The 70,360-nt window shown below is 51.3% G+C and overlaps 1 protein-coding gene and 1 long non-coding RNA gene across 4 annotated transcripts; both read right to left on the reverse strand.

Moving 5' to 3' along the window:
* Positions 1-6,487: 6,487 nt before the first annotated feature.
* RPS6KA1 (ribosomal protein S6 kinase A1) lies at positions 6,488-50,380 on the reverse strand. Of its 3 annotated transcripts, XM_084785251.1 has the most exons (22): positions 50,137-50,380; positions 42,692-42,736; positions 33,397-33,513; positions 33,063-33,144; positions 30,235-30,315; positions 29,978-30,057; positions 27,813-27,919; positions 26,493-26,530; positions 25,867-26,009; positions 25,418-25,488; positions 25,069-25,157; positions 23,880-23,944; positions 23,592-23,694; positions 21,172-21,302; positions 19,725-19,850; positions 19,429-19,518; positions 18,965-19,123; positions 10,369-10,530; positions 10,091-10,167; positions 9,876-9,993; positions 7,707-7,844; positions 6,488-7,402 (listed from the first exon to the last, which is right to left on the reverse strand). In XM_084785251.1, the coding sequence occupies exons 1-22, from the start codon at positions 50,197-50,199 to the stop codon at positions 7,280-7,282; spliced, it is 2,208 nt and encodes a 735-aa protein (XP_084641377.1). In that variant the 5' UTR covers positions 50,200-50,380; the 3' UTR covers positions 6,488-7,279. The 3 variants fall into 3 exon arrangements, with proteins under 3 accessions (XP_084641377.1, XP_084641378.1, XP_084641379.1); XM_084785252.1 differs by lacking the exons at positions 42,692-42,736; positions 50,137-50,380 and adding an exon at positions 36,272-36,399; XM_084785253.1 differs by lacking the exons at positions 42,692-42,736; positions 50,137-50,380 and adding an exon at positions 34,331-34,521.
* Positions 50,381-56,129: 5,749 nt separating this feature from the next.
* LOC311599861 lies at positions 56,130-58,740 on the reverse strand. The gene is made up of 3 exons (XR_014780038.1): positions 58,445-58,740; positions 58,229-58,336; positions 56,130-56,988 (listed from the first exon to the last, which is right to left on the reverse strand). It is a non-coding gene; the product is annotated as an uncharacterized lncRNA (long non-coding RNA).
* Between the last annotated feature and the right edge of the window lie 11,620 nt (positions 58,741-70,360).

Below are 70,360 nucleotides of genomic sequence, written 5' to 3' on the forward strand. Positions count from 1 at the left end.
CGTGCGCCACCACACCCAGCTTGACCCTTATTTAAAGGCTAAATTTCAACGCATAATGACTCATAAAAGCTTACAGTTAAAGAGCATCAAAGGCCTAGACCCAACCCGTGCCTCCCATAGGAAGCCCCTTTCAGCTAAGCCGCCCCCGCCTCGATGAAATATCACCAGCAGTGGAGAAGCCGCCACTTCACGGGGTAGTCCCCACACCTTGGAAAGTTCCTCCGCTCTGAGCTGAGATTTTTCTGAGTAGCTATACTTTTTTCTGGAAACAAAGAGAGGGGTTCCCCCACCACCACCTAACTCTGGGGGGACTCAGGAAAACTGACTCAACACGAAGGAGAGAGACCTCACTGAGTGAGTGCCACACCTTCAGCGAAGGTGGCAGCTGCAGCCACAAGCCAAGGGGTGGTCCTGAGGCCGTGAGAGGTGAGTGGGAGGGCCTAGCCCCACCCCCCCTGCAATGTTCCCTTCCTTCCCCTCCTGCCCAGTTCACCTGGGAAGGCAACAGTGGGTGGACACCAAGACACTTGGATCTATGGTCCTGTATCCTCTAACACCAGAGAAAGGTATACTGTTAAAGCCTGACACGGTGGTGTGCACCTTATAATCCCAGCACTGTGGTAGGTGGAAGCAGGCAGATCTCTGTGAGTTCGAGGCCAGCCTGCTCTACAAAGTGAGTCCAGGACAGCCAAGGCTACAACCCTGTCTCAGAAAACAAACAAACAAACAAACAAACAAACAACAATGACAACAAAAACAGCCAGGCAATGGTGACTTACTCTTTTAATCTCCAGCACTTGGGAGGCAGAGGCAGGTGGATCTCAGTGAGTTTGAGGCCAACCTGGACTACAGAGCAAGTTCCAGAACAGCCAGAGCTGTTACACAGAGAAGCCCTGTCTTGAAAAAGAAGAAAAAAAAAAACCTGAAAATTATACTGTTTGACTTCGGTGTCATCTTCGGACTCCTCCACGCCTGGCCGACAGGAGGAGTTTTGAACCTAGAAATTCAAGACTGGACAACACAGAGGCTTGCCTGGGCAAGAGGAAATATTCTCTTTTTCAAAAACCAACAACAAACCAACAAAACCCCACAGGGCTGGTGACATGGTTCAACAAGTCAAGGCACTTGCTACCAAGATTAATGACCTGAGTTCTCTGCCCCTCAAAACACATAATAGGAGAGTCAGCTTCTGCAAGGTGTTTTCTGACCTCCACCTACATGCTACGGCCATATACATAAACACAGTAAATAAAAGGTGTTTTTTTTTTCTCTAAAAAAAAAGGGGTGGGGGTGGAGCCTAGCCACTTCCTTGCTTAGACACTGTGAGTACATTTCCTTACTTGACCTCAATTTCCTTCTTGTCAAATCAAAAATACCTACCCCATGAGACAACTTGGATTTTTTTTTTTTTTGCTTTTGCTTTTCTTTTTGAGTCAGGCTGGCCTCAAATTTGCCTTGCAGCTGAGGCTGACAGCGAACCCCCATTTCTCCTCCCTTTACTTTCCAAGTGCTGGGATTACAGGTGTACGGACCACACCTGGCTTTACGCAGCAGTGCTGGAGACTGGACCCAGGGCTTTGTACATGCCAGGCAAGCACTCTCCCACTTGAGCCACCTCCCTAGCGCTTTGAGATAGCTTTAGGCATGAATGTGACATCAGTGCCCTGCCTGGTGTGAAGGGGGCCTCAGAAGATCACACATCCCACAGTTCCTCAACAAATGACCAAAGCCACAAAGCAGGCTCTCTGCTGACCTGTCACTGCAGAGTGAAGTCCTGAGTGTTTGACTTCTCCACACAGGCAGGAAGCCAGCCTTTCTTCTGAGGGGAACTTTTGTTTTTGTTTTTCTTAGTTTTTTTGGAGACAGGGTTTCTCTGTGTAGCCTTGGCTGTCCTGGACTTGCTTTGTAGACCAGCCTGGCCTCAAACTCACAGAGATCCTGTTGCCTCTTCCTCCCGAGTGCTGGGATTAAAAGTGTGTGCTACCACCACCCGGCTGAGGGGAACTATTTTGAAGTCATCCTAGAAAGCATGGTACACAAATGAGCAAAATATAAGAAATGCTTAAAAAAAAAAAAGGTCAGGACCTGTGGGGCAGGAGATGACTCAGCAGATAAGAGCAATTACTCTCTGCTCTTCCACAGGGCCTGAGTTTGGTTTCCAGCATCGCCATCAGGTGGCCCACAACTGTTCCAGGGACTCCAGTGCCTTCTTCTGGCCTCCGCAGGCCCCAGCACACGTGTGGTACAAATAAATCCATGAAGGCAGATACACATTTAAAAAAAAGAGAGGGGGGCCGGGCGTGGTGGCGCACACCTTTAATCCCAGCACTCGGGAGGCAGAGGCAGGCGGATCACTGTGAGTTCGAGGTCAGCCTGGTCTACAAAGCGACTCCAGGACAGCCAAGGCTACACAGAGAAACCCTGTCTTGCAAAAACCAAAAAAACAAAAAAACACTAGCCGGGCGTGGTGGCGCACGCCATTAATCCCAGCACTTGGGAGGCAGAGGCAGGCGGATCGCTGTGAGTTCGAGGACAGCCTGGTCTACAGAGTAAGTCTAGGACAGCCAAGGCTACACAGTGAAACCCTGTCTTTTTTTTTCCTGGTTTTTAGAGACAGGGTTGCTCTGTGTTAGCCTTAGCTGTCCTAGACTTACTCTGTAGACCAGGCTGTCCTCGAACTCACAGCGATCCGCCTGCCTCTGCCTCCCAAGTGCTGAGATTAAAGGCGTGCGCCACCACGCCCAGCGAGAAACCCTGTCTTGAAAAAGAAAAAAACAAAAACAAAAACAAAAAGACACCAGACCTCAGGAAGAATTTTGTGACACTGGCAGGCTGAGGCAAAGGGAGAGAGCTGGATAGAGCTGTGCATTGTGGCATCACTCCTGGGTGTTCTCAGCTCAGAGGTGTTTCGAGTCACACTCATTTGTGAATTTGGCTCTGCCACATAGCTGTGTCCTTGGGCAAGTCAATCTCTGAGCTTTTTTTTTTTTTTTTAAATCTTATTTAGGTATACAATGTTTTGCCTACATTACATGTATACTTGCAGGCCAGAAGAGGGCACCAGATATCTTTATAGATGGTTGTGAGTCACCATGTTGTTGCTGGGAATTGAACTTAGGATCTTTGGAAGAGCAGCCAGTGCTTTTAACTTCTGAGTCATCTCTCCAGCCCCTGAGCTTTAATTTTATCACATGTGAAATGCAGTTTGTCTCTTGCTTCCAGGAAGATTTAATGAAAGCATGAAGACCACAGAGTGCACAGCACTCTCAGGTGAGACCCGAGAGCTCAATCCGCTCTTCCAGAGGTCATGAGTTCAATTCTCAGCAACCACACGGTGGCTCACAACTATCTATAACGTAATCTGATGCCCTCTTCTGGCCTGCAGGTGTACATGCAGGCAGAGCACTGTATACATAGTAAATGAATACATCTAGAAAGAAAGGAAAACAGACAAGGGCTGAGTCGATGTGTCTCCTCAGCTCTGGCCATCATCAGTGGGTTCATCTTAGTGAATCCGTGCTGAGAGACAGGCAGCTGTGAGCTTTCTAGGGTCTGATGAGGGCTAGAAGAAGGGCTGGGGAGGAGTCACCGTTGAGCAAACTTTGCACAAACTTTTTCCTTTCTTATTCATATCCACCTACTTGAAAAAAATTTTTTTTCTAAGACAGGGTCTTCCTGTGTAGTCTTGGTTGGCCTGGACTCACTTTGTACATCCGGCTGGCTTTGAACTCACAGCGATCTGCCTGCCTCTGCCTCCGGAGCATGGGGATTAAAGGCGTACACCATCACGCCCGGCTCACTTAGTCCATTTTCAAGTGATGTTGAGATAAACAGAAGTGGCTCAGTTGTTGCTTTTTTGGCGTGGTAGGGTATTTTGCCTTCCTGATGTCTGAGTGTCACATGAGAGAGGGTCTCATTTCACGTAAGCCATGCTGACTCTGAACACACCACGTCGCTGAGGACAAATTCATCCTGGGATACATGAGGCTCTGCCCCAAACCACATCCAAACAGACAAAATCAAGGCCTTGCTCCTCCTGTCTCCCCACCTCTCAGCACACGCTGGGATTACAAGCAGGTGCTACCACCACCAGCTCACAAGGATTTTTTTCCCCTATTATTTTATTGTGTCTGATGTGTCTATGCAAGTGTGGGTACACACACCATAGCACCCTTGTGAACGTCAGAGGTCAGGGCTCTCTCCACTGAGGGCTCTGGGACTTGACCTCAGGATGTCCGCCTTGCATGGCAATCAGCTCTTACACGGCCACACTGTTCTTCCGTCTTGCCTCCTCTTCCCGTCAACTTGACATACAGCAGCGACTTTAAAACATAGAAATCGCCCAGGGCTACAGTCTGTACAGTTTTCCAGGTGGCTCAATCTAAGGCACCACCATATAAGTAGGTCAATGTTTCTCTACTTCCTGTTAGGAGGCTGAAGCAGAAATATCATGTTTGAGACCAGCCTGGGCTACAGTAGGAAGGGGCAGAGAAGAGGCCAGCCTGGGCTACAGTAGGAAGGGGCTGGGAAGAGAGCAAGCATGTTACTATTATGTCTTACTTATGTGGTGTTGGGGATTAAATCTTACCTGTACCTCTGAACTACATGCCTAGCCCCTCAACAAGTGTTTCGTTTTTTAAAGAGTTATTTATGATTATGTATACAGTGCTCTGCCGGTATGCATACCTGCAGGCCAGAAGAGGGCATAAGATCACATTATAGATGGTTGTGAGCCACCATGTGGTTGCTGGGAATTGAACTTAGGACCTCTGGAGGAACAGTCAGTGCTCTTAACCACTGAGCCATCTCTCCAGCCCCCGTCAAACCACTTTTTTTCAACCTTTTTACAGGGGTCACATATCAGATGTCCTGCCTATCAGATGTCTACATTATGATTCATAACAGTAGCAAAATTACAGTTATGAAGTAGCAACAAACTAATATTAAGGGCTGGGCGGTGGTGGCACATACCTTTAATCCCAGCACTTGGGAGGCAGAGGCAGGCCGGTCTCTGATTTCAATATCAGTCTGATCTACAGTGAGTTCCGGGACAGCCAAAGCTACACAGAAAACCCCATTTCAGAGACAAAAAGCCAGGCTGTGGTGGCACACACCTTTAATCCCGGCACTTGGGAGGCAGAGGTGAGTTCCAGGCCAGCCTGGTTTACAAAGCGAGTCCAGGACAGCCAAGGCTACACAGAGAAACCCTGTCTCAAAAAACAAAACAATAAATAAATAAATAACCCAAACAACAACAACAACAAAAACACATTATGGTTGGAGGGCACCACAATCTGAGGAACTGAATCAAGGGCGAGAACCATTGCCCTAAATCCTTTTAAGTGCTTGCTCAATGCTTCACAACGCTCAAGTCTGGCCTGCAAAGGCCTGCCTCCTCTCAACTTGTCTAGCACAAACTCCTGGTTCGGAGGAGGCCAGTGCCACCAGCCCTCTCACACGGGCTAAGCACTTTGTCCTCTAACTTGTCTGCCCTAACTCTCCCGGTTGCAGGTAGTCCTTTCTGGCCACCCAGACCTCAGCTTCTGGCTGCTCTCCACAGCGGCCTTCCTCCCTAGACTCTGAATGTCTTTTTGTTGTTGTTTTTGTTCCTTTCCTGTACATTGGTATTTTGGCTAGATTTCTGAGAGATTGCATGCACTGAAACCGGGGTTACAGACACTTGTGAGGAGCCATGAGGACACTGGGGATCGGACTCCGGCTCTCTGGTTCTCAGCTAGAACAAGCGATGTTCATACCCACGAGCCATCTCCCCAGCTGACCTTGGGTTCTTTTTTTTTTTTTTCCGAGACAGGGTCTCTCTGTGTAGCCTTAACTGTCCTGGACTCGCTTTGTAGACCAGGCTGGCCTTGAACTCACAGCGATCCGCCTGCCTCTGCCTCCCAAGTGCTGGGATTAAAGGCGTGTGCCACCACCACGACAGGCAACCTTGGGTTCTTAAGTGCCCATTTCCCCTTCTATAGGGTAAGACCCAGGGCCATATTTTTCTACCTGGGTCACCTGAAAACACCTACTGCATGGGGGAATGTCATTCCCTCTTTGTGCCTGTTTTCCATCCATAAACTGAAGCATTGATCCGACAGGATTGGTTAAGCTTAAACAAGACAGGTGCTGGGGGCACAGTTCAGTGACGGAGCACTGCGTGGGGTCCCGGGTTCAATTCCTAGTACCGCGAAGAGGAAAGGAAGGACGACAGTGGCAGAGTGCTTGTCTCCAGGGTATAAGGCCCTGGGTTGGATTCTCGCCACACAGGGCCAGCCAGGGGCCCAGAATCTGTCACTGGTTGCTAGTGACATTACTGTTTGTCCATACCGTGATGGATTCCTCTCGTAGGAGCACGTGATAGAACCAGAGGGATTCTTACACACTCCTCAAATGACCCATGCTCCGAGCAGGCAGGCTAGACTGCCCCTAGCCTCTTTCCTGTCACTGCCAAAGCCTTCAAGGAGGATAAAGGGTGGAAGAGCGGTTGCTTCGACAGGATTGTAAGTTTATTAGAAAGGCCTTGGACAGGTGAACCCTGAGTTACCAGCTGAGGAGAAAATGAAAAAGCCCTCGTCCCCCATGGCCCGCCTCCCTGGTCTCCTGTGAACCCTATCCAGTGGCTGACAGGAAGTTGGCCAAAAAAAGTGCTCTCTGCCTCCTCTCCACGGGGGCTGTCCGGCCCGGCTGCAGGGGCCCACTGTGGATGGGCAATGTGGACGCTGGTGCCTGGAGCCAAGAGCTGACGGGGCGGGGGTCCCTGGCTCTAACAGGGACCCAGAACAGAACGGAAAAGGAGCCGGCTGGGGACCAAGTTCTGCAGGTAGTCAGTGGATGACCGAGAGGCAACGCTGGGCTGCTTGGAGGCCTGTGCAGATGGCTCCATAGCCAATGGAGGGGGTGCTCAGGGGAAGGCCCCAAAGCTGATCAAGGGAGTCTTGGCCACACAGTCTCCATGTGACTTGGCGCTCCTCCTGGGACTGCAGTGGCCAAGAAGGCAAATGGATCTTGTAAAAATCCATGGTTTTGATAGATGCCATATTTTTGGTAGATAACACTATTTTTTTTTTCCTTAAAAAATAGTTTGTACAGTGACTGGATCTCACACAACGGAGCCTGAGCTCAGAAGAGTCTGTCCTGGGGAGGAAGGCACTTCATACCCTCACTTGGGTGGTCTCGCTGATTACTTCCTTTAGGACATTGCTTCACTGGTCCTGTGACTCAGGCCTGCTCCCTCTGGGAAGGACTCTGCCACCAAGAAGTTTGTCCGCACTGTGGTTCACAGGGTGGTGGAGGGCAGCTTCCTCACCCGCCGCTGGGCCAGGATAGATGATTCGATTGGCTTCAGCTGGGGCGTGGGTTTGGAGCTATTGAGTGCAGAATACGTAGCTGCCATGGCTCCCTGAGAGAAGGGAGGAGATCAGACCAGGGAGGAGGGGGTTGGACAGACAAAACACACACACTCCAGGGTCTGGCCCACCCCCCCTCCCAGGGTCCCACCGTTCCTAGCCTTGGTGGTATTTCATGACCACTGGTTTTCCCTGGGACACAAGAATGTGTTAAGTGTGGGACTCCCTTGGGGTAGGGCTAAATCTCTTGCCTAAATCTCCTGGATTTGGGCAGGCAGAACTGCCTGGCTCTGCCACTTCAAGTCCCGTGGTCTGAGACCAAGCCCGACCCCAGACACTTGGCAGCCCCAGGCCCACCTTTACGAGCTGCAGGTCTTGGTGGGACAATTGACTCTGGGGAAGCTTGTCTTTCTGCGTGATCCACGGGTGCTGCAGGACCTGCTTGGCTGTGAGGCGCTGGTGGGGGTCCACATGCAGCATCTTAGATACCAGGTCCTAGAGACACGTGGGTAAGGAGGTGATGGGCGGGCCATTGAGGGAACAGGTAGCTCTGTTCCACTGAGCGCCTCGCTGATGGTCAACGATTCGGAGGCAATCGCGTCCACCAGGCTCTGGCCTGAGCCCTTACAAAAACCCCACAACGTGTTTGTCATATACCAAAGGCCCCCTCCCCAACAGTCCAGGGGTCCCTTCCGGCCATCTTGGCTGCTGCAGGCATTTGGAAGGCATCTTTCCCTTTCTGTTTCAGAAAAGTCACGTGGAAAGGTGGGAATTGCCTAACGATCGGGGGCAGGGGCAAGCAGATGCGGGTTCAAATTGGACTCTTCTTAGGGTAGGGTGTAGTGCGAGCCTGAGAGCTTGAGAGCTTGCCCGGCATGCACGAGGTACTGGGTTCCAACCCCAGCACTATACGAAGAACAAAAGTGAAATGAGAAAGCCATGAGAAAACGTGGCAGGCATTTACTACCAGCACTGGGGAAGCAGGGCCAGGAAGATCAAGAGTTAAAAATCAGGCCGGGGGTGGGGTAGGGGTGGGGGTGGGGGATAGCTCATGCCTTTAATACCAGCACTTGGGAGGCAGAGATAGGCAGATCTCTGTGAGTTCGAGGCTAGTCTGGTCTACAGAGTAAGTCCAGGACAGCTAAGGCTACACAGAGAAACCTTGTCTGGAAAAACCAAATCAACCAAAAAAGTCTCAGCTACCTAGGGCTTGAAGGCCAGTCAGAGCTGGGAGAGACCTTGTCCTCAAGGCAAAACCAAACCAGACAAACTCTGTGCTTATTGCCTCCCCAGAGGGCTGCAGTTCAATTCCCAGCATGCTTTTCTTTTTGGCTTTTCAAGACAGAGTTTCTTTGTGTACACTTAACTGTCTTGGAATTCCCTCTGTAGACCAGGCTGGCCTTGAACTCAGAACTCAGATCCGCCTGCCTCTGCCTCCCGAGTGCTGGGATTAAAGGTGTGAGCCACCACTGCAGTCTTGTAGGGGGCACACGAGATGTTACTTCAGCTCCAAGGGGCCCTATGCCTTCTAGCCTCCAAGTCACCTGTACTCACAGGTACGTTCACACACACACACACACACACACACACACACACACACAGAATTAAAATAAAAAACAAGGCTGGCTGTGGTGGTATACACTTTTAAACCCAGTACTGAGGAGGCAGAGGAGGGCAGATCTTGGTGAGTTTAATGCCAGTCTAGTCTATAGACAAAGTTCTGAGATAGCCTGGGCTACACAGCGAGAACAAAACAAAAAAACAAAAAACAACAACAAACAAACAAACAAAAAACCACAAACAAACCCTGAAACAGTAACTTAACCCCAAATAAATAGAAATGCTAAGCTTAGCTCTTGCCCTCACCAGCTTGAGTGTCCCAGACACGTTACTTATGGGCCTAAGTTTTCCTTCTGAGAAACAGAGGTGACAACACCCGGTGTAGGTGGTGTTACGCAGAGGTTCTCCCAGAGTAGAAACTCCCCAATACTTAAGTCCAAGGCACAGGGCACAGGCAGGTACCCACACACTTGGCCGGAGAGCTAGCCTTGATGTGCTGGCATATTTCCTACCACACCAACTCTCCACAGAGAGAGACAGGGGTTAGGCAGCCCCCTGTATCCTTTAGGCCCCAGAACACAGAAGGGCCAGTGAAGTTATGCAGACAAACAGAGGGAGGGGGTGCATTGGGTAATATTGCAATGAGGATTGGTGGAACACACACCTAAGAGGAAGAGGCTGTACAGCCTGGCGTGGTGGCACACACCTTTAATCCTAGCACTCGGGAGGCAGAGGTAGGCGGATCGCTGTGAGTTCGAGGCCAGCCTGGTCTACAAAGTGAATCTAGGACAGCCAGGGCTACAGAGAGAGAGAGAGAGACAGAGAGAGAGAGAGAGAGAGAGAGAGAGAGAGAGAGAGAGAGAGAGAGAGACAGAGAGAGAGAGAGAGAAGGAGGGGGCTGTCCCAAGGACAGCTGAAAAGCCCCGGGGTCAGCTCGTCTCCGTGCTCCAGCCCTCACAGACGCACCTTGGCTGTCTCTGAAACTGTGTTCCAGTTTCCCCCGCTGAGGGTGAACTTCCCGCTGCCGATCCGGGTGAGGATCTCCTCAGGCGTGTCACTGGGCCCATTGGCAAATGGAGTGTATCTAGAAAGAAGTTTCCCAAATCCAGCTTTAGCCTCCGGCCTCCGGCCTCCGCCCTGGCACGAGGGGTAAGTTAGGAGGCTGGGAGGCTCACACTCACCCTGCCAGCATGGTGTAGAGCAGCACGCCCAAGCTCCAGATGTCACAGCCTTCGTCATAGCCCTGGCGCTTTAGCACCTGGCAGGAGACAGGGGAGGATGGTCAGGCTGGGCGGCGTTAGGTCATCTAACAGTGCCCAGCACGGTACATAAGTGTACATACAGTGTGCGCTATAGGTGTTCCTCCCTTGGTACCTGGATCCAGGTCATGAACACTTCAGTTCCAGATAGTACGGCACCCTTAAGAGCAGGCACAAGGCCTCCTGGTGCCTCCACTCACCTCAGGTGCCACAAAGTTGGCTGTGTAGCACGGTGTCATGAGGAGCCCGTTTTCAGCCCGCAGCTGCTTGGCGAAGCCAAAGTCACAGATGCGCAGGCACTCGGGGTCCCCGGACTCATCCACATACAGGATGTTACTGGGTTTGAGGTCCCTGTGGACGACCTAGGGGGCAGAGGGCTGTGGGTCAGTACGTGCCAACTGTCAGAACTGAGGAAGTCACACAGACGGGCACACAGACAGGGAAAGGCCCAGCACACAACTGGAGGGAGTCGGCTTCGTACTGTCCTTTTGGAATCTCTGTTTAGATGCCGGCAGCTGCAAGGCCGCCCTAACTTCTTCCCTCTAATTTACTCATCATCAACTCTCCTCTAGGGCAGCTCCTTCATTCCTGAAGTATGGGTCCTTTCCCCTTTTCTCTCTCCGCCACAGGGTGTCTCTGTGTTAGCCATGAAAACGTGAGCCCAGGCTGAAGGAGAGACCCTGCCTCAAAGGAATAAGTGGAGAGTAACAGAGGACACGTGACGCTCTCTTTTGGCCTCCACAGGTATGCACCCTCTACCATACGCACATATAATTTCACAGACACATATGTAAATAAGCCTTTTTTCTTTTTTTTAAAATAAGCCTTTTAAAATGTTACTTCACAGCAGGGCAGTGGTGGCATACGCCTGTAATCCCAGCATTTGGGGAGGCAGAGGCAGGCAAATCTCTGAGTTCGAGGCCAGCCTGGTCTAATAGTAAGTTTTAAGACAGCCAGGGCTACACAAAGAAACCCTGTCTTTTTAAAAAAAAAAAAAAAAGGTCACTTCACAATCACGATGTCACCACACCTCAGCAAGTAGGCTGGTGACATTTTAAGAGGAGGAAACAGAGACACTGAGAGAAATGCTGACTTGAAAGAAGCATGGGCAGCACGTGACCACTGTTGCGGGACCTTTCCAGTTTAGTGTGGCATGAAGGGACACATTTGGGGAACAGGGGCAGGGAAGTTTGTCATCTTCTTCTGCCCTAGCAACGTAAAGAAATGAGTAACCCTGACAGGAACTGGGTGTCCCCTGCAGCTAGAAGAGCCTAGAAAAGCTCCATACAACTGCTGCCTGGCCATCAGGCAGTGTGCCCATTGTCACAGAAAAATCACAGCAGGCTGGGCAGTCATGAGAGAAGCCAGGCAGAGTGTGAACCACAGCAACCAGACTAAACGCCGCTCCTGGGGACTAGGTGACAGTCACCACCTAGCAACTCAGGCTCAGTTTTTTTCAAAGGCATCCAAGCTCACCAAACCTTCCTACAGCAACCTTAGAACAAAAGCCCACCCCTTCTGCAAGCCAGGGAAGGAAGCCTGGACCCCCACCCCCACCCCACCCCCACCCAAAGCTTGTGTGGTCTGACCCTCTGCCTTTGGATCTCTCATCTGTCAAATGGACTGACGAGTGTTTTAGGGTCCAGGGTCGTAGGGAAGATGAAGAATGCTTAACTCAGGGCTTGGACAATGGTGGGTGTTTGTTAGGCAGCCCCAGAGCTGCTTCAGATGGAACCCCAGTTTTGTCGAGAACGAGGCAGGAGGATTGCTGGGGTTTACTGGCTTCCGGATTAGCTGAGAAAATATAAGCCCAAGGTTCAAGGAGACACGCTGCCTGGAAGGAGCAGGCAGGAGGGGTAGAGGACAACACTCGATTGGACTCTGCATCCACAGGCATCTGTATCCGTGCACATACATGTGCACACAGACACACACTCACATAAATCTTTTTTTGTTTTGTTTTTTTGAGACAGGGTTTCTCTGTGTAGCCTTGGCTATCCTGGACTCGCTTTGTAGACCAGGCTGGCTTCAAACTTAGAGAGATCCTCCTGCCTCTGCCTCCCGAGTGCTGGGACTAAAGGCGTGTGCCATCCGGGCAGTGGTGGCGCATGCCTTTAATCTCAGCAGTTGGGAGGCAGAGGCAGGTGGATTGAGTTCAAGGCCAGCCTGGTTTACAAAGTGAGTCCAGAACAGCCAAGGCTACACAGAGAAACCAAAACAAAAAAACAAAAAAACCCAAAGGGCTGGGGTGGCCACATGAGCCTGTAACTCCAGTACTCCAAAAAGGACCATAAATTCCAGCCTGGCTACACAGCAAGGTCCTTTTCTCTTTCACACAGACAAACAACAAACAACAGTAACAACCCCTGCCTGGCCCCCCCCCCCCCAACAAAAAAAACCTACAGCAAGAAAGAACAAGCAGAAAGGAGAAGTGAGTGGGCTTAGGAAGGCTATTCTGAAGGGAGATTCGGAAATGCTTTGTGTATTGATGTCAGAGCTGTGACAGGGTGTGTTCACTGCTGGGAAACCAACTGACACCGTGACTTGTGCATCACATTGGGTTTATGACACATTTCACTAGACAGATGTCCTTTAATGTCAGCACTCGGGAGGCAGAGGCAGGCAGGACTGCTGTGGGTGTGAGGCTAGCCTGGTCTACAAAGTGAGTCTAGGACAGCCAAGACTACACAGAGAAACCCTGTCAAAAAGAGAGAGAGAGAGAGAGAGGGAGGGAGGGAGGGAGAGAGAGAAAGGGTTTCCATGAGAAAACATGGCAGGTATTTACTGTCAGCACTGGGGAAGCAGGGCCGGGGGATGGGCGGTGGTGGCGCACACCTTTAATCCCAGCACTTGGAAGGCAGAGGCAGGCAGATCGCTGTGAGTTCGAGGCCAACCTGGTCTACAAAGCGAGTCCAGGACAGCCAAAGCTACACAAAGAAACCCTGTCTTGAAAAAACCAAAACCCAACCAAACAGGTGTCCCGGCTCTGTCCCCTCGTCATTCATCCCTTTCTTCCAGCTTCTTTGGAGTCTTAGCTTCAGAGGCCACATCAACCTAGAGAACCCCTGCAAAGACCTCTCCAAGGCTGGAGAGATGGCTCTGCCATTAAGAGCACTGGTTAAGAGGACTTGGGTTCAATTCCCGGCACCCACATGGCGGCTCACACCTGTCTGTAACTCCAGTTCCAGAGGATCTGACACCCTCACACAGACATATATGCAGGCAACACAGCAAGGCACATGAAATAAAAACAAATAGAAAAAACACCTCTACAAAAAGAGCACCCTGCTTCAGATCTGCAGACCCTGGAATCTGGAAAAGGCCAGAAACGAACATTAGTGACCTATAAGCTCCTGCTTTGGGAGGAGACAATTTCCTACATGCAGAGCTGCCTGAACTCAGAGTTAGCTTGCAGCCTTCACCGGCCTTTGGAGACACCCTTATCTGGAGAGCACTTCCTTGTCTAAGTTTCAGGTTACCCACTGATAATTCACTAGCTCAGCTCTGTCGTCTTCTTCTTCTTCTTTTTTCTTTTCTTTTCTTTTTTTTTTTTGAGACACAGTTTCTTTGTGTAGCCTTGGCTGTCCTGGACTCGCTTTGTAGACCAGGCTGGCCTCGAACTCACAGCGATCTGCCTGCCTCTGTCTCCCAAGTGCTGGGATTACAGGCGTGCGCCACCACGCCTGGCTCAGCTCTGTCTTCTTATAGCCCTACATGTCCTGGGAAATCCACCCTGTAGGCAAGGCTGGCCTCAAACTCACAGACATCCACTTGCCTCTGCCTCCTGAATGCTGGAATTACAGCCATGCATCACCACGCTCTTTTTTGGTTTTTTGAGACAAGGTCTTGTTATATGGCAGCCCAGATTGGCCTCAAATTCATGACGCTCCTGCCTCAGACTTCTGAGGCCTGGGTTGCTTTTTGTTGTTGTTGTTGTTTGTTTGCTTATTTGATACTGTGGGGCCTTTAGCACTTTAGGCAAGCACTTAACCATTGAGCCAAAGGCACTGGTGGGATCTTTAACCAGTATTAAGAAAACAGGAAGAGGAAACATTTACTCTATGATCTGACATGTTTAAATATTAGTCTGCTTACATTGATCACATAAGAAACCAAAGCCATGGGGGCTGGAGAGGTGGCTCAGAGGTTTAGAGCACTGGTTGTTCTCCCAGAGATCCTGAGTTCAATTCCCAGCAATGGAACATGGTGGCTCACAACCATCTATAATGAGATCTGATGCCCTCTTCTGGACTGCAGGTACATGCAGATAGTGTGTTTATATATGTAAAAAACAACACAAAATAAAACGAAAAACCCTTTTAGGGGCTGAAGAGATAGCTAAGAGGTTAAAGAGTACTAGTTGCTCTCCCAAAGGTCCTGAGTTCATGAGTCCATGAGAAACCCCATGGTGGCTCGCAACCATCTATGATGAGATCTGGTGCCCTCTTCTATCCTGCAGGCAGAGCACTGTACACATAATAAAGAAATAAATAAACAAACATTTTAAAAGAAAAGAAAGAAACCCAAGCTACTTCAAATATGACCATTAAAAGCACGTGTGGTAACCAAACTTCAATTTGGTTATAAGGTAAAGTTCCCTTTTATAAAAAAAACCCTGGGCTTCTGAGAAGGTTTAATGGGTAAAGGCACCTGCAGCCAAGCCTGACGACCTGAGTTCAATCCCTACATGGTGAAAAGGGATAACTGACTCCCACAAGTAATCCTCTGACCCCCACACATGCACTGTGGCGCGCATTCCCACACACAACTGAATTAACTAAGCGAGCAAATGTGAAGGAGTTTCCCCTAGTAAGTTATGTGTAACCTAACACTGCCATTTTGGTTTTTTTGTTTTTTTTTTAATTTTGCAATTCTAGCAACATAATCATTTCAAAGACTCTGAAAGGATAAATCCACGAGATGAGGGTCTTCCTGCTGAGGAGGTGGAACGGCTCCCATCCGGCCTGAGTAATCAGGGGCAACATGAGGGTGTGTTTGTGGACGCCCGTCACGATCGAGTACAATGTCCCACTAAGTGGACAAGTGACCTTGCCTGGCCCTGGGTATGAGTGGAGGAGATCCTGAGCCTGTAGACCTGTGAAGACATCAGGACCCCTACCCTTACCCCATCACCAAACATGGACCTAGATGCTGATGGATGGCTGGATGCGGTCACAGCGAGCCTGTTTTCTAATCGCCCTCTACGGATATAATCAGTTAAGAACAAAGAAAATTGGAACCGTTTGAAGCACAGTGGCCTGTAATAGCTAAGTATTCTAGCTGGGTGGAGGTGATATCCTGTCTATAATCCTTGCACTGGGGAGGTTGAGGCAGGTGGATCTCTGTGAGTTCCAAGCCAGCCTGGCAAGGCCGCATACTAAGTTCAGGACCAGCCTGGGCAACATAGCAAGTTTCAGGCTAGCCTGGGTTGCATTACAAGACATTATCTGAAAAATACTAAACAGAAGCAGGGTATGGTGTCACACACCTTTCATCCCAGTATTCTGGAGGCAGAGGCAACCTAGAAAAGTGAGTTCCAGGACAGCCAGGGCTACACAGAGAACCCTGATGATGATGATGATGATGATGATGATGATGATGATGATGATAATAATAATAATAATAATAATAATAATAATAATAATAATAATAAAAGAACCCAGTTAAGTCTTGTACAGGGTTTGCTTGGATCCCAGGCCTTGGCTGATCTCCTCTGAACCACATTCTCCCTAACTTTGAGCAGTTTATGCCTAGTACACATGAGGGCCTGGGTTCGATTCTCAGCATGGATTGGAAAAGACTCATTCTCCCCACAACATCAAAGCATGGAATGAGTGCCGTGAGTGACAAGGGACAGGGCGGTAAGGGCTAGAGGACTTTCAGCAAGTTTCAGCTTACAGGAAACACAGGCATGGTGTGAACCACAGAATACCACACACGATGCTGCCAGGAACAACATATTTAGAACATGACATATTCCGAGGGGACTAATGACCCCTTTTGCATATAAGTAGCTTAACACAGGAAAGTCTCACACTGCAGATGGCGCTGGCGCACGCTTTATGCAAATCTTAACTCAGCTAAGAAACAGAGCCCAGCGGGCGTGGTGGCGCACACTTTTAATTCCAGCACTCAGGAGGCAGAGGCAGGCGGACTGCTGTGAGTTCGAGGCCAGCCTGGTCTACAAGTAAGTCCAGGACAGTTAGGGCTACAGAGAGAAACCTTGTCTTGAAAAAGCAAAAAGGAAAGAAAGAAAAAATAAGAAGGAAAAAGAAAAAGAAAAAGAAAGAGAGCCCAGGTGGATGAGCTCACGTGCATTTGAAGACAAAGTCTTGCTAGGTAGACCAACGTGGCCTCAATCTCAGAGATTTGTCTGCCCTGCCTCTTCAGTGCTAGAATTAAAAGTCCAGGCTACCTGGGCTGGAGAGATGGCTCAGAGGTTAAGGGCACTGTCCGCTCTTCCAAAGGTTCCAAAGGTCCTGAGTTCAATTCCCAGCAACCACATGGTGGCTCACAACCATCTATAATGAGATCTAGTGCCCTCTTCTGGCCTGCAGGTGAACATGAAGGCAGAATACTATGTATAAATAATATAAATCTTAAAAAAAAAAAAAAAAGGCCAGGCTATCTATATTAAGACCCAGCTTCAAAAGCAAACATTCTTTAGCTACAGGTAGTTAGCAGTCACGTGTCAGATGCTGAGTAGATGGCTCAATGGTGAAGGGCACTTGGTGCTCTTCCAGAGGACCCTTGGGTTTGGTCCCAGCACCCACATCTGGCGGCTCACAACTGTCCTCCTCGGGCCTCTAAGGTGCTCCTGCGCTCACATGTACACAAAATTTTTTTGTTTTGTTTTGTTTTTTAGACTCAGGGTTTTTTGGTGTAGCCCTGGCTTGGTGTAGCCCTGGCTGTCCTTGAACTCAGAGATCTACCTGCCTTTGCCTCCCAAGTTCTGGGATTAAAAGGCGTGTACTGCCACCACATTTGTCATATGTGCTGGCTAATTTTTTTTTTTGTCACCATGACACAAGTTAGAGTCATCTTGGACACTGAGGAAAATGCCTCCATCAGATTGGGCTGTAGCAGATCTTTGGAGCATTTTCTTGATTAATGACTCATGTTGAGTGTGGGTGGGGTCCCATCTATAGTACAGGCTGTACTTATCTCTGGGCATATAGTCCTGTGTTATATCAAAAAAAAAAAAAAAAAAAAAAGAAGCAGCAAGGTGAGAAAGCCACAATGAACAGATCGGTAACCAGTGCTCCTCAGTGACCTCTGTCACTTCCTGCCTTGACTTCCCTCAATGGACCTTGACCTGGGAGCTATAACCCAAAGAGGCCTTTTTCTCCCTCAAGTTACTTGTAGCCGGAATGCTGAAAGCAAAGTAGGACACCATGTAAACTTGGGATCCAGAGTTCAGCTCTTTAGCACCCGTGTAAGCGCTGGGCACATGTGCCGGGCGACTTGTAATTTCAACACTTAGGAAGTGGAGGCAGGGACCCTGAAATAAGCTGCTAGGCTAGTCAGCGCGATCCCAGATCAGCAAGAGCCCCTGCCTCAACGTAGACAGGACAGTGTGGCCGAGGAGGACACCCAACGCGACCTCTGACCTCCACACTCAGGCACACAGGTGTCTGTATGCCTGCCCATATACTTGCCAATATAAATGCAAGCTTGCTCTCTCTCCTCTCTCTTACACACACACACACACACACACACACACACACACACACACACACACATAACCGAAGCCTCAAGCGCTAGGATTACAGGTGGGCTGCTGCCACCGTCTGTCTGTCTGTCCTTGTGTTTCTCTTTGGAGACAAGGTCTCACTACATAGACAAGGCTGGCCTCAAACTCAGAGGTTCATGTGTCTCTGCCTGCTGAGTGCTGGGATTAAAGGTGCATGACACCAAGCTGACATCACTTTTAACCCCTCACTGCCTGATAAAACATCACATCAGACAGACAGAAGCCCAAGACAGCTCACTGCCATAAGGGATTTTACTCACCCACTCTGCTGACGCAGCTGGGCCAAGATCAACAAAGAAAGCCTTACCTGCTCTTCCTTAGCACCTGGGCCACCCTCTTAGAAGCCTCAAAGCTCCCCGCTAGGGGCCACCCTACACCTTCCAAACAAAATCTAAATCTACTCCTTCCTTCAACTGCCAGCCTCCATTTTCCCCGGTGTGTCCTCCTAGGACAATGACCTTTCAGCTCCAAGCCCCAGACTTCAGACCTGTCAAGTGTCAGTAACAACCATCTAATTTAGGGGTTGTGGAAATCCCACTGAAATATCAAAGGAAACATTCTCTCTCTCTCTCTCTCTCTTTTTTTTTTTTTTTTTTTTTTTTTGGTTTTTTGAGACAGGGTTTTTCTGTGTAGCCTTGACTATCCTGGACTCACTTTGTAGTCCAGCCTGGCCCAGAACTCACAACGATCCACCTGCCTCTGCCTCCCAAGTGCTGGGATTAAAGGCGTGCACCACCACGCCCGGCTCAGGAAACATTCTCTTAAATTAAACTTTAGCATAGTGCATGGCACACAGTCGGTACTGGACAAATGCTCTGAGTCTGGCCTCATCTCTTCTTTCTTATTTTCTTCTTCTTCCCCTCCCCCCCAACATGTGCCACCACGCCCAGCTTCTTCTTTCTTCTTAAAGCCACCGACCTACCTATCCCGAGTCCCTTCTGACTAGCAATCTGGAGACCGTCACTCCTGAGCCAGACAGTTTTTGCATTCTGCCTGTGTCATGACCTTGGACACCCCCCACCCCCCTAATCCACTCGACTCACCCCCTGGGAATGCAAGTATTCCACGGTCTTGCTGACGGTATGTAGGACGAAGCTGGCCTCCCGCTCCGAGAAGAACTTCTGCCGTAGGATCTTATCCAGGAGCTCCCCGCCCCTCATCAGCTCTGTGACCAGGTACACGTGTTTGCCGTCGTCATACACCTGCCAGAGACAGGGGCCATCAGGCCGGGACCCTTGAGCGCCAGCTCTCGCGACAAAGAAGCCTGGGGGCTGAGGGCTGGCTCTGCCACCCTTCAGTGGCCCTGCTGGGCCCCTCCACCTGCCTGGGCTCCCACCCCTCTGGCCTCATCCCGGAGGGCTCCAGGAACACCCCAGTCCTCAGGGGGAGGGCTCAGGCCCCCTGCCGCTTCCCGTGAGCATTGGGAGGAAGGGCTGCAGTAAGAAACATGGTGTCCCTCAGTCAAATCCTCCAGCCCCCATCTGGCTTCAATGACTCCCCCACTCACATCTTTGAGGGTGATGATGTTGGGGTGCTGCCCGTACCGCAGAAGAATCTCAATCTCCTCTGAGGGATCTCGTTTGCTCTTGTCAATGACCTGAAGAGAGGGGAACCCCAGGACCACATCAGGGGGACAGGACCCACGGTCTGAGTCTCTCTGTCATGGAACCCATACTACAAGGCCCGGGAGGGTCAGCCTCACACCCGGCACAGCACACAGACGCTCCCATCCAAGTGTCACCCGTACCTCGGCCTCACTCCCCACCCTGTATGCCTTAGCCGAGGCACGGTTAGAAGGCCCACCTTGACAGCATACTCCATGTTGGTGGCCTTGTGAACACAGCGCTTACACACGGAGTAGGAACCCACGCCGATCGTCTCCTTTACCACGTAGCCATCACTGAAAACCAAGTTCTTCCCGTGGAGTTGCTGAGAAGACAAGAATCAGCCTGACTGACCCAGGGACCAAAGAGCATGGGGGGGGGGGGCGGGGGGGGAGCGCGTGCGTCATCCCTAAGGTCAGACCCTGGCTCAGTAGAGACAGCACGGAGAAAGGAGAAACAGTCACAGGCTTAAAAGTTATCTGTTTGACCTCATGAAGGTGCCTCTTTCTGAGCATGTGTGTTTCTTTTTTTTTTTTAAGATTTATTTATTTATTAATTATGTATACAGTGTTCTGTCTGCATGTACAGAGGGCACGAGATCGTATTACAGATGGTTATAAGCCACCATGTGGTTACTGGGAATTGAACTCAGGACCTTTGGAAGAGCAGCCAGTGTTCTTAACCTCTGAGCCATCTCTCCAACTCCCTGATCCTGTGGTTTTTTTTGTTATTTTGTCTTTTTTTTTTTTTTTTTTTTTTTTTTCCAGAGCTGAGGACCGAACCCAGGGCCTTGCGCTTGCTAGGCAAGCGCTCTACCACTGAGCTAAATCCCCAACCCCCCTGTGGTTTTTTTTGAGACAGGGTTTCTCTGTTATTCAGAGTCCTGGCTGTCCTGGACTCTCTTTGCAGACCAGGCCGGCCTTGCAATCACAGAGATCTGCCTGTCTCTGCCTCCTAAGTGCTGGGATTAAAGGTGTGCGCCAGCATCTCCTGGCTTAGAAAAAAAAAAAAAAAGGTTTGAAAGTTTTAGGAAAGTTCCAGGACAGCTAGAGCTGTTGCATAGAGAAACCGTGTCTCAAAAAACAAACAAACAAAAACAACAACAACAACAACAAAAACAAAACAAAACAAAAAAACCAGGCTCAGATTTTTTTGTTTTGTTTTGTTTTTTTACTGTCTGCAATGGGCATGCCCACTTGACACATTAGCTCTGCAAAGCCTCTGCAGAGGTAGGGCTGTATCATTCCAGATGAGGAAACTGAGGCAGGGGGGCTGGTGTCTCCTCCAGAGTCTGGTCAGCCTGTAAGCTAAACCCAGGCCAAGAGCTCCAGTGTCTGCACCTACTCCTTCTTAGCTATAAACTTTGCTTGGAGCAGTCTGTGTACAGAGGAGGGGCAAATGTGAGCAGAGACCGCCCCCTGCCACCTACCCCTATCAGGGGCACCCAGCCACACCCTCACTACACCCACAGGGCAACCTCTGGCAAGCCTCCAGACCCCAGCTCTGAGCTAATAATTAGAGCCACTCTGAAGTTATCTAGGACTGGGTTTCACCACCGGGTTTACACATGAGGACAGTGAGGGTCCGGCAGGCTGGAGGTCGCCTGGGTTCTCAGGACACTGAGCAGCAGTCCCCACCTCTCTCACCTGTACCACGGAGTGCAGGGGGGCCTGAGTGGCCCGAGGCTTGCTGTCATCTTCCATTAGACCAGTGGCCACGAAGCTGAAGCCACGGAAGAGCTGATGGGCACCAGCGCTGGGGGGGATGCCTGGTGAGTCTGTCAAGGAGAGGACACGGAGGTGAGGGGGTGCTCTTGATGCCAAGACTGCAGGGATCCTGGCCTGCCTTGGCCATGGAGCCGTATTTTTTTTTAAAACATTTATTATGTATACAGTGCTCTGCTTGCATATACTCCTGCAAGCCAGAAGAGGGTGCCATATCACATTATAGATAGTTATGAGCCACCATGTGGTTGCTGGGAATTGAACTCAGGACCTCTGGAAGAGTACACAGTGCTCTTAACCACTGGAGCCATCTCTCCAGGCCTGGAAGGCACACATTTAAGGCCTATCCATCCCAGGCCTTTGCCTATCTGTTCGCATCTGTAGCTCAGTGGTGTAGTACTTGCCTAGAATGTACAATGTCCTCGGTTTGATTCCCAGGACCACAAAGATAAACAAACATATACACTGCTAGGTCTCCAGGAAATCTCAGGACCTGGGGCTCCTCCCAGCGCTCTTCACCCCGTCCCCCAAACCCTAAACCTCTCCATCCCAGGGCTGGGCTTCCACTTCCCTTCTCCCAGCCTAAGATTTATTTATTATGTATACAGTGCTCTGTCTGCATGTACACCTGTAGGCCAGAAGAGGGCATCAGATCACATTACAGATGTGGTTGCTGGGAATTGAACTCAGGACCTTTGGAAGAGCAGGCGGCGCTCTTAACCACTGAGCCATCTCTCCGGCCCTACTCCGGTCTCTTGGTCTTGGCCCAGGCCACCCCTCTTCGTCAGTGGCTCCTCTCTTGCTCTCCCTTCCCCTTCCCCTTCCCCTCGGGGTCCGGGTTAGCCTGCCGACCATGTTTAGCCTGGACTCTGCCCTCTGCCTGCTTTCTCCCTTGTATCGACAATAAGAATCTTCTCCGCACATTAGCAGTAGTCATGTCCTCCTTTCCATTCTTTCTCTCACATACAAAAAGAGTAAATAAACCAATCTGGCATGACGGCGCACGCCTGCCATTTCAGCGCTCAGACGGCACAGTCGGGAGTGCCGCGACTCTGAGGCCAGCCTGGGTTACATAGTCCTAAGCTAGCCTGAGCCACAGAAAGAAACCCTGTCTCAAAAACCCCAACTAGCTAACTAACTAACGGATACAATACAAACAAATAAACACGTGTGTAGTCCATCCCAGTCCTGCCACAGGACGCCCCCCCACCCCACCCCCATCTGACCTCCAGCTCAGGCTGGGCGCAGGATGCCTCTCCCCACAGCCTTCCCATCCCGGGTCCATCTCCCTCTTCAGGTCTCTTCTCAGCACAGCTGGAGGGACAGTTCCACCCCAAAAGTCTGGGGCCACCTGCGCTTAGCATTTGTCAGGGGGGGGAATGCTCGACCCCACCTCTCAAGTCTGGCCCCCCCCACATTTCAGCCCCGCTGGAGAGCTCAGAGCCACCACACATGCTGGTCCCCAGGATTAGATTATCTGCTCCCGGTCTGTCACAAGGCCCCTATGCCTGCCCCCGACCCCTAGAAAGCTGCCTGATGTTGTTCCTCTGACCCCGTAACGTGCCCCGCGGCCCCTAGCCTGGGCGACACGGCCGCCTTGCTCTCTCTGAGGTCTGTCTTCGTCTTCACTGCCTTTCTCACTATGGCTGACACACAGTGGGGGGCCTGGTATGGGCTCGGCAGATAAATAAGGACAAGCTAGACAGCTCCGAAGTGAGACGCTTCCTGTGAGCAACCGTGTACAAGCTACACAGAGAAAACCCACTCACTCTCTAAGAAGGCACCACAGAACCAACACACAACTCCCCAGCCACCGGCAGCACCTGGTCGGACTGTCCGGACCCCCCCCCAAGTTCCCTCCTAGAAGCCGCCCTCACTGGCTTCTCGCAGCACCCAGGGATCGAGCAAGCAAGCGAGGCCTAGCATTAGAAGACAGGCCCGTGGGCATCGGCACCTCTGCTCTGACGACTCTTCTCCATGCTAGGTTTGCCAGGTTAGATTCCTCCTCCCTGAGGCAAGTGGAGGCCTGACATGTTCAGTCTCCCCAGAGGACTGGAAGGTGCCTGGGGTGGGGGTCCTGACTTTCCTGTCATGGCCTAAACCACCCCCCACGTAGCTCATTTCCTCATCCAGAAACAAAGAGGCCCAGAGAGCCCCCCGAGAGGGAGTCAGGCAGTATGAGGGCAGGATGGAGTATGAATCCCACAGAGCCACATACTGCCAGTCTACCCACACACCTGGCCTTCCAGAGGCCTTGGTCACCGTGGTATCCCAGGGTATTCCCCAGAGAGCTACTTCCCTAAGCTCAGACCCAGACAGACAAAGCCAGATCAGGGCCATACCCCTAGGTGTGCGCGACGTGAACTCAGTGTCAAAGTAGAAGGTGTCATCGGGCTGGGCCACGGCCGGCTTGAAAGGTGGCTTGATCTCTCGCCGGTAGAGCTTCTGCAAGGCGGGGCATACGCTCTGATCACCACGGTGACCCCGCAGCCTGGCAGGAGCCCCAGCAGGAAGAGTGGAAGCTTGGCCACAGTTGGCAGATTACCTCTTCCCCCACCCCCACCCCCCACCCCGGTCTCCCACCCTTCCCGCGCCCATCGCTGAGCCCCGATGTGGACAGATCCGCTCACATTCCAGTCGATGGTAGAGTAGAAGATGTGCCTCTTGATTTCCTCTGCCCCATCAGGGCCCGAGCCTGAAAGGAGCCAAGCAGTGGTCTAACCTCAGACACCCACTCTGTCCCCCAAGCTCTGGTCTAACCTCAGACACCCACTCTGTCCTCCAAGCTCTGGGCCAGCTGCTTCAGCAGATAGCAGCCTGGGCTCACCCTGCGCTGCATCAGCACCCATCACCCTGAGGCCCGGAACCCACTCAGCACTTGCTACTTTATGGAGTAGTGTAGACACTGACGATCAAGTGCCACTGTCCAGAAGGAGGGGCCAGGCAGGATAGGTGACTTGTCCAGGTGACAGTCAGGATGGAAGCCGGACTTTGTTGTTGTTGTTGTTGTTGTTGTTTGAGACAGGGTTTCTCTGTTTAAGAGCCCTAGCTGTCTGTCCTGCACTCACTTTGTACCAGGCTGGCCTCGAACTCACAGACATCCACCTGCCTCTGCCTCCCGAATGCTGGGATTCCAGTCCTGCCATAGGCCCCATCGCTGCCCTTTTTCTCCTACTGCCCTCTTTATTCCTGAGACAAATGCTCACTCAGGCCAACGCAGGGACGTGAACTGGACCTTACAAGGCTTGGCTATGACCCAGATAAAGCCAGCAACCAAAAAACAAAAGTCAGCAAATACTGTACACTCCGGTACATGACAGGCATGTCCTTCCCTGACTCAAAGGGCCTGGGAAGCCAGGCCAGGATCACTGTCTTTACTGACACAAAGAACCTGGGGCTCAGTGAGGTGAAGTCACCTGGCCAGTTATGTAGCTCATAAACGGTGCTCAGTCACTCAACAAATATTTAGTGACTGCTGGGTGCCAGGCAGTGGGGACAGACACAGCTAGGACTGGGACCTTTCTCACTCCTAAGCTCATGTGCCTTCTCTTGAGCCAGCAACCTTGGCAGAGAAGCTGTGTGGGGGCCTCTGTCCTTGTCCCTGAGGGGGTAGGGATGACTCAGTTCCTGCCTTTCCCCCCCCACACACACAGGTCACCCTCCCAACACCACACATGGAGACAGAAAATAGGGTGGCCAGCAGCATTGTCTGCTCACACAAAGGACAACAGCTCCTTTCAGCCCCAGATGTGGCCCTGTGGCCTAGGCTGCAGCTGGCCCCATTGCCATGTCCCCTCCCTTGAGCTGGGGTTTGCTTACCAAGCCGATTGGCAGGGTTCCTCTTGAATAGGGCCCGCAGGAGGCTCTGGGCTTCCGTGCTCAGAAACTGGGGCATGCCTAGCTTCGCCCTGGAACAGCGGCAGCGGCAGGTCTCGTCAGGGCCGGGCCGCACCCCAGAAACCTCAGAGACCCTTCCCTTCATCCAGGTCGCTTTCCCCAGCTCAGCCCAGACAAACCAGCCACTAACTCACCTCCCACTGGCCCCCATAGACGGCAAGGGTCTGGGGAGTTGGGGGTGGGGTGCGGGGGTGGAAGGCAGTTCTCTGGCCCCCAAATGGGGGAGGGCTTAGGAAGAACTTGCCAGGGCCAGGGCAACACCAGTGCTTACTTCAAAATCAAGGTCATGGTCTCCTTCCGGTCTTTCCCCTGGAAGGGCAGGGAGCCCGTGAGCATCTCAAACTGCAGGGGAAAGAGACCATACAGGTGTGGTGACCTTCATCTGTCTCCCACATCCTCCTCCCCCTCGTTCCCAGGCTACCCCGCTGCAGCCCCAGGATTCTTGCTGGCCTGCTGGGACTTTAGCACGATTCTGTGGCTGCCTCTGCCCCCATCCCAACTGCAATTCCAGGAAGCTGAGGAGAATCCCCAAGTCAGGTGAAGGCTACTTCAGCCGGGTGGACGTAAGCCCACGGTAGAGCCATGGGCAACAGGGTGCAGGGCGAGGCAAGCTTGGCGGTGAAACAAGGAAAGAATGAAGTGGCCATTTCTCGCTACACACTTGGGGAAACTGAGTCTAGAGCTTGGGGCTGGGTCGTTTACTCTTGCCAGGACACTCACCATCAACACCCCATAGGACCACCAATCTGCACTGTGGGTGTGGCCCTGGCGGTTGACAACCTCGGGGGCCATGTACTCCACTGTCCCGCAGAAGGAATAGGCCTTCTTCTCGTGGTCAATGGCCTCCTTGCTCAGGCCAAAGTCTGCGGCACGGAGGGTCGAGAAATCATCTTTAGGATCCCTGCCCAAGGGGGATTTGACCAAGGTGGTAGCGGGGAGCTATGTCTGAACTGGGACCTTAGGGAGGGGGTGGCGCAGCTTGAGAGATGGCTGAGCAGTTAAGAGCACTGGTGGTTCTTCCAGAGAACCCAGGTTCGATTCCCAGCTCCCACATGCTGGCTAGCAACCAGTTCCAGGGGACTCTGGCTTTTGTGGGCAATGCACACATGAGGTACAGACACATATGCAGGCAAAACCCCCATATGCACATATAAACAGACAAACAATGGGGCCTGAACTTTGGCTTCTTGGATGCAACCTGCATCTTCTCTCAGGAGGGAGAGTGAACCCCGGGCCCTCAGCTGAGACCTATCAGGAGGGAGAGTGAACCCCGAGCCCTCAGCTGAGACCTATCAGATGGAGGCCCTTGCTAAAAGAACCCACAGGAGCAGGTGCCCTTCACTCACCAGTGAGCTTGATGTGGCCTTCCTCATCCAAAAGGATGCTGTAACAGAGAGACAGGAGTCAGGAAGCCTTAGCAGGAGGCACTGTGTGGCTTCTGGTGGTACCATAGGGTGGAGGACCGCGGGCCTGCGCAGAAGCAAGGCTCGGTCCAGATGCACCCAATGACAGAGTGGCAGAGTGGAGGCCCAGTAATGACTAAAGGGAAAACCAGAGCTCCTTATAGTCCGTATAGTCCTTACAGTCACAGGATTTGAATGTCTGTGGAACTTTTTTTTTCTTTCAAGCACTGGGTCTATTTTATTGTACAAACTGGCTTCAGACTCCTGGACTCAGACTCTGAGGCTGCTGCTACTTACAGCTGTGTACAAGGCCTGGCCTGAAGTGAGCCCAACTCTACCGCCAGCCTCTATCCTAGTCTCAAGATGGCACTGGAAGGCAGTCATTCGAAAACCCCAGGAAGAACATATCAAGAAATGATCTTTAAGCCAGGCGTGGTGGCGCATGTCTGTAATCCCAGCACTCGGGAGGAAGAGGCAGGCGGATCGCTGTGAGTTCGAGGCCAGCCTGGTCTACAAAGCGAGTCCAGGATGCCCAGGGCTACACAGAGAGACCCTGTCTAGAAAAACCAAAAAAAAAAAAAAAAAAAAAGAAATGATCTTTACAGCCAGGCAGTGGTGGCCCATGCCTTTTAACCCCAGCACTCGGGAGGCAGAGGCAGGTGGATCTCTGCGAATTCAAGGCCAGCCTGGTCTACAGAGCCAGTTCCAGGACAGTTGGGGCCACACAAAGAAATCTTGTCTTGAAAAACAAGACATGAAATGATCTTTAGTGGCAGCATCTCCAACGTCACACTGCATTAGGAAGGGGGCGGGGGTGAGGTGGCGGCTGGGGTGGAGGGGGGTGACGCAGCTTCTGGGCAGCCTTTGGTAATAGCAGTGTTGACCAGGCACTCTCTAATTACCTAAGGTGAACTTGCCCCTGCCCACTTCAACTACCCATCTTTCTGATAGCCCCAAAGAGAGGCCAGGCTGTAGGGAGAGCCACACCATCTCCACCAGAGTGGCTCTGTTTTTTTTGTTTTTTGGTTTTTTGTTTTTTCCTGGTTTTTCAAGACACGGTCTCTCTGTGTAGCCTTGGCTGTCCTGGACTCGCTTTGTAGACCAGGCTGGATCTCATAGTGATCTGCTTGCCTCTGCCTCCTGAGTGCTGGGATTAAAGGCGTGCGCCACCACGCCCCGGCTGAGTGGCTTTGTTCTAATAGACCCAAGGGCAGTCTCTGCACCCTGAGGAGAGGCCAGAAGTGTGGCAGGGGCTTCACTCACTTCTCAGGCTTGAGGTCTCTATAAATGATGCCCAAGCTGTGCAGGTGGTCCAGGCCCAGCGCCAGTTCAGCCAGGTAAAACTTCACGTCCTCCTCTGTGAACATAACCTGCAACAGGGAAAGAGACACTTCAGCGGGGATATCCTGCTCTCCAGAGCGGGGCTACTGTGCACTCAGGGCCTCTTGATACTGAGGATCTAGCCTGGGGACGCGGGTCCAGTGCACACACACCTTTCTCTAATACACAAGTCACTCACTGGGCTAGAGTTCGGAAACAGCGAAGAGTAAAAGCAACCCAAGTGTCCAGGAATAAAATGTCTCTCCCGGACAAGCTGGACGGCTGTGAGTAACACAGAACAAGGAAGTCTCCCACATCCAGACCCGATCCAGAACAATTCAGGATCACTGACCACAGGCATAGAACGCCGTACAGAAAGTCTCCCTTCTCATGTGAGAGAGGGCAGGGCAGGGACTCAGAACAAAAGGGACCTGAGCCGGGTGTGGTGGCACATGACTGTAATCCCAGCAGAGGCAGGAGGATCACTGTGAGTTCGAGGCCAGCCTGGTCTACAAAGCGAGTCCAGGACAGCCAAGGCTACACAGAGAGACCCTGTCTCGAAAAACCAAGCCAACCACCCAAACAAACAACACGCCCTCCAAAGGAACTGGAGAAGGTTAAATAGGAAACCAATTTAAAAAAAATAAAAAAGTTGGGCTGGCAAGATAGCTCAAAGGTTAAAAGCACCTTCTGTTCTTCCAAAGGTCCTGAGTTCAATTCCCAGTAAACCACATGGTGGCTCACAACCATCTATAATGGGATCTGATGCCCTCTTCAGGTGTGCAGGTGTATTCGCAAGCAAAACACTGTATAATAAATCAATCTTTTTTTTTTTTTTTAAGTTTTACCTGCAGGGGAAGTGTGGTAGTGACAAGACAGTACCATGAATATTTTTCTTTAGAATCATGAAAATGGACTGCTTATCTAAGCATTAACGTTTGACATATGAAAAGTTAGGTTTTGAGAAGGTCTAGCCACTCGGGACACATATGGTGGGAGGCAAGACCAATTCTTACAAGCTGCCCTCTGACCTCAATACCCACACCTGTGTCCACATGTCTGTGTGCGTGTGTCTCAATATAAATACCAGTAGGGTTTCTGTTTGTTTGTTTTAAAGTGTGGACTCCCCGCCCCCCCAACCCAGGGGTTGGGTTGGGTCTTCCCATACTTTAGACAGTCTATTCCTTCTCGGTCACTCGGGCGGGCCTTCATCTTGCAATCCACCTGCCTCAGCCTTGCAAGGAGCTGAGGTGGCAGGCCTCCTCTGCCACCATGCTCGGCCAAGCTTGGTTCCCTCCAAAGGCTGCATTGTATTAATGATCCTATTTTTCAGAAATGAGGAACAGGGGCCGGGCGTGGTGGTGGCAGCGCACGCCTTTAATCCCAGCACTTGGGAGGCAGAGGCAGGCGGATCGACCTGAGTTCAAGGCTAGCCTGGTCTACAAAGGGAGTCCGGGATAGCCAAGGCTAACACAGAGAAACCCTGTCTCAAAAAAGGGGGGAGGAGGGGGGAAAGGGGAGGTACAGATCCTCTTGTATCGGTCCTGTATATTGCATCATTTTGTACAAATGGCGGGACAAGAATCTCGCGCCTTGTTTCCTGGGTGGGTTTGGGCTTCTTTTCCTTGGCCAGCACACCCCTTAGTGCCCTATCTCAAGCATTGAGGGATTCCCTTAGTAACCAGAAACCACAGTCACGTCACGTTTAGGTTCGTACCTCCTCAACCCACCATGAGAGAAACTCTCAGAAGAGACTTTGCCAATGGGTGGCCTCTCTTCTAGGGCAGATGACATTTTTTTTTTATTTGCCTTTTTTTTTTTCTATAGTGTTCTTCCTGCATGTACACCTGCACACCAGAAGAGGGCAGGACTAGGTCTCATTCTAGATGGTTATGAACCACCATGGGGTTGCTGGGAATTGAACTCGGGACCTTTAGAAGAGCCGGCGGGGCTCTTAACCTCTGAGCCATCTCTCCAGCCCCAAGATGACATTTCTTGACGGCCAAACAGAACTGGGAAGTTACAGGCCTAGACCACCCTGAAAGTGTTCCTCACAAGGCCCCGGGATGGGCTCTTCTTATAGCCCCATCAGTGTGATGCCAGCTTACCTCCTTTGACAGTCGCGTGAACAGGTCACCACCGCGCAGGAAGTCCAGAATAAGATAGAGCTTGCCCTCAGTCTGGAAGGCTAAGAGAGGAGAGGAGCCAAGGCGATGTCAGCTGGGGCTGTGACCAGTGCCTCGAATCCCGGCCCCTTGGCCTGGCCCATGAGAGGTAGGACAAGGGACAGGGGGAGGTAGCCGGCCATAGGTGAGGGTGGACACTGAGGAGATGGGTGGCCCTGAGGCAGGGGCTGGGATCTCACCATAGTGTAACTTCACCACGAACGGGTGGTTCACATCGGCTAGGATGTCTCTCTCCATCTTGGTCCGAACACGGTCACGCACTGGCCAGAAAACGGAAGTCACTAAAACATACCCAATGAACGCAGGCCTCTCCCCAAAGCCCAACAACTCCAGGGGCTGCTTCCTACTCATTCCCCCAAGTCCACGCTCCCAAGGCTCCGTCACCCGTGGGGTACTCAATTAGTTCTCCCCTCCCCACAGCTTTTTTTTTTTTCTGAAACAGGGTTTCTCTGTGTAGTCTTGGCTGTTCTGGACTCGCTTTGTAGACCTGGACAGCCTCAAACTCACAGCAATCCACCTGCCTCTGCCTCCCGAGTGCTGGGATTAAAGACATGAGCCACCACGCCCGGCTCCCCACAGCTCCTGATCTCCTCATGAGGTCCAGGCAGCATCCTGGTGTCTTGCCCGGTTGTCTAGCCTTGCCTTCCACCGCACCCATTAGGCACCGAGCACCCGGTACACAAGGGTGCCCTATTTTCTGAGGTCCCCAGACTTTGACTCTGCACCTCCTTTGGCACACCTTCACCAACTCCTTTCCCACCTCCCATAAGAATTCCTAAATTCAATATTAAGGGAAGTTCAGAGCATAAAAAAAGCATGAGAGAGCCGGACATGGTAGCCCAAACTTTTAATCCCAGCACTTGGGAGACAGAGGCAGGCGGATGGATGTGAGTTCGAAGCCAGCCTGGTCTACAAAGTGAGTCCAGGGCAGCCAAGGCTACAAAGATAAACCCTGCCTCGAAAAACCTAAAATAAAAATATAAATAAATAAATAAATAAAGTAAGTCCTATATTCAATATTAAGATGTAAATCTTGGGGCACTGGAGAGATGGCTCAGAGGTTAAGAGCACTGACTGCTCTTCCAAAGGTCCTGAGTTCAATACCCAGAAACCACATGGTAACTCCCAACCATTGGTGCCCACTTCTAACGTGCGGGCATAATAAATAAAATAAATACAAACCACAAAATAAAAAAAAAAAAAAAGTAATTCTTAAACTGGGCGTGGTGGCGTACGCCTTTGATCCCAGCACTCGGGGAGGCAGAGGCAGGTGGATCGCTGTGAGTTCAAGGACAACCTGGTCTACAAAGTGAGTCCAGGACAGTCAAGGCTTCACACAGAGAAAACCTGTATTTTGGGGGGGGGGGGGTAGTCAGGCTAATTTTGAGCACTGACAGGCTTTTGACTGACTGGGTTCTTACTTTTCAGGTGAGGTGGGAACCCCTGGGCTCCCAGAATGCTGGTGCTTCCCTGTCACAGCACTTCCTACTCTGTTTTTTTTGTTGTTGTTGTTTGGTTGGTTGGTTTTGTTTTTTTTTCCTATTTTGTTTTAATTCATGTATTTCTCTCACTAGATGCTGCAATTAATTAGACCAGCCACTTCAAGACGGTTCCTCCTTCCTGGGGTAGTTCTTACTTTACCATCTTGTTCTGGTAAATTACTAATAGCCTTCAAGGTCCTGCGCCTACTCCCCAGAGTGTCCCACAGACGCCTTGTCTGCCGTCTATGAATCCTTACCTAACCTATCCCTTAACTCCTTGGCCTGGGTGTCCATGCATACAAGCTTGGTACTGCTATACCCCACTGCAAGGCCATTTTAAAACTTTCCCATAACAACCAAGCTGTAATCTGAATAAATTTTTTAAAAATTTTAAAAAAGACCCTCCCACCCAGTCCGTGAGCCCCTTATACAAGAGACCATATCTTTTCATTTTTCTCCTCCCCTGTGGCCCATCCTGAGGGATGATCCAACTGTCAGCCTGCACTAAAACCACTACCATCCAGCAGATAGCCCTTGGTAGGCCAAGGACGGACCAGGCCTTAAGGCTGACCCATTCTTTCTCCATGTCACAACCGCAGCCAAGGCTGAGCTTGGGCTACCCTTGATTGCAGGTCACACTGGCTCCCAGACTAATCAGAATCAACAGCTAACCCTCAGCTAACTGCTAACCACATTCAAACACATTCCAACTCCCCAGGATTCTTGACTTTGGCTTGAGGGGTCCGTTTTGACCTTGTCAGCCACTTCTGTGGCCCTTCCCTCAACTCGTCTTCTTTTATGTGTCCCCAGCTTCTGCACCCCTGGGGTTCCACCTCTTTTCTCGTGCCATTCTTATTTATTTATTTATTTATTTATTTATTTATTTTTTATTTTTTATTTTTTTGGTTTTTCGAGCCAGGGTTTCTCTGTGTAGCCTTGGCTGCCCTGGACTTGCTTTGTAGACCAGGCTGGCCTCGAACTCACAGTGATCCAGCTGCCTCTGGCCCCTGAGTGCTGGGATTAAAGGCGGGCGCCACCATGCCTGGCTCTCTCATGCCTTTTTTTAAAGATTTATTTATTTATTATGTATATAGATTTCATTATAGATGGTTGTGAGCCACCATGTGGGTGCTGGGAACAGAACTCAGGACCTTTGGAAGAGCAGTCAGTGCTCTTAACCTCTGAGCCATCTCTCCAGCCCGTCATGCTTTCTTATGTTCTGGACTTCCCTTAGACCTTCCAGGCATCCTGAAACAGCTCTGCTGATAAAGCCCTCTTGCCCAACCATGGGATTCCCAAGTCTCCCACCCTCAGGCATTCTGCACCTCACTACTTCCTTCTAGGCCTTTCCTTGGTTTTGGAGGAGGAGGGAAGGGCAAGGGCAGCTGAGGGGAGGCTTGTTTTCCATCTCCGCCTCAGAGACTCCTGAAATCAGAGGCACCTCCCTCACCGGCTGCACAAGCCTGTGGCCTGGCCTTCTTCCTCCGCCTAAGGCCCAGCTTCGGTTCTGACCAGGAAGTACTCACCTTTCAATGTGGCTTTCTTTAACACTTTCATGGCATACAGGTGCCCGCTGTCGGGCTGGGTGACCTTGCGCACCAGGAAGACCTGAGGAGGCAGAGGGCAGGAAAACCCAGGGAAGTGGGAAGTGACCGACCCAACCAGCTCCCAGCCACTGACCTCTAGATGCCCTAGAACCCCCAAGATGACTTAGCGCTCCCTGGGTATCAAAGTGACCTCTCAACCCTTGCCCTCTGACCCCTTGGTGGACTCCAAAGTAACCCCACCCCCACCCCCTGCGGCAACACTCCACCTCAGACGCGACTTGCAATGCCCTCCCGATAAGGGACTCTCACTTACTTTGCCAAAGGATCCCTGGCCCAGAACCTTGAGGAGTTCAAAATGGGATGGGTCAGCCTTCTCGGAGCCAGCCTTGACGTGGTGCGTGATGGAGATCTCCTTGAGGATGCCCTCATCCTGACAGAGGGACAGAGCTGGTAGGTGTGGGTCCTTCTGTAGGTGTGGGGCCCTTCTCCGGCAACACGGCAGACAGCTTATCCAAGCCATCCACCACCAGAGCAGAACAGGCCCTAACAAACTGCGCTCCCTCAAGAGCTGTGAGGCTCACAGGTGTCAACAGTGTCTCAAAGGCCAACTACCAGAAGCGCCAACTCAGGTGAGGCCCTGTTCCTGTGCTGTGGATGCTCTGGCCTGTTCAGACCCAAAGAACAGTACAGACATGGCCAGGATGAGTTGACCCAAGCCTTGGGTCTGGTGTAGGCACCTTACTCAGGCCCGCCCTTAGGGCTCCCCTCCCCCAACTGTTTGGGTTTTGCCACAATAGGAAGTAAGGTTTGAGCTCATAATGGGGAGGTACAGCCGGGCCTTTTTTGCTAGTCAGGATGAGATGAGCCAAGCCCTCTGCTTGTATGGATAAGGCTGAGGTACACAGGGACCCAAGAGTCAACCAGACACTCTCAACCCACTCAGTGTCCACCGGGAGCAACTGAGGGTTAAGGTCTGAGACCATATACTCATTCAGACTTCCTGTGACAAGCATCTAGGAGCCTTTGCAGCTCACTGCTGTTATAGGCCCTCCATGGCCCTCCAATCTGCCAGTATTGCCCCAAAGCACTAAGATGCTTCCTTACTTCCCCAGAAAACAAGTCCGGGCAAGGTCCAGTCATCTAGCGGGGCCAGGAGAGTCCGAAGCTAACTTAGGCCAAACTGGCTGCCCAAACACCTGTTCCAGGGGCTACTGCCAAGCCAGGACCAGACATCAGGGCACACTTACCGAGTCCTGCTGGGGACCAGAGCCAGGGCCAGGGCCAGGCAGAGTCTGGCCGATCCTGGACCGTTGCTTCCTGAGCAGCCAGGGGAGCAGGGCCCTGAGCCGCAGACGGGGCAGCTTGGGGTCCTGCTCCATCCGCCCGGCAGGGCCACGGCACCATGGCAAGGGTAGGCAACAACCCACCGGGGCTGCTGAGGAGGTGGAAGGGCCCAAGGCGGATGTGCAGGGTGAGGGCGCAGGGGGGGGGGTTGGGCCAGGCCCAAGACAGCCAATCACACAGGGGCTGTGGTTTGCCAGCTCCAGGCTTCCACCCTCCCTCTGTTCCCTTCTCTCTTCCCCCACTCCCCGGTGCCTGAGGTTGGCCCTCTGGCCCTCCCCTGCATCCTCCTCCCTGTGGGTCTACAAACAGAAAGCCCTCTATCAACCCAGCTGCTGAGAAGATAGGGTCCTAGAACAGCAGGGACCTGACAAGGTGCCCGGGAGGCAGAGACAGGTATCTAGCATGTAGAGGCAGGGCCAGGAAGACATACAAAGTGTTCTTGTACATAACATCCAACAGCAAAGGAGGCATAATATAAGGACATAGCTATCTGCAGCCGGCATGAGATAGACAGGCTGGGACCATTACCCGGGGAGATGGACACAGACAGGCACACATACTTAACAGAGATGCATGGGAGAACTGTACTTGGGGGGCAAAGGCAAGAACACGCATCCACTATACAGGAGGTAAACCCCTGACTACGAGTGACAGGCTCAACTGACCATGCAGAGACAGAATGGAGCCAAATCCAACACACCAAGGCAGAAGGAGCCGCCACTCAACCTTTATCATGTACCCAATTCACGAAGACAGACGCTTATCAACTGGGGACAGGGTCTAGAACCCAACGAGAGAGAGAGAGAGAGAGAGAGAGAGAGAGAGAGACAGACAGAGACAGACAGACAGACAGACAGACAGACAGAGACACAGAGACAGAGATACACACAGACAGACAGACAGACAGACAGACAGAAGAGACAGAGAGAGAGAGAGAGAGAGACAGACAGACAGACAGAGAGACAGACACGGCTGGCAGCAGAGAGCCAGGCAGAATTTGAGACCCCCACAGAATGACAGGCATCCAGGGCGCACCCAGACAGGCAGCAGGGCAGGGATCCCCAGGAAAGGACCACGTGAGGAGCTGTGGGTCCTCTCTTGCCTGCTCAGGGTAGGGAGAGACAAGAGGGAAGATAAGATGGGGGCCCCAGTACCCAGCGGCACGGGGTCACTGGTCAATCCCGTCTCTGAGATCTTCCAAAACTTTGCTAGGTAACCCCCAGGACTGAGGGAGAGGCCGAGAGAACCATCTCTTAAGTGTACTCCGCTCCAATTATTCCCCAAGCTCCATAACCCCTCTTGGGGAACAGGCAACTGTAGCTCAGGTTTAAGACAAGCCAATGACGGAGGTGTCCTGAGCCAAGTCCCGCCTCGGGGTCCTGTGTAACTATAGTCAGCAGCCTCAAGTGCCAGGAAAGGGTGGGCAGGTAAGTCAGCCAGAGCCCACTTCCTGCCCTCCTAAGCCCGCCCTCTCTCAAGTCCTAAAGGCAGCCTGGGCCGGCCCATCCAAGTCCTCACTCTCACAGACACAAAGGGTCTCCACAGCGCCATCAAGCCCCAGAACGCCGCAGGCTAGCCGGTCCCCAGAGAGTGATCTGGTGGAACAGGCAGAGGCATGGCTCAGAGAGTGACTGTGGTTAGGCCAAGGCCACACAGTAATTCCTGCTCACCTTGCCCTCAGATCAGCTCTTAACTCCTGCCTGAAAAGACCAAGGGGGGGGGGGGGCGGGAGCAGATGTAGGTCCCCGGAAACTCCATGGGTCGGAGAGCTTCTGCCAATCCTATTCTGTGCCCGGAGTCCACGGTGACAGACATTTCTGGAGACGCATCGCCCTTTTCCTCACCTTTCTGGGGCAGAAGCCAGAGTCTCTTTCAGTCCTGGGGAACTCTGCTGGGGTCTGCATGGTGGGGCTCAAGCTGGTGGCCAAAGGGGCCCGTTTACTCCTACAACTTCTGCTTTTTTTTTTTTTTAAGCCTTCTTAGCCCAGAAGGCAGGGTCTCCGGCTCCCCTTCTTTTCACTTCCCTCTCGGCAGGAAGGAGGAACTCAAGATGGGTTAGGCTCCCCTGCTAAGGAGGGGGGACACTACAGACCCCCAAGCTAGGATCCGGGGAGACCCCAAAGGTCCATCTTTTCATCTCCCGATCCTCCAATCAGGGAAGACAGGAATGCGGACCCAAGTCACAAGGCAATGAGATGCCCACGCAATAGGCATTCAGGACTTTAAAATACATATTCCGGTTTCCCCCACACCCCCACCCCACCCCCACACCCCCAAGAACATATGGGACAGAAATCTGTAAGGCCAAGTCTGGCCTTACCCAGCCTGGAGCACACCCACCCCTCCCCCCAGAGATCAGGCTGCACCCTGCCTGCTCCCCTTTCTCTTCAGACACACTACACCTAAGGCCTGGGACGGATAAGAAGTCAGAAGATAGAAGATAGAAGAAGAAGAAAGAAGAAGAAAAAAGAAGAAGAAGAAGGAGAAGAAGAAGGAGAAGAAGAAGAAGAAGGAGGAGGAGGAGAAGAAGAGGGCCACTGCGGGCAGGAGTGGACCCGGCCCATCCCTTCCTCCTATGGGGGGGGTGGGCTTCACCTTCTCAGACACGACACACCCATAGGAACTAACAGATGCGCTCAGGCTGCTGATCGGAAACAACTTTCTAGAAAGCCGGGTGTAGAAATACATGCCCCCCTCACGCACACTACACTTCCTCTTCGCTGTGCTCGCTGCAGGGCTCTGATAACAACGGCCTGAGGAATTGTGCAAGATGCCTCCCCGAGACCAGAGCTCTCTCACAGTTTCTGTAGGCAGGCAGGCAGGCAGGCAGGGGCAGCTTGCCCAAAGATTCACCAACTATCTATGCCAGGCTTCCCTCAACCCGCCAGTCCCGCAGACAGGGAAAGGAGCGCTGTGGTTAGCAGGGGACCAGAAGGGACAGGAAGGAGGAAACGGTCTCAGAGCTGCCTCTGCTGAACTGGGTGAGGACCTGAAGTCTCGGATGGGGATGGAGCGCAGGACAGACATCAGCTCACACTCCTGGGTCCTGGTCCAGTTCTGTGTCCATCTCCTCCACAGAGCAGCAGGAAGAGTGGCCCGGAGCCATACCTAATCCCTGTCCTGTAGGATCTCTGGGCCTCTGGCTACGGTCAGGGCCACTAGTAAGTTGCTGACCCTAATAGCCACTAACACTCCCTTCCCTGGCTGGCAGAAATCTGCAGGGCCTTCCAGGTGTGTCTCCCAGCATGCCTCTGGACAGGCTAGCTGTGCCTAGGCATCCTAAGGAGGGAGGGGGAGGGCTGGTCCCAGGTCCCAGGTCCCAGGTCAGGCCAGGGAAGAAGCACTAAGAACTGAGCTTCCTGTCACATGGGTGTTTAACCACACGGTCACTCTTTCCTTCAGCCTTAGCAGATGCAGATCCACCAGGCCTGGGCTTGCCATAGCTGCCAAGGAAGGATCATTTCCCGATTACAGTGATAAGGAAACAGGACTCAGAAAGAAAGTGACAAGCCCAAAGCCATGTGGATGGCACAGGGGATGGCTAAGAGTTAAACTAAAACAAAACAAAACAAAACCCTGCTCTTGTAGGAAAAACCAAAACTTTTCCACATTTCACCACTGACCCCCACCCCCACCCCACCCATCCCCGACACCTCCAGCAAGGCTTTCCAGCAAGCATTAGACAAGGGGGCCTCTGCTTTGGACTTGGCTGATGGCTTCTGGCCGTGGCTTCATGCATACGAGAGACAGACACTAGGAGGTTCACAAACTAAGGCTGGCTTGGGTCTTATCCTCAGGTAGCTCCAAAAAGAAATACTTGGCAACAAAACGCAACTGTCCTACCACACAGGGCTGTCAAGGGTAAGGTCCAGGAAGACTTTCTGCATGAGACAGTCCAGCTGGGCCTTGCGGATGAACAGGTATTGCCTGGACAGAAAGGGACTTAAAAAAAAAAAAAAAAGAGTCCACGCTGAGAGACAGCACGCTGCGAGAGGCACTTGGGAAGCCAGGTGCTCCCAGGCAAAATGTCTTTACCTCAGTATCAGCCTCTCTCCTGCTAAGATGAAGGCTCAAACCATCCCCCTTGGAAGGATGTCTCTCGAAGCCAAACAGGCCGCGGAGAAAAGAGACATCGTAAACAAAGCCTTTCTCTAGCGGGACCACAGGCTCTCCCTCCCCAGGGCAGGCTGAAGGAAGAGAGCCCAGGCATACACCCCAGGTGCTAAGCAGGCAGTCCGGCCAGCTCCAGTTCATCCCAAAGAAGCTTCCCTCAATACCTGAGGCTCCCCATAGTCCAGAGTCACATCCTGCCCGGGCTCCAGGGCCAGGGGAACACAAGGGATCCGGGAGGGATCAGGGTTTCATAAACAGGAAGAGAAGAGGGGAGGCGGGAGACACTCGGCTCTCAAAATAGACCTGCAGCACTTCAAAGGGGTCCCGCTCCGGAGATGGCCAGAGGAGGGGCCTGGGCTGCCCAGTCTACTCCCAAGAGGGGAGAGCGTGCACTGGAGAAGCCCTCATCTTCCTGAGGGTACCAACAGTATATAGACGTTAAAGGGCCCCCAGGAGTGCTTGCCCAACACCACCAATGCTGAACCCCAATGAACACTGTGCACAAACCTTGTTGGATACTTTAGTTTGTGCACAGCGCACCATTCTCTCTTCCAGGCGGCCCTAAGAGTTAGGGTCCCTTCTTTGTTTTGTATCAAGGCCTTGGTATAGCCTTAGCTGGCCTGGAACTCGCTATGCAGACCAGGCTGGCCTAGAACTCACAGCTCCGCATCTGTCTTGGCCTCTAAGTGCTGTGATTTGGGGCCCCGTGCTGCCATGGCCAGCCAGATAGGCTCTTCTGCATTCATAGGTAGGCTCTCTTCCACCCTTTGAAGGAATGCTTGCTCCAGGACAGGCAAACAAGCCACAGGAACAGAACTCAGATTGCCTGGCTCCACCCCTGCCTCACCTCTACCTGGAAGGCCTGCTTCTATCTCCCGCTACTCAAAGGCCAGGCAAATGCCGACTGCAGGGGGGGTAACCAGCGCCTCAGAGTCCACCCAACCGTCCTTCACCTGCCGCACACAGCAGAGACCATCTGCCTGGTTCATACTCCGCCAAGGGCTCAGATGACACTGGCTGAGCCTGTGATGTGCTTGTGTCACTAAGCACTCTACTGAGGGGGATGCAGGAGCCCAGAGGGTGTTACACGTAGGTCCTATGTGCCCATGACCATGTTATTTCCCCATCTTAGCACCAACCACAGTTTTCCAGTCTCCACCCTTCCCTCAGTCCACTACATAACAATGAGGCCCTGCAGCAGGTTGAGCGCCCCCTAGTGTACACAGCCCAGAAATGGCCACTGAGCATCCCTGGGCCACCAGTCAGGGATGGGTTTGCACTCAGGGCTAGCACCTGGGGTGGTGGATACCCACTACTCTTCCTCTTCCACACTCAGGGTTCCCCAGCCAGGGAGGAATGTGGCTCTGGTCAAACAAGGCTTGACCCCCATCACTGTGTAACATAAAGCTTCAATTTTCTCATCTGGAAAAATGCTGTTCTGCCTCTGAAAACAGTACTCAGGGCTGGAGAGATGGCTCCTTGGTTAAGAGCACTGACTTGCTCTTCCTGAGGACCCAGGTTCGATTCCCAGCACCTACATGGCCACTAACAAGCATCTCTAACTCCAGTTCCAGAGGATTTGGCGCCCCCTTCTGGCCTCCTCAGGCACTATACACATGTGAGGCACAGACACACACAAAGGCAAGACACCTGTACACATGAAATAAAAATAAATAAATAAAACCATTGCACAAAGCTTCTAGTTTGATGACGGGCACGGCTCAGCTTTTCCCACCATGTGACATCTGAGAGCCCCAAGTCTCACCATCTCCAGCCTTGGCCCCCTTCTTGCCACAGAACCCTCCACCTCAGTGTAGGAGCCACAGGCTGTGAAATGAGCCGAGGTTCCTGCCTGGACAAGCTCCCTCTCCCAGCGTGCCTCTCTTTTGGTTTGGTTTTGACACAGTCTCATGTAGCCCAGGCTAGTCTAAAACTATGTCTCTGAGGTTGGTTCTGAACTCCTGATTCTCCTGTTTCTGACTCCCAAGTACTGGGATTACAGCCTGCACCACCAGGCCTGGCCCCTTGGACTTGAGATATCAGGCTGAGCTCACTTCTACTGTGACCCCCTTGGTAAAACCTTCAAACCTAAGACCCGAATGCCTGCATCTCCACTGCGGACACCATGGCTCCCCTCCTGCCCCCTACCCCCCCCCTTTTTTGTTTTTTGTTTTTCAAGACAGAGTTTCTCTGTGTAGCCTTGGCTGTCCTGGACTCACATTTAAGACCAGGCTGGCCTTAAACCTACAATGATCCACCTGCCTCTGCCTCCTGGGTGCTGGGATTACAGGTGTGGGCCACCACGCTTGGCTTCTTTTAGTCTTTCTTTCTTTCTTTTTTTAAAGATGTATTTATTTATCATATACACAGTGTTTTATCTGCATGTATACCAGAAGAGGGCCTCAGATCTTATTATAGATGGTTGTGAGCCACCATGTGGTTGCTGGGAATTGAACTCAGGACCTTTGGAAGGGCAGGCAGTGCCCTTAACCTCTGAGCCATCTCTCCAGCCCTTCTTTTAGTTTTTCAAGACAGGGTTTCTCTGTGTAGCCTTGGCTGTCCTGAAACTCTCTCTGTAGACCAGGCTGGCCTCGAACTCACAGCGATCCACCTGCCTCTGCCTCCCGAGTGCTGGGATTAAAGGGGTGCGCCACCACAGCCCAGCTTCTCCCTCATTTTATTACTAGGAAACTAAGGGGCAGCTCTTTTGTGGGATGAATTGCCAGACATGGTGAGAGATAATGAAGGTCCCAAGCTATATGGCTTACAGGCCCCCACGGCTCTGTTGCTTCAGGACCCAACAGCAGGGGGCCCCTACTTTCCTCACACAGCCCCACCACACCCAGCTCAGCTACCTTATCTTAGGAAGCTAAGTCAATGTAAACATCAGGACCAAGCCTGGCCCCAAATCAAAGGTCGTGCTTACAGCTAGGCTGACCCAGGCCTAGAAGGCAGGGCAATGGGCAAGAAGTAGAACAGAGCAACGTGCCAGGGCAGTCCCTCGTGTGCCAGGCGGTTGCTACCTCGTCTACAGTTCACTCCAGTCCCATGGGAAAGGCCTTAATTCCCAACTTACAGATGAGGACCGACACCTAAATACTTTCTGGGTGACGCCTAAATACTTTCTGGGTGGGGTGGGGGGCCTGGAATCTAAGTTTGCAGAGAGCCTGCCCGGAGGGCTTTCAAGGCCCATCAGTAACCACTATCAGAGGACAAGGTACCCAACTTGTCACGTGGGAGCTTTTAGCTATGCATCAAACCAGCAAGGGACACTGGTGAGATGGCAGGTGGAGGAGGTTGCTGCCACGCTTGACAGAAGGAGAGAACTGACTTCAGCAAGCTGTCCTCAACTTCCACACGCGTGTGTGCACATACACACAAAAGAGCACGCAAAATTATTAAACAAAAGTGTGTGTGTATATATACATACATACATATACATATAATTGGAGGGGCTGGGCATGGGAGTATACACCTTTAATCCCAGCACATGGGAAGCCAAGGCAAGTGGGTCTCTGAGTTTGAGGCCCAACTGGAGTTACATGCCAAGACCCTGTCTAAAAACATAAATATAAATTAGTTAAAGGCTATATAGGAAAGTACCCTGGGGAAGCAGGGACAGCTGGGACAAATGACCATACCTTGTTTTGGGAGCTGAGAGTCCCAAGAAGTCACCCAGGGGGGCACTGGGCATGGTTAGGACAGAAAAGCCACCAGGTACAGGCTCAAATGTTTCCAAGCCCTTGTTTCACCCAGTCCCACCACGGAGATCAGCATCCTTACTCCCACGGAGATCAGCATCCTTACTCCCATGGAGATCAGCATCCTTACTCCAACCTCTCCAATCACTCCTCAGGCCCAAGCTCTAACCTGTACGCAAACCCCGGAAGTGCTGCGGTCTGGGCCACAGATAACCAGAACTCCTGGACCCTGTACCTGTTCCTGGCCCTCTCTGGGCCACCGTACCCACCCTCACCTTTGAGATAGGAAAGCTGAAACTGGCGAGGGGGGGGGGGCTGTCTAAGCACAGAGACAGAATCAGAGGAAGAGAGGTAAGCTACCCCAAGGCCAGCGCCTTCAGAGGCAGGTGGTGGGAGAGACACACTCTCTCCTCCCCGGCCGCGACTACACTCGCGGTCTCTAGTCCTCACCTTGGACGGCTGAAGTCCAGCTTCGTCCCCCGAGGCCTGTCCATTCTGGAAGAGAGAAACAAAATGAGGGGGGCGATGTCACAACTTGCCTGGAGGGACAGAGATGCACCCTGGGACACTCCATCCTTGGCTGCTCCCAATAGCCCGGGAGGCCGTAGAGACCAGTCATTTCTACGTGGGTTTCCACCTTTGCATCACTGCGCAAGGATCAAGGCCTCTGGCAACAGCCCCTCCCAACCCATCCTCCCTCTGCCTACCAAACACCCCATCATCTTCAGAGCCTCAGCTTAAATAGTACCTCTTCCCAGGGAGAAGGAAGGGGCGCACAGGCAACAAGCTCTGCCACGGCAGATTGTGCAACCTTCTGCCAACTAAGCACGACAGGCCTCAGTTTCCCAATAGAGGCCCCCCTAACTTCCTAAAACTGCTCTAAGGATGGAAGAAGACAAAGTTGGGGTGGCGGGTGTCCCTCCTGGTGGCTTCCGTGGCCCTGCCCTACTGTCACACCTTTGCATTTCTCCACTGTACCACTGGCCACATAAGAGATGCCACACAAGTTCCGGTACTAAGCACTGCTCTGCAGAATACCTGCCACGTGCCAAGGCTGGGCTCCCTGCCTCACACCTGTGGCACCGTTTGGCCTTTCTGACAGCCCTGGGAGCTAGGCCCTGGCTCTGTAGGTAGAGGATATCCCCCCAGGGTTCAGAGGGGACTCATGACGGAGCCCTCACACAACTGAAAAGCTGGTCTGACATGTGTCCCCCACCCCCCCAAATATAGGAACTGATCAGGAAAAGCCTGCTGAGGAGTGGCCTACACCTCAGCCGGGGAGCTACCTGCAGAGAGAGGAAGGTGCAAGGGCCACCTCTGGGCTCCCCTGTCTCTTCCTGACTTTACCCCAGACGGAATTGACAGATGCTGTGGTGCGCCATCGCTGGTATCTCTATTCCTATGTGCTGTGAGGTTAGAAACCCACCTGAGGAGGCCGTCCCTACCCCACCCGGCGCAGAGTGAGTACAGTGAGCCAGACAGGAGGTTCCCAAAGGCTGGGACTTTGGAGCCGTGAGTCAGGTCCATAGGGCAGCTTTGGCCTGACTTTCTACCTATTACATAATCCCCTTGCTCCCGGAGTGCCTGCCCGCTGCCTGGCCAGAGCCCCATTAATGCTCCAATGCTCCCCAAGAGCCAAGTGTTATACAGGCGCGCGCACGCACACGCACATGCACATACACATTGAGAAGGGGACAGGTTGGTCAGGGCCTGGCAGATGCATTGGCTGAGTCCAGCTCGCCCAGCGGATGCGGGATCACAGAGGACCTGCCCACCAGACCCTGCCCTCAAGAGGCTCTCCAAATCCTCCTCAACATCACTCCACGCAGTCACATCCCACTGAAAGCCTCACATCCTCTGTGGCTGAGACTAAGCTAGACTCACACCCCAACGTCTCAAAGCATGAAGCCCATCATCTCCAGCTGCCCAACACCAGGATTCAAATGTGGGTTCAGAGTGTCTGCATGACCCTGAGGAAGTCATTTTACTTTTCATGGCTCACTCTCCTCACTTGTAAAATGGGAATAAAAATAATATATTTCATGGGCAGCTGCTAAAAAGCCAATGAAATCAAGCCTGTAAGGACACACACCTGGCCTGTGACTGGCCCAGAAGCAGTGGCCATTATTATTAGTGCGAGCCTCACGCGGTTCCCGGTGTTTTATTAACTTGTACACGATTATTTGTCTTCTGTCCTGCTAAAGTAGTAAGCCAGACAACATTTGCCACAAGTGGCCAGCCATGAAAACTCACACCACAGACCGGTGTGCCACCACGCCTTTAATCCCAGCACTCGGGAGGCAGAGGCAGGTGGATCTCTGTGAGTTCAAGGCCAGCCTGGTCTACAGAGTGAGTCCAGGACAGCCAAGGAAATACAGAGAAACCCTGTCTCAGAAATAAAACAACAAAAAAAGAAAACTCACACCACATTCACCTAAAGGGCACTCGACAAAAATGACTGAATTTTGACATTTTCATCCACTGTTAGCATTTCAGGGCAGCCAAGACAACCCTCTTTTTGAGCTTTAAACACATGGAATGCTAGACTGACAAGATGGCGTATCCGTTTAAGGTGCTCGCCACCAAGCCTGAAGACCTGAGTTCTATCTCTGGGACGTATGAAAGGGTAGAAGAGAAGTGACTCCATGAAGTTGTCCTATGGTCCCCAAATATGTGTAGCTGCATGCATGTGTACACATGCACATCATGTACAAACACCCACAAAAATAACCATTAAAAAAAAAATCTTGCGCCAGGTGTGGTGGCGCACGCCTTTAATCCCAGCACTCGAGAGGCAGAGGCGGGCGGATCGCTGTGAGTTCCAGGCCAGCCTGGTCTACAAAGTGAGTCCAGGACAGCCAAGGCTAACACAGAGAGACCCTGTCTCGAAAACCAAAAATTAAAAATAAATAAATAAATAAATAAATAAATCTTGCTGGGCGTGGTGGCGCAGGCCTTTGATCCCAGCACTCCGGAGGCAAAGTTCAGGAAAGCCAAGGCTATGCAGAGAAGTCCCGTCTTGAAAAAAATAAAAGAAAAAATTAGAAAGAAAAAACTTTTTTTAGAAAAAGATTTATTATTTATTTATTATCATGTATACAGTGCTCTGCCTGCATGTACACCTTCAGGCCAGAAGAGGGCATTAGATCTCATTATAGATGGTTGTAAGCCACCATGTGGTTGCTAGGAGTTGAACTCAGGATGTCTGGAAGAGCAGTCAGTGCCCTTAACCTCTGAGCCATCTCTCCAGCCCCCCAGAAGAAAAAATCCTAAAGGTGGACCACTTCTATGCTAATTTTCTATGGACCCTTCCAGTTTTCGTATGTGTCCTGTCCAAGCAAGTGCTCTTGGGCCTTCTTCGGCGCTTCCACTGAGACCCTGAGCAGACCTGATCATATGATGGAGCATTTGCACAGTGGCTTAGTCTACCAAGACAACCCCTCCTGCTCTTCCAGTGGGGCTGGACCACTCAAACCCCACCTCCTCTGCCCACACAGCCTCTAAATCTTCCCTCTCCCCACCGTACCCACAGCACTGAGCACACGGTTATAACTCTGGGTGGTAGAGCTAAACCAGGGGAGGGGGCCCGGCTGTGTCCTTCATCAACTCCTTAGTACTGAGCCAGCGTCCGACACAGTTTGTCAAATGAGGGGTGAAAGGTCAGCCCAGCAAAGACAGCTAGGAGGAAAGAGTAGGTTCTCGGTACTCTGTTTTTCAGCAGAGGCTCAGCATTCAAGGACTCATCAGAGCAAGCAGGTGACAGCCACGGGGGCCATAACTCAAAGCCATGTGTCTGCAAGCCCAACTGCCTGACCAAGGAGCGAAGGCATAGCGGAGGGGTATCAGGGTTGTTTGTTTGTTATCTGAGCATAATTCAGGATCCTCTCCATCAATCCTTGTTTGACTAGGATCCCGGACTAGGTACCGTCTTTGTGGACCCATTTCTCTAAGAGCGGATACCCCAGGTCTCTAGAGAAGTGACCCATCCTCAATAAAGGATGGAAGGGCTGCGCAGGCAGGATGGCCCCTTTGTCTGACATGTGGGACAGTGGGAAGAACACAAATGTGTAACCACAAAGCCGCAGGCTCCCATCACATCACTTTCCAGGGCCTTAGTTTCTCCCTCTGTGCCGGGAGGCCGCATGGACCTTGTCAGCAGCTGCTCTCTATGGCTTACATCACTATGGCTTAGGATCACTGAATGAAGTCCTTGTCTGAAAAGCCTAAGGAGGTGTCCGGAACAATGGCTCAGTGGTTAAGAGCCCTTGTTGCTCTTCCAAAGGACACGAGTTCAAATCCCAGCACCCATGCCGAGCTGCTCACAACTGCCTGTAACTCCGGCTTTCAGGGGACCCAATGCTCACTTCTGGCCCCTGCTGACACCAACACACACGCACATAGCACACAAATAAAATAAATATTTAATAATAATAAAAATTTTAAAAACCTAGGAGGAGGTTTAGCTCAGTGGTAGAGTGCCCACCTAGCACAAACAAGGCCATGGATGGATGGATGGATGGATGGATGGATGGACGGACGGACGGGGAATGGAACAGAGGAAGGAGGAAAAAAGACAGGTTGACCAGACCCCAGGATCAGGATAAAAAGCCAGGAATGGGAAAGGCCTGACTTCTCAGGACATCTCATTCTCCCTCTTCCTCAGGAGCCCTGGTCATAAAGATGGACCCCTGCTCAGAACCCGGAGTCAGAGTCCGGTCCTAACAGGTATACTGCTTTCCACCTAAGGATCTGGAAGAGCCGGGAGCAGAACAGATGGAGAAAGATTAACACGTGCCCCTCAGGCAGGAAGCAGCCCCAGGAACTGGGTTCTGAGCCCAGCATTGGCTGGCCCCGTGTACTGCTGGAGCCTGGAGGGGGAGGGGCACGTGCCAGGACATTGCTAGCCCTCAGCCAAGGCTGGACAAGGGCCCTGAGGACTGAGAAGTGTGCGCCAACATCCGGAGCTGCTCTTGGAGTACCCGCCACCTGCACCGGTTTAAACCCAGCCCATGCCGATATTCAAGTCCTCCCTTTGCTTGGTAGCAGGTACTGAGTTTTTTGTTTGTTTGTTTTTTGGTTTTTGGTTTGTTTTTGTTTTTGTTATTTTTTGGTTTTTTTGAGACAGGGTCTCTCTGTGTAGCCTTGACTGTCCTGGCCTTGAACTCACAGCGATCCACATGCCTCTGCCTCCTGAGTGCTGGAATTAAAGGCGTGCACCACCACCGCCCGGCCAAGTACCGAGTTCTAATCCAGGCACAGAGATCAACTCAGACGCCTGCACTTATCTGTCAGTTCTGCTGCCCCGTCTGAAAATGGAGGTCATAATTTTTTTTGGGGGGGGGCAGTTTTTAGAGACAGGGTTTCTCTGCATAGCCTTGGCTGTTCTGGACTTGCTTTGTAGACCAGGCTAGCCCCAAACTCATAGAATTCCTCCTGCCTCTGTCTCCCCAAGTGCTGGGATCACAGGTGTGCGCCACCGCGACCAGCTGTGGGGGTAGGAGGGCCATAATTTCTAGCTTAAGAAGTTATGGAAATTAAAGTAAAGCCGGGCGTGGTGGCGCACGCCTTTAATCCCAGCACTCGGGAGGCAGAGGCAGGCGGATCGCTGTGAGTTCGAGGCCAGCCTGGTCTACAAAGGGAGTCCAGGACAGCCAGGGCTACACAGAGAGACCCTGTCTCGGAAAAAAAAAAGAAAAGAAAATTAAAGTAACTTAACATGGATGGATAGCAGACAACGAAGGCCCCGGCAGGACAGGGTATGAGGGACAAAGCTCTGTTGTTCTTGGCAAGGCCGAGAAAAGCTCATACCTTGAGTTGGTTTATTTCACCTGGGCCCCGCCTCCCAGCAGCCCATTTTTGGTGATGGCAGTAGGAAGACAGGGCAATTCAAATGCCAGACCTCTTCTGCCAAATGCCCCCTTGCCAGCCCCCTTACCCGCCTCCTTCCTGGCCAGAAGCTGCCCACGATGGCGCCAGTACCTGCAGGTCAGGCGCTTGTATCACTTACATGTCATCTGTACTAAGAACAGCAAGGCCCTGTTCTCAAGCAAGAATGCTCACCCTCACTGCCCCATGGCTCCTGTTACTCAAACAATAATAGCCAGTCCACTGGCACCTCCACGGCTTGGGGGAGGGGCCACAGGCAGCAGTACCCAGGGGCCCAGGAAGCAGAGCTAAAAGCCCATTTGTGGCACTTGGAAAGAGAGGCCCAGACAGCCTGAAGATGGATCAAGGGCCACAGAGCGCTTTGGAAGTAACAACTCAATGAAAAGAAAAATCCTCTAACCCAACCCAGGAAATCTGACAGTCTCCTCTCCCGGCATTCAGGTGCAACAGCGTGCAAACTAAGATGTTTCCGGTTTAACCTGGCCCCCGCTGAAGCTGGCCCTGGCCTCAGGACTTCCCAAAGGGAAGCAGGAAGTGTTGCCCTGGAGGAGGCCAAAGCTCCTAGATCTCTGCCCTCCCTGCTGGTCTAACACTGTGACTCTCTAGGCTAAGTCCCTCCTCAACCTTCCTTCCTCTGGAGGCCCAGGTGGCAGGGGCGTGCCCAGGCAAAGGAATACACCTCTAAGCCTTCCCTCAGGCCTCGTGCCCCAGTCCTGAGGTGGGGTAGAATGGGGGTGGGGTGGGCAACAGGGGCTCCATAGGGCAGTGCTCCTCACCAGGACGGTGAGTCAGTCAGAGAAGCCCTGAACGACTGTGTAGGGCCTGTAAAAACCCCATGGCAAGGATCCCAGAACAATTTACTCCAAATTGCGCCTTCAGGTCGTTACCTAACCCAGCCGCGCCCACCCTCCAATAGCCAGTGTGGGCCATCCCTTTAAAGGCGCAGCATGCTCTGGGGTGCCTGAAAACCTGGGGACCTCACTGTGGATTCCCCTCTCTACCTGTGGTCCTGTGAGGCAGGGCACAGGGTGACTGCCCTGAGGTCCCAAACATAGGTAAGGGTTTAAGCCAGGAGGGGAAAAAAAAAATCATCTGGATCTCCATCTGTCTTCTGTGTACACCCTTTCCCCCCCCCTCCACCCCCCTCAACAGCTCCAGATCAGGCAGCCTCTCACCTGCCTTCTCTCCAGCAGGAGAGCAGGGGAAAGTTTTAAACTTGCTGGTTCAGGACTTGACCTTGATCCCAGGGTCACAGAACACCACAAAAAGTGGCCTCCTGCATGCTGAGGGTTGGACCAGAAAGCCTTCAAAGGACAGAAGCTGCTTCTGGGGGAGACTAGGTGGTAGAAGTCACACTGCCCAAGGGCCCAGCAGAAAGTCGGACAGAGTCTCTACTCTAAAGACCATTTTCACAAGGTCTAAGGGCTTTCCCCACTCTTGGCATAATCCGAAGTAGGAAGACCCAGTGTCATTAGCTTCAGGGCAAAGGAAACATGGTTCCCACTCCGGAGGTGGTATCATCCTACATTCCGTAACTGCCAGCGGTCCAGAAGGGGGGTGGGTCCACTAAGATCAGAAGTGGAGGAACGGAGAGAGCTCTTGGGGAGAGGGAAGGGTGAGAAACCGGATTCCCATGATCCTTGTCTCTAGTAGAACCCCAGACATCTGACCCAAGCCTTTCCCTTCTGCACTGATTGGGGCAACTCCCACAACAACCAAAAGATGATAAGCGGGACGGGTCCTACCTAGGGTGCTTAAGATATCAGATCTCATGTCAGGTGGGGTTCCCTCTCCTGGCTACTGCACGGAGGTACTGAGCGTCCAGCAGAGCCGTTCCCAGCACACGCACACACCCGGAGCACAGGGGGGTGGAGCCGGTCAGTGGGCTAGAGACCGGAGGGCACCCGCGTCCACGCGGGGCTGCAGAGATGCGGCGGGCCGCCCCGCCCCTGTGCAGATCCGGGCTGGCCGGCAGCCGCCGCCGCCGGTCCCCCGCCCCTCTCACTCACCTCCGGGTCCAGCGGCACCAGCTCCATGAGCGGCCAGGGTTCCTTGAGCTGGGCGAGCGGCATCGCGCCGCCGCCGGACCGCCCGCGCTCCTCCCGGAGGCCCCGGGCTGAGCCGCCTGCCAGTCCCGGGGTCCCCGCTGCTGCACCGAGACCCCCGCACGCTCCCGAGCCCCTCGCCCTCTGGCTGGGCCGTCCGCGGCCGCCGCGGCACTCGCACTTCGGCTCCCTCCGTCACCCGGCGCCGCCGCGCCCATTGGCTACCTGCGCGGGGGGCGGGGCTTAAGTAGCCCCGCCCAGTCCCCCACGGCGCGGCATTCCCGGCGCGGACCCCCGCCCCCAACGCGCCGGGAGCTGGCCCCGCCTTCACACGAGACCCCGGCCCACTCTGGGCCCTGCCCACCCGAGGCTCTGCAGGTTCCTTCTTCTCGGTGTGTGTGCGGCTTTGCAGACCTCGGCGGACCCACCTCCGTCCTGCCCGAGTAGCGTTTGGGCTCTTAACCTAGATGTGCCTTCTCTCTCCAGGAAGAGGAGCAGCCACCCTACATTCACATGGCATGTCCCGGGCCTGATTCCCCCCACCCCACCCCGAGGCGTGAAAGGAGCCTGGGTCGTGTGTACATCCACTCTCAGCTCGCCGAGATCGCCCCCCTCCGAAAGCTTCTGCACATCCCGGGAGACTACACTGGGGTCTCCATGTGATCCCCGTGTCTCAAGCCCGCCAGCGCCGGGACCTACAGCGCCCTCAGGGTGATTTCCTAATACGCAATTTTTTTTTTTCACCTCCCAGTCTGTGTTGTGCCCTATCACTTGAGGGCGCTGGTTTCAGGCCAGGTCCCGCGTCTCTGCCGTGGCAGGCCGGATTGTGGTCTGGTTTGAGCTTGAAGAAGGCAAAGTACACGCGTGGTAGGATCAGGATTTCCTCGGGCAAGATTTGGCCGGTACCTAAGGAGATCCTAGGGCCCAGGTGTGGTGTGGTGAGACTTTATCTCAGGTGAGAAAGCCCAAGGACAAGCTGGCTAGTTTATTAAAAGCCTCTTGCAAGCCAGGCTCCCTTGATAATGTAATTCCTTTTCTGTTGTGTTTGCTTGGTTGGTTGGTTCTGGGTATGGAGCTCCGGCTCTGCAGGCCCGGTTGTGCTTGGTATTATGGACCTCTAACTCCAAGTGGCGGCCTGTGATTTTCTTGAGACCTCACCACCTCCTAGTACACACTCTTTAAGAGATGTGAGGTGAGCCGGGCGTGGTGGCGCACGCCGTTAATCCCAGCACTCGGGAGGCGGAGGCAGGCGGATCGCTGTGAGTTCGAGGCCAGCCTGATCTACAAAGTGAGTCCAGGACAGCCAAGGCTACACAGAGAAACCCTGCCTTAAAAAAAAAAAAAGAGTGACTTTATCCAAAATCACACAGCAGGTCAGGAGCACACTAGTGTGGGGTGGGTCTGTGAGGTGAGTCTCACAGGTTGTGTCCTCTGACCTCCAGAAATGTACACAGGGCCAACCTTCCCCAATAAAGAGATTTAAATGCAATACATTTTTTAAGTAGGGCTATAGTGGCGCACACCTTTAATCCTAGCACTAGGGAGGCAGCGGCAGGAGGATCTCTGAGTTCAGGGCCAGCCTGGTCTACTTAGTGAGTTCCAGGCCAGCCAGAGCTACATAGAGAGAACCTATCTCAAACAACAACAACAACATAAAAACAGCAAGTGGAAGCTGGAGAGATGGCTCAGTGGTTAAGAGCACTGGCTGCTCTTTCAGAGGAGCTGAGCTCAATCCCCAGCACCCACAAGGCAGCTCACAATTGTCTGTAATTCCAGCTCTAGGGGATCTGACTCCCTCACACAGACATACATGCAGTCAAAACACCATGGCACATAAAATTAAATTAAATTAAAAATCCATTTGTTAATAGAAATGAATTTAATCCAGGAGAGTGAGGCCAGCTTGGACTGTGTAATGGAGACCTTGTCTAAAAAAATTAATTAATTAAAAAAGATATAGAGGCCGGGCGTGGTGGCGCACGCCTTTAATCCCAGCACTCGGGAGGCAGAGGCAGGCGGATCGCTGTGAGTTCGAGGCCAGCCTGGTCTACAAAGTGAGTCCAGGACAGCCCAGGCTACACAGAGACTCTGTCTCGAAAAACTAACTAACTAACTAACTAACTAACTAACTAAATAAATAAATAAATAAATAAATAAAAAAGATATAGAGAAGCTGAGCGTGGTGGTGGCACATGCCTTTAGTCCCAGCACTCAGGAGGCAGAGGCAGGCAGATCGCTGTGAGTTCAAGGCCAGTCTGGTCTACAAAGCAAGTGCAGGATAGCCAGGGCTACACAGAGAAATCCTGTCTCAGAAAACAAAACAAACAAACAAAAAAGATAGAGGCTGGGCAGTGGTGGCTCATGCCTTTAATCCCAACACTTGGGAGGCAGAGGCAGGTACATCACTGTGAGTTCAAGGCCAGCCTGGTCTAGAAAGAGAGTCTAGAACAGTCACGGCTACACAGAGAAACCCTGTCTCGAAAAAACAATACATAAATAAATAAATAAACAAACAAATAAATACACACACACACACACACACACACACACACACACACACACAGTTTGCCTAAAAGCATTTGTAATCTCACTGCTGAGGCAAATGAGATGGGATCTCACTGTGAGCTCCAGACTTAAAGAGAGACTCACACAATAAATAAATAAGAAGATAAAGGCATGGGTTGTCAACCTCTGGCCTACACATACATGGGCACATACAGGCACACACATCCACATGCTCAGGTAGCCACATGCACATATAGCAGACATATATAAGTACATATGCACATAGGCACACAAAGAAGTAGACACTGATTTCTTCCCTATCTACAGCCCCCCTATCCCGGCATCCCATGTGTTCCCTGAGTGGATCACTGCTGACTTGAACTGCGTTTTGAATGGAAAGGACTTTAGAATCCAGAAGGCATGGATTGGAGTCCCAGACCTGCTCCTCTTTTAAAAGATTTATTTATTTATTATTATGTACACAGGGCTCTGCCTGCTTGTACACCTGCACACCAGAAGAGGGCATCAGATCTCATTGTAGATGGTTTGAGCCACCATATGGTTGCTGGGAATTGAACTCAGAACCTCTGGAAGAGCAGTCAGGGCTCTTAACCTCTGAGTAGCCATCTCTCCAGCCCCCCTTACCCCTCTTTTAGCACTAAAAACTCCTGTCTTTAAGCTCAGTTTCTTTATCTGAAAAATGGGAATCATTACTCCCATCTTTTAGGTCGGTTGTTAGGACTAAACTCATTAGAACCCTGTCTGTTGTTTCGAGTTACAGATTACACACCACACCCTCTCCACAAGCCTGTAATGCCAGCAGCATTCAGGAGGCCAAGGCAAGAGGGTCTTGTGTCTGAAGCCGATCGGCCTGGATTATATAGTGAGACTGCATCTCGAAATAAAATAAGATAAATCACACAGCCAGGTGTGACGATGTATGCCTGTAATCCCAGCTCTTGGGAGGTGGAAGGCAGGAAGATCTAGTGGTCAAGATCACCCTCAGCTTCAGAGTGAGTTCTAGGCCGGCCAGCGCCACAGAAGACCGTGCCTCAGAACACCTGGCAAGAATTGCGACACACACACACACACACACACACACACACACACACAGAGAGAGAGAGAGAGAGAGAGAGAGAGAGAGAGAGAGAAATTACAATGTTTAAAAAAAAAAAGGAAAAAGAAAAAGAACCCAGCATGGTATTTCTGCCCCCCACCCCTTTAATCTCAGCATGCTGAAGACAGTAGGCAGACAGATTCTGGAGAGTTCATAGGCTAGCCTGATCTACATAGTAAGTTCCAGGGCTACACAGTAAGACCTTGACTCAGTGAGTGAGTGAACAAATGAATGAATGAGGCAGGAGAGATGCCTCGGTTAGCAAAGCATCAGTGCCAGGATGAGAGTTAAGAGCTCCAGACCCTGGGCAGTCCTGGCAACCTCCAGCAATTCCAGCCCTGGAGAAGCAGAGATGACGACGATCCCCAGGGCAAGCTGGCTAGCCACACTAGCTGTCCTTGGTGAGCTCCAGCTTTAGTGAAAGACCCTACCGGCACACACGCAGGAACACAGATTTGTGCGAGCACACACATGGACACTATACTCACGCACACTGAATAAATACATGTAGCTAGCACTAGCTCCTAACATGCATTTTTTTTTCCCCTGTACCCTGTACACTGGGGTATTCACGTCGGCCTGATGAGACAGGGGCTAGTCCTCCCAATGCACTGAGCCAGGACACTGGGGACAGCTTGCGGCCAGCTGGCAGCAATTATGAACATCAGTGTGAACATGGTCCAAGTCGACTGCTTGGGAGCTGTTTGCGATGCTCCCGCTCCGAGTGCTCAGGGCTAGAATTTGAATACTAGGGCACACTTGATTAAATTATGACCTGTCATTTATCTCACGCCCAAAGTGAGCTAGGAAATCGAGGATTTTTTTTATTTTTTTATTTTTTATTTTTATTTTTTGTACTTGCTCAACCTTGTAATCCTCCTCAGGGCTCTGAAGAAATTGCACACCGGTGACAAAGGTCAAGCAGATTTAAGTGACACAGGGAGAAAGGCGCACTGAGAGCCGCAGCATGATGCTGGAGAGTGGGGCAAAGGTGGTGGGTACCTGGGAAGCAGGAGAGGGGAGGTTGCAGTGGTTTTGCCTCCGGGTTCCTTCCCTCTCGCTGCCGTGTCTCAGGACTGTTCTCCTCCAGGACATCAGCCCATATTTTGAACATATAAAGATTTAATTCTTGGGGGCTAGAGAGATGGCTCAGAGGTTAAGGGCACTGCCCATTCTTACAAAGGTCCTGAGTCCAATTCCCAGCAACCGCATGGTGGCTCACAACCATCTATAATGAGATCTGGTGCCTTATTCTGGCCTGCAGATGTACATGCAGGCAGAGTACTATATAAATAAATAAGCAAATAATAAACAAACAAACAACTCTTTTTTTTTTTAAGATTTATTTCTTTTGTGTTTTATGTGCAAGAGTGTTGCCTGGTATGTAAGTTTCCTCCAAGATCAAAACAGGACTCTGCAGGGGAGATCCTTAAGTAGAATCTCTTTGAGTTCAAGTCCAGCCTGGTCTACAAAGTCTACAAAGTTCCAGGACAGCTAGGGTAGTCATGCAAAGAAACCCTGTCTTGAAAAAAACAAAAACAAAATAAGGGACTGGAGAGATGGCTCAGAGGTTAAGAGCACTGTCTGCTCTTCCAGAGGTCCTGAGTTCAATTCCCAGCAACGACATGGTAATTCACAACCATCTATAATGAAATCTGGTGTCCTCTTCTGGCCTGCAGGTGTATATGCAGGCAGAGCACTGTATACATAATAAAAAATAAATAACAAATCTTAAGCAAGCAAACAAACAAAGCTAGGTGTGGTGGCGCATGCCTTTATCCCCACACTCAGGAGGCAGAGGCAGGCAGATTGCTGTGAGTTCGAGGCCAGCCTGGTTTACAAAGTAAGTCCAAGGTAGCCAGGGCTACAAAGAGAAACCCTGTCTCAAACAAAACAAAACAAAAAAGACAAAACAAACAAAGAAGGAGCGTTGGAAAGATGGCTCAGTGGTTAAGAGCACTGACTGCTCTTCCGGAGGTCCTGAGTTCAATTCCCAGCAACCGCATGGTAGCTCACAACCATCTATAATGTGATCTGATGCCTTCCTCTGGCCTGAAGATGTACATGCAGGCAGAGCACTGTATACATAATAAATAAATAAGTAAATCTTTTTTTTTTTTTTTTTTTTGGTTTTTCGAGACAGGGTTTCTCTGTGTAGCCTTGGCTGTCCTGGACTCGCTCTGTAGACCAGGCTGGCCTCGAACTCACAGCGATCCGCCTGCCTCTGCCTCCCGAGTGCTGGGATTAAAGGCGTGCGCCACCACGCCCGGCTCAATAAGTAAATCTTAAAAAAAAAAAAAAAAAACAACCGGGCGTGGTGGTGCACGCCTTTAATCCCAGCACTCGGGAGGCAGAGGCAGGTGGATCTCTGTGAGTTCGAGGCCAGCCTGGTCTACAAAGCGAGTCCAGGACAGCCAAGGCTAACACAGAGAAACCCTGTCTCAGAAAACAAAACAAACAAAAAACAAAACAAAACAAAAAAAAACCAAACAAAGAATGAGTGAGAGAGCCCATCCCCATCACAGCCTGGCCTGTGAGGCTGTGGGATGAGTATGTGGCTGGGATCAGGCTGACCAGTGAGTAATACACCTTCCCATCCTCCTCAAGGCCAAGGTTGTGTCACCGGAGACGGTGTGAGGGAGTCAGACCCTGACAGACTGGCTTATCAAAGCCGTAGGAGCCCTTGCCTATCTGTCTGAGGTTCCCACAAATATGAGGAACTCGAGGACCACAGAGGAAAGGCAGGCACTATCCAGGGAAGTAGGAATCAGAGGAGCTGTGTTTGAACCCCAGTCTACAGGGCCAGAAAGAACTTGTTCCACAGAGGAGATAAAGAAAAGCTTGATCGCGCGGGGACCTCAGGCTGGTATGAACCTTCAGTGTCAATGCTGAGCCCTCTGGCGAGGCAAGATCTTTAGAAGGTGGGAAAGGCTTTGGCAGATCTCAGTGACTTAGACCAGCACGGAAAAGGAAGCCTGTATAGCTCAAGAAAGCAACCTAACGGGGATCCTCCTGCCTCTGTGTGCCACCATGACCAGACTGCTTTGAAATTCCGATGACTACTTTTAGCCTCCCACATCTTCTTTCCTTAGAGGAGTTGGAGAGCCATGTGTCACTGTAGCAAGAGGGTGGCAGCCCAGAGGACAGACGGGCTCCATGTGGGGTGCTTGGGCATGTCAGTTTGTCATCTGTTCCTGGAGGAGGGACAGCAGTCATTCAGGAGAGTTAAGTAAACTATGGTCCCCAAAGCCAGCACCCATGATGCAGCTGTAGCTCCCACTCAGCTTAAACTTGCTTCCACTTCTCTCTCAGATTCCTTCAGTCTCAGCCCTTGGAGGGCTGAGGCAAATCTGTGAGGTCAAGGCTGGCCTACCTACCATATTATGTATGTTTCCGTTGCTGTGATTAAACACCATAACCAGGGCAACTTAGAGAAACATTGTTAAAGTATTTTTATTCTCCTGGCTCAATTGTTGTCTGGGAGGCTAACTGCCTTCTTCTGCTAACCTAGGCCTAGTCCTGGAAGCTTCTAGCCTCTGTACAATCTAACCTAGGCCTAGAATGTTTTCAGCTTCTGAGACTTACTGCTTAATAAGCTCACCTTTCCTTGTTCTTTCTGAGCTCCGGGCTGGCTGGTTTAACTCAGCTGTTGTGGCTCAGACTCCTCTCCCAGCTGACTTATTTGATCTGGCTTCTCTCTCTCTCTCTCCTGGAAGTGCTCTGCTTGGCCTCAAACTAACTCAGCAATCTGCTCTAGTCTTCTGGCTTCTTCTCGTTTTCTGGCTTGTTTCGTCTTCACCTGAGTTCTCTCTCCCTACAACCCATCTCTCTATTACTGTCCTGGTAAAACTGCCTCCTCTCTTTTTTTTTTTTTTTTTTTTTTTTTTTTTTTTTTGGTTTTTCGAGACAGGGTCTCTCTGTGTTAGCCTTGGCCATCCTGGACTCACTTTGTAGACCAGGCTGGCCTCGAACTCACAGCGATTCGCCCGCCTCTGCCTCCCAAGTACTGGGATTAAAGGTGTGAGCCACCACGCCCGGCTGTAAAACTGCCTAAGTAGCTTTTCTTTCCTCACTCCTCTCATGAGAGTTGGGCGTATCCTATTCTGTCAACTCTTCTCTGATTTGTCACCCTTTCTGCTTCTCAATTGACATCACTTTCTTTTTTTTTTTTCTTCTTTTTGTTTTGTTTTTCAAGACAGGGTTTCTCTGTGTAACCTTGGCTGTCCTGGACTCACTTTGTAGACCAGGCTGGCTTCGAACTCACAGCAATCCGCCTGCTTCTGCCTCCCGAGTGCTGGGATTAAAGGTGTGAGCCACCATGCCCGGTTTAGACATCACTTTCAAACACGGGTACTTCCTTCTACAAAGTTAACTTCACCTTCATTTGGGATTAAAGGTGTGTACCACCACGCCTGAACCTAAATTTTTCTTTACTTGATACTTGCTGTATACCAGGCTGGCCTCGAACTCAGGTCTGTCTGCCTCTGTCTGCTGGATTAAAGGCGTGTTTCTATTCCAGCCAGATCACACAGACCTAGAAGACTTTTGGATGCAATCTCTTGTCAGAACAGTCATGTTCTGAATTAACATTCCTCTACAAAGAATGAGTTTATTTTGGGCTCACGGTCCCAGAGGGATAAGAGTTGTTACCTTGCGCGTGTTTGGAGTTCTAGCAGGGGAGCGCGGCTACTCACACACCCTTGACAGAAGACCTGCCCTCCTCTATTCTAGGTCGTGCTCTTGGAGTGGTGAGGGAGGGATGGGACACCTGCCTGATCCGTTGAATCAACCCTGGCGACCAATGGGGTGACAGATTGTTGCAGCCGGATTGCCCTCACATCCACGAGTTCACTACCACCATGAGAAGAAATCAGGCAGCTGGCGAGCATAGGCGGCTGGAGTTGTCAAGCGCTTAAGTCTCATAAGCATGAAAGGAAGAGAGCATCCTTAAATGGCTGGCGGAAGTCTTTAAGATCTCAAAAACCACACCCAGTGACGTACTTCCTCCAGCCAGGCCACACCCCCTAAGCCTTCTTTCAGCCAGGCCACACCCCTTAAGCCTTCCTCCAGCCAGGCCACACCCCCTAAGCCTTCCCGTACAGCTCCATCAACTGGGAGCCAAGCATTAAAATGTTAAAAGAATTTGGGGGGAACATGTCTCATGCAAACCATCACATCTATCTCTGTGAGTTCGAGGCCAGCCAGGGAGTCCTTCGCAAAAGAAGACACAGAGGCGAGCCAGGCGTGGTGGCGCACGCCTTTAATCCCAGCACTCGGGAGGCAGAGGCAGGTGGATCACTGAGTTTGAGGCCAGCCTGGTCTACAAAGTGAGTGCAGGACAGCCAAGGCTACACAGAGAAACCCTGTTTCGAGAAAAAAGAGAAGGAGGAGGAGGAGGAGAAAAAGAAGAAGAAGAAGAAGAAGAAGAAGAAGAAGAAGAAGAAGAAGAAGAAGAAGAAGAAGAAGAAGAAACAGAGGGAAAGACATAATGACTAACGTGACCCAGGGTTCTGAGATGCTCCGTGGCCAGGGCTGTATATTAATAATAATAAATAACATGGGGTTGAAGCAGGCTGCTCTGGGAGGTTACTTGAGGTGTTTGCTACACGAATGACTCATGAGTGTGAGAGGCCACGCTGGGCGCAGTGAGGTCATTGTTCCTTCCGTACCTTGTCAAAGGGCTAATTCTAGCAAGGAGTTGGGGCCGAGGCCTAGGTATGGGTCTCCCAGCTCCAGCCTGGGCTGTGTGGGCTGTGACATTGAAGAGCTCCTTGTCTGGATGGGGCCTGCCTCCAGGGAGCTGCCCTGTTGTTTTGTGTTTTGTTTTGTTTTGTTTCCCCCCTTGGCCTCTCAGTAGAGGAGAGTCTTGGCACAGCGGTCGGCTGGCAGCCGGTGGAACAGCGTGAGGCAGTCACTGTAGCGACAGCACCTTTACCAAGTGATCACAGTGTGTCACAACTAGGCCGAGCCGTCTAAATCACAATCGCAAACAAGCAGGAGGGCTTGCGGCCTGCCTCCCTCCTTTCCTTTCTTTCCTACCCTCACTCCATCCTTCCTCCCTACACTGAACACAGAACTCAGCCCCACCCCGCTCCCCAAGAAAGTTGAGGTTCGGAGAGGGACAGGGTTGTCTACTGCCAGACAGTGGAAACTCATGTGTCTGAGACCGGAAAACCAACATCCGTAATCTCATTATCAGCCCAGCGTTGGGGAGGGAAGCCAGGAGCAGCTGGGGGGCTCCTGTAGGTGTGACACACAGGATGGTGTCGCTGTCCAGGTGGAAACCTCTTTGCACCTCTTCCTTGACACTTCAAACAAAGCCCAAGCCTTTGTCCTGCCTGCCAAGCCCCGCTCGATGGGCACCTGCTCCCTCTGCCCCTCCCAGAAGCCCTTTGTCCTGGCTTTCAGCCTTCCTGGCTGCCATCTTCCTTGCTGCTCACTGCGAATGGCCCGATACGCTCTCTCCTTGGCTTGCCCCTACCCAGCTCTGGGAGTTCATGCCTTCCCTTGAACTATGTCTCCTCTTTTAATGACACTACCTCAGACAGGGCTTCGTTGAGATGAACACAGCACCCTATAGCTGTAACCCAAATGCTGCGCCTGCCTGCTGGCAGTCACACCGCAAGCTAACAGGTCTGCCTTCCCCCAAGAGATGCGAGCTCCAGGAGAGGTCGGTGACTCCTGTTTCCTCACTTCCCCTTAGGCTGAGGTAGTGTGAGTCCCAGCCCACGTCAAGATTCTTATCTCGTAAAATAAATAAAACAGCCAGCCTGGTCTACAGAGCGAGTTTCAGGACAGCCTGGGCTGCCACACAGAGAAACCCTGTCTGGAAAAAACGAACCAAATAAACAAATAAATAAATAATACATAAAGCCAACAAAGCCAAACTGCTTACTGCTGTGTGCAGGAACGTACATGATAGCATCACAGGCCACAGATAATGCTGGTGATACAGCTCTGCACACCTGAGCTCTCAGCACATCTCTTAGCTGCGTGCCTCTGAGGCTGTCCCGGAACTCACTGGCTATGTAAACTAGGCTGACCTCATCACAGAGATCCACCTGCCTCTATGTCGTGAAGGCTGGGAGTGCAGGTGTGTGCCACCAAGTCTGATGGTCTTTACTTTTTAAAGTCATTTTAAGCAGGGGAGGGGGGAATGCCATGATGCGTGACAGTTGTATGAAATTCAAATTTGGGCAGCCATAAATAAAGTTTTATTGGAACACGGCCATTCTCCCTTTTGTGGGTCCTCTAAGCTTCTCACTATGTTAAATAGCTGCAACAGAGCCCATATGGCCTGCAAAGGCTGAAATATTTACTAGCAGGCGCTTGGGAAACAGTGTGTGGGGCGCTCTGGGAACGTATGTTCTCAGCGGAGGAGGCAGAGAGTCAGACAAGCAGGGAAATGGCCGCTGCCCAACAGCGCTGCATCCCAGGTCATTGTGACCATCCCCCTTTCTCTAGGCCAATAGGATCTGCCTAGACACCCCTCCCCCATCACAGAATCTGGATTCAAGAGCAACTTTGAGCTGGGCGTGGTGGCACACACCTTTAATCCCAGGACTCAGGAGGAAGAGGCAGGTAGATCGCTGTGAGTTCGAGGCCAGCCTGGTCTACAAAGTGAGTCCAGGACAGCCAAGGCTACACAGAGAAACCTTGTCTCAAAAAACAAAAACAAAAGACAAAAAAAAAAAAAAGGGAAAATGGGAGGGAGGGAGAAATGGGAGGATACAAGGGAGGGGATAACCATTGAGATGTAATGTGAATAATAAAATAAACAAACAAAAAAAGAGCAACTTTGGGGGGACTTCAGAGGTACTCATTACCTTGGGGTGTGTGGGAGGGCAGGTTGCTGTTGAGAGAGGGTCTCACAGCTAGTCTGAACTCACTATGTAGACCAGGGTGGCTTCAAATTAGCAACAGTCCTGCTGCCTCAGCCTCTTAAGTGATGGAGTTGTAAGCATGAGCCACCACATCCAGCCTGTCACCTTTGTCACCTTCAAGGCCTGCCATGTGTACACCTGTCTTTTGGGCAGTGTCTTCACTTACCTGCCTGACAGAGAGGGTGTGGGTTCTGAATTTGTTTCCAGGGAAAATAAGACTTAAATAAACTGCTGGCTTGCCTCCATCCCTGACGGTACCAGAACTGGAAAGTTAACTTTGAGAGGCACCTTTGGGCTCACCTTAGCCAGGGTTTGGAAACTGGTGGCCCTAGGGCGGAATCTGCTAAGGGTGGTGGCCAGTCAGCTATGTTTAAGAACTAAAGTGCGTATTATCTGTATTTTAAGACATTTTAATGAAACTGGGTAGGCTTTTTATTGTCATCATACCCTGGTGATAAAAAATGTCCTTTCTTTGAGCAGAGCATAGTGGCTCACACCTTTAATCCCAGCACTCCAGAGGCAGAGGCAGGTGGATCTCTGTAAGTTCCAGGCCAGCCTGGTCTACAGAGTGAGTTCCAGGACAGCCAGGGCTACACAGAGAAACCCTGTCTCAAAAAACCAAGAAGAGACTTGATACCCTATGATCATATACAGGGGGAGGAGGTCCCCCTCAGTCACAGTCATAGGGGAGGGGAGTAAGGGGAAAATAAGAGGGAAGAATGGGAGACACAGAGGATGGGATAATAATTTAGATGCAATATGAATAAATTAATAAAATATATTTTAAAAATAAAAAAGCCAAAACAAAACTAAATAAAAACAAACAAACAAAAAACAAAACAACACCTCAAAACTGTCTTCTTGGATGACCTCAGCGATGGAGGTGTGTGCTCTATATGCACATCCAGCACCAGGGACATTTCTAAAAAAGGTCTTTCTGTAATCCCAGCACTCCAAAGGCAGAGGCATGCAGAGCTCTGTGAGTTCGAGGCCAGCCTGGTCCACAAAGCGAGTCCAGGCCAGCCAGGCTACACAGAGAAACCCTGTCTTGAAAAAAAAAGTGAGGTAGAGGCTGGAGAGATGGCTCAGAAGTTAGGAGCACTGACTTCTCTTCCAGAGGTCCTGAGTTCAATTCCCAGCAACCACGTAGTGGCTCATAACCATCTATAATGTGATCTGGCGCCCTCTTCTGACCCGCAGCTGTACATTTACCTTGTATATATAATACTAAATAAATAAGTCTTTAAAAAAAGAAAAGGTGAGCCGGGCGGTGGTGGCGCACGCCTTTAATCTCAGCACTCGGGAGGCAGAGGCAGGCGGATCGCTGTGAGTTCAAGGCCAGCCTGGTCTACAAAGTGAGTCCAAAACAGGCAAGGATACACAGAGAAACCTTGTCTCGAAAAACCAAAAAGAAAAAAGAAAAAAGAAAAAGAAAAGGTGAGCCGGGCATGGCGGTGCACGCCTTTAATCCCGGCACTCCGGATGCAGAGGCAGGTGGATGTCTGTGAGTTCGAGGCCAGCCTGGTCTACAAAGTGAGTCCAGGACAAACAAGGCTACACAGAGAGACCCTATCTTGAAACCCCCCTCCAAAAATTATGTATATATGTGCATGTGAAAATATGTCTTTGTGGAAGCCGGGTATGGTGGTGAACACCTGTGATTCTAGCACTCAAGAGACGGAGGCAAGCAGATTTCTGTGAGTTCGAGGCCAGCCTGGTTTACAAAGCGAGGCCAGGACAGCCAAGGGTACACAGAGAAGCCCTGCCTCAACCCACCCCTCCCCCCATCCCCAAAAAGGAAAGCATGTGTTTGTGCACTAATGCAGTGCCTACAGAACAGGGCATCAGACAACTGCAGCTGAAGTTAAAGACACACGTGAGTTGTCTGCTGTGGATGCTGGGACCCCAAATCAGGCACTGAAGAAGAGCAGCATGTGCTCTTCCTCACTAAGCCGTTTCTCCAGCCTCCAATCTTGAGTTTAAAAACTAACACATAGCCGGGCGTGGTGGCGCACGCTTTTAATCCCAACACTTGGGAGGCAGAGGCAGGCGGATCACTGTGGGGTCGAGGCTAGCCTGGACTACAAAGTGAGTCCAGGACAGTCAAGGCTACACAGAGAAAACCTGTCTCGAAAAACCAAAAAACAAATAAATAAAAATAAAATCTATGCCGGGCGTGGTGGCGCACGCCTTTAATCCCAGCACTTGGGAGGCAGAGGCAGGTGGATCGCTGTTAGTTCGAGGCCAGCCTGGTCTACAAAGTGAGTCCAGGACAGCCAAGGCTACACAGAGAAACCCTGTCTCGAAAAACCACAGCCACAACAACAAAAACAACAAAACCAAAACAAAGAGGGCATCAGAGTCCAGTATAGATAATTGTGAGCCACCAGGTGGTTGCTGGGAGTTGAACTCAGGACCTCTGGAAGAGCAGACAGTGCTCTTAACCTCTGAGCCATCTCTCCAGCCCCAAACTTTTCTTACTTTAAATCCCCAAAGTATTTTTGGAAGAGGATGCTGGCGAGCGAAACTAGGCCCTTCCACGCGCTAGCCAAATCTTTGCCACTGAGCTACGTCTCCAGTATTCTCCTCTCCTCCTCTTCCTTCTTTTTCCCCTCTCTCAGCTTTTGCTTGCTTGGTTTTGTTGTTGCTTTGAGAAGAGGGTCTCACTTCACAGTCTTGACTAGCCTGAAACTCACTATGTACGCCACACAGACCTCAAACTTAAGAGATCTGCCTGCCTCTGTCCCCCGAGGGCCAGAATTAAAGTCATGTTCCATGACGCCTGGCCCCAAACCAATACTTTGTGCTTGTTTTGGCTACTTGTTTTGTTTGTTTGTTTGTTTGTTTTTGGTTTTCCAAGATAGGGTTTCTATGTAGCCTTGGCTGTCCTAGACTCACTTTGTAGACTAGGCTGTCCTCGAACTCACAGCAATCTGCTTGCCTCTGCCTCCCGAGTGCTGGGATTAAAGGCGACCGCCACCACACCTGGCTTGGCTACTTGTCTTTAAAATAAAGTTTCCTAGCCTCTTTCAAATTTGGGCCACCTGGGTCCTTGTCCTGCCTCGCACCTACGAGCAGGAATTGACCGCCCCCCTCTTAGATGACTGCCACATTCCCACCATGCCCTACCCTCCTGGCTCCTCACTACCTCTTACCCACGGCTGCTATTGCGTTTAGCTTTGCAATTTCACGGTGGTGATTTTACAGATGGAGGACTCAAGTCCCAGAGAGGAAGAGGCTGGACGAGTTGGTGACAAAGCTAGGCACCCAGCCAAGCCTCCCATAGCCCCTCAGTGACAGGGACAATTACCAGTGGCCTCAACAGTCGTGGGAGCTCAGAAAGGGACTTTCCCAGCTCAGACCAAGCTAACTCTTTTTTTCCTGAACACACCCAAGGGAATAGTCCCCACCTGCCATGCTGTCCTCCCATACCTCTACCCTCCCGGTAAGTGTGGTGCAGTGGTGCGGGGCGGTAGTGTGACCTTCCCACAATCTCACAGAAAGTTCATAGCGGGTCTAACTTCCCCCCCCAGGTCTTGCCAGAAGAGCAGAGGAGTCTACCTCCAGCTGCCCTCCTGACACAGTGAGCCACTGAGATGCAGCTAGGGGACCAGGCAGAGACTGTCTCCGGTAACTGCCGTGTGCCAGGCTTACTCTGAACACTTTCCTCTGTACTTCTGTCCCCTTCCTTTTTTTTTTTTTTAAATTGCTTTTATTTCCCATATGAGAAGGAGTTGCTTGATCTGATGTGATTCTGTGGATGGTCTGGAAAAGCCAGGGATAGGAAGGACCCAGCAGCAAACTAAGCAGTTGAAGGGTCAGTCACACTCCAAGGCCCTTCTCCATCCATTGTCTGAACACTTTGTTTTACACACAGGACAATTATTTTTTAAAAAAAACCTGTAAAAGGAAGATGGCTGAGGCAGTGTGTGACAATAACCCTCAGATCTTGGAAGGCTGAGGCAGGAGGATCTCAAGTTCAAGGCCAGCTGAACCACATAGGGAGAACTTGTCTTGAAGAAAAGAAAGGAAAAGAAGAGAAAAGAAACACACCCCCCCCACACACACACACACACAAACCAGAGAGGAAGGACTGGACAGGTGGCTGATGGTTAAGGTCACTGAATGCTCCTCCAGAGGACCTGGGTTCAGTTCCCAGCACCCACATGGTGGCTCACAACCACCTGTAATTCCAGCCCAGGAGATCTCATGCCCACTTCTAACCCCCATGGGCCCTTCACACATGGGGCCCATAGACATACATGCAGGCAAAAATACCCAAACAAATAAAAAAATAAATAAAGGAAATAAAATTTTGTTAGAAAAATAAAACCAGGACCGGGTGTGCTGTGCGGTGACGCACGCCTTTAATCCCAGCACTCGGGGGTCAGAGGCAGGCAGATGGCTGAGTTCGAGGCCAGCCTGGTCTACAAAGTGAGTCTAGGACAGCCAAGGCTACAAAGAGAAACCCTGTCTCAAAAATAAAAATAAAAATAAAAAAACAAACAAACAAACAAAAACAAACAAACAAAAAACACCAAAAAACCAAAACGCCTGGGTGTGGTAGTACATGCCTTCTATGCCAGTACTGTGGGAGCAGAGGCCTGTAGAGCTCTGCGAATCTCAGGCCAACCTGTTCTATGCAGTGAGTTCCAGACCAGCCAGAGCTATATAGTGAGACCCTGCCTCAAAACAAAACAAAACAACAACAACAAGAAGAACACAAGGAATCAAGTGTTTCCTTTCTTTTATAAACTGTATTTCAGGAGAATAAAATAATAAAGACAAGTTCATCTTTATGGAAGAATTACCCAAGTAATGAATGCAGAGTGAATCAAAAAATCACCATTTTGCAATAGCTAAGAAAATAACCGATTCATTGCTGGATGTTAAAACCAGTAGGCGAAAGGTTGATGGAGACCTTTTCATTTTTTTGGTTTTTCGAGACAGGGTTTCTCTGTGTAGCCTTGGCTGTCGTCGACTCGCTTTGTAAACCAGGCTGGCCTCAAACTCACAGAGCTCTGCCTGCCTCTGTCTCCCAAGTGCTGGGATTAAAGGTGTGCGCCACCACATTAAGCCCTCTGATTTCTCAGCTAGACGTTACGTACTTCCAGATGCGCTGTCATGTTGGGTATAGAGTGCTGGGGACACAGCTCAGAGCAGAGTGCGTGTTTAGCATGCCGGAAGCCCTGGATCCACCCATAGTGTTGAATTACGAGGCCATGGTGGTGGACACCCAGAATCCCAGCCCTCAGGAGGTGGAGGCAGGAGGATAGGAGCCTAGGTCATTCTATTTATTTATTTATTTATTTATTTATTTATTTTTGATTTTGATATTATTCATTCTTGCCTCTATGGGGAGTCCGAGGCCAGACTAGAGTCCATCGAGCCTGTCTGGAAAACAAACAACAGATAACATATGAAGTATATACGGCCGTGACCAATAAACTACTCTTGCCAAGTACATTAACCCCCTCTAATCAAGTCTCTGGATCTGACTCTCAGGTTACTGGAAACCTAAGGTAGAAGATCAAGTTTAACTACACTTCCAGGATGCACCAAATCTTCTAGGGTATGGGAACGCTTATGGGGCAAACACTCTGGTTCTTCCACAAATGAAAAGCATAGGGAAAATAAAAAGAGGAAGTGAGATGGTCAGTGGGGAAAGGTGCTTGCTGTGCAGGCTTAGTGAGCTGAGTTTAACTGTTGGACCTCGCGTAAAGGTAGGAGGAGAAAATTAACTCAACAAACTGTCCCCTGAACTCCACACGGGGCTAAAAAACAGGCTCTTCCTGGATATCTTTTTCTCTTTCTCTTTCTCTTTCTCTTTCTCTTTCTCTTTCTCTTTCTCTGTCTGTGTCTGTGTCTGTGTCTGTCTGTCTATGTCTGTGTCTGTCTGTCTGTCTGTCTGTCTCTCTCTCTCTCACACACACACACACACACACACACACACACACACATTAATTAATTAATTAAAAAATCCAAGTAGGGCTGGAGAGTTGGCTCAGTAGTTAGGAGCACTGTCTGTTCTTCCAAAGGTCCTGGGTTCAATTCCCAGCACCCACATGGCAGCTCACAACTGTCTGTAACTCCAAGATCTGACACCGTCACACCAATGCACATTAGTTAAAATTAAATTTAAAAAATTTTTTTTAAAAATCCAAGTAATTAAAAAATTCTAAAACATGAAAGGAAAGTGTCACTTGCGTAGCTGAAAGGTTATAGAAGAGAAGCCTCAGAGCTAGGTGTGGTGGTGCCTGAGAACCCAGCACCCTGGAGGTGGAGGCAGGAGGATCAGAAACAAGAAGAGCAGGAAGGCAAGGTCATCATCCTTGGCTACAAGGCCAGACTTGCCTATGTGAGACCCTGAAATATTGCTAGCACTAATGACAAATTTTAAAATATAAAGGAGACAAGTAGAAGGTTGGGAAACATCTTTTGGCCAGACTAGTAGAGATTTTAGTCCCAAAAGGGGAAAAAAAGAAGGAGGAGGAGGAGGAGGAGGAGGAGGGGACTGGCAAAACATTAATAGTTATTGAAGGTGGGAAAGATACATGTCAATGATTACATTTTCTTTAATTTTTATGGAATGTTGAAGCCAAGCGTGTTGGCACATGCCTGTAATCCCAGCACTCAGGAGGCAGAGGCAGATCCATCTCTGAGTTCCAGGCCAGCCTGGTCTACAGAGTGAGTCCAGGACGGCCAACGCTACACAGATAAATTCTGTCTCTTAAAACAAAACATAAGCCGGGTGATGGTCGTGCACACCTTTAATCTCAGCACTCGGGAGGCAGAGGCAGGTGGATCGCTGTGAGTTCGAGGCCAGCCTGGTCTACAAAGCGAGTCCAGGACAGCCAAGGCTACACAGAGAAACCCTGTCTCAAAAAACCAAAAAACAAACAAACAAAAACAAAACAAAAAAAAAAATAAAAATAAAACAAAAAGAGGAATGCTGGCATTTTCTCTCCCAGTACTGGGACCTGAACTCAGGGCCTCAGGCACTCTAGATGGATTCCTTACTATCTCATTCCCGAGGTCAAATACCTGACAAAAGGTGACTTAAGGCAGAGTGTCTGTTGGCTCAGGCTCAGGGGTTGAGGGACACAGACTGAGGGTGTTGCCCTAAGAGCTCTAGGCACCTGGTCACTCGATGTCTGCAGTCCTGGGCGCAGGAGGATGGGGACAGAGAGGGATAGGGAGAGAGGGAGGGAGAGAGGGAGGGAGGGAGGAAGGGAGGGAGGGAGGGAGGGAGGGACGGAGGGAGGGAGGGAGGGAGGGAGGGAGGGAGGGAGAGAGGGAGGGAGGGAGGGAGGGAGGGACGGAGGGAGGGAGGGAGGGAGGGAGGGAGGGAGGGAGAGAGGGAGGGAGGGAGGGAGGGAGGGAGGGAGGATGCTGGTACCCACCTTACCTTTGTGTCACTACATCAGAGAGGGTCTTCTCCCCTCAGGCCTCAGGGAAAACCCACACAAACACACTCGTAGCTACGTCTCCTGGGAGAGTCTAAACCCAGTCCCATTGACAGTGACAACTACTGTGACAGTGGCCAAGCACACCACCGCTGAACTAGATCCCCAGCCTCTTTTTCTTCGTTTCAGACAAGGTTTTATGAAGGTGTTACTCTTTGAATCTATTTTTTTATTTTGGTTCCCTCTATCTCTTTCTTCCCTCTAGACCCCAGTTCCCTCCAACACCCCAACACCAGGTAGGAGAGGAAGGTTAGTAGGGAGAAGGGGTGTAGTTTTCTTTGGCTGCTTCCCGCTGTTTAGGGTCATTGGGTTCTTTGGGGGGGCGGGGCAAGTCCAATCCTCACTTCAGGATATTTTCAACTTCCAGTCAAACTTCATCAACAGCAACCAGGAGCCACAGGCAGGGAGTTTTCTTTTTCGTAGCCTCCAGATTCTCTGGGTCTGGGCATTTATTCCCACTGGCAAAGACCAGGCAGTTCCCAAGTGACAAAGATCCACTCGCTCTCTCCTGAGGCGGTTATCAGCTGTGGACAACCTGGAGCAGCCCCCCATATCCCACACCTGGGCTTAAGACAGAAACATGTTTACATATCATAAACCCAAACCTCCACAACAGTTTCACTGAGTTGCTGAAACTGACCTTCGAACTCACTCTGTAGCCCAGGCTGGCCTTGAATTTGCAACCTCCCTGTCTGGCCGGTGGCCCGGGTTCTGTTTCCCAAGGGTTTGGTCTAGGTGATGCTTGCTCCCAGACAAGAACGGACAGAACTTAAGGTCAAAGGTCCCGTTTCTCTCTCTCAGGGCCAGCTAGCGAGCTTTCGGCCAGGCTCCCGGCCTCACCTGGGGAGGTGAAAATGATTTTTTTCCCAGCAGTGTTACATTTAGCTCGTTTAGAACGAGATTGCTGGTCTCAGAAGGCAGTGGAAGCTGCACCAGCCTGCGATGATACCAAGGTGTTACAGCCCTCTGTGCCGTGCTAAGCACAGCAGAGGAAACAGACAGAAATCCCGGAAGGCAGGTCTGCTGAGACACAGCCTCACTCACTGGCAGTCAGCACCGATCTTGCCTCGATGGAGCAGGCATCTCCATCGCTGCCAAGGCAGCTCTGCCATCCCTACCTTGACTGCCTTGGATGGCAGTCACGCTCCAGGTGTCCAGTGGTGGCTTTTCCTCAGAATACATGGAGTCTCAAGACAATCGTGGTGGAGGAACGGGGT

The sequence above is a fragment of the Acomys minous genome, assembly GCF_964271855.1.
Source record: "Acomys minous genome assembly, chromosome: 6".
Lineage (NCBI taxonomy): Eukaryota > Metazoa > Chordata > Mammalia > Rodentia > Muridae > Acomys > Acomys minous.

What these genes read in the sequence shown, in the direction of transcription:
- RPS6KA1 (XM_084785253.1), bottom strand. Translation starts at nt 34,462, where the DNA reads ATGGAGCAGGACCCCAAGCTGCCCCGTCTGCGGCTCAGGGCCCTGCTC. An exon ending in ACCATGACCTTGATTTTGAA is followed by an intron (nt 25,158 to 25,417) that starts GTAAGCACTGGT and finishes CCGCTGTTCCAG; the next exon opens with GGCGAAGCTAGGCATGCCCC. An exon ending in ACATGGAGTATGCTGTCAAG is followed by an intron (nt 19,519 to 19,724) that starts GTGGGCCTTCTA and finishes CCCTCTCTTCAG; the next exon opens with GTCATTGACAAGAGCAAACG.